At 40.4% G+C, this 72,089-nt stretch overlaps 5 non-coding genes across 5 annotated transcripts; 1 reads left to right on the plus strand and 4 right to left on the minus strand.

Moving 5' to 3' along the window:
• Positions 1-26,278: 26,278 nt before the first annotated feature.
• TRNAI-AAU (transfer RNA isoleucine (anticodon AAU)) lies at positions 26,279-26,352 on the minus strand. Its single transcript has one exon. It is a non-coding gene; the product is annotated as a tRNA-Ile (tRNA).
• Positions 26,353-33,472: 7,120 nt separating this feature from the next.
• On the minus strand, positions 33,473-33,545 carry TRNAV-UAC (transfer RNA valine (anticodon UAC)). Its single transcript has one exon. It is a non-coding gene; the product is annotated as a tRNA-Val (tRNA).
• A 9,168-nt stretch (positions 33,546-42,713) lies between these two features.
• On the plus strand, positions 42,714-42,786 carry TRNAI-AAU (transfer RNA isoleucine (anticodon AAU)). The gene has a single exon. It is a non-coding gene; the product is annotated as a tRNA-Ile (tRNA).
• Positions 42,787-62,165: 19,379 nt separating this feature from the next.
• Positions 62,166-62,239, minus strand: TRNAI-AAU (transfer RNA isoleucine (anticodon AAU)). The gene has a single exon. It is a non-coding gene; the product is annotated as a tRNA-Ile (tRNA).
• A 7,247-nt stretch (positions 62,240-69,486) lies between these two features.
• On the minus strand, positions 69,487-69,559 carry TRNAV-UAC (transfer RNA valine (anticodon UAC)). The gene has a single exon. It is a non-coding gene; the product is annotated as a tRNA-Val (tRNA).
• Between the last annotated feature and the right edge of the window lie 2,530 nt (positions 69,560-72,089).

The following is a 72,089-nucleotide window of genomic DNA, read 5'->3' on the forward strand; positions in this document are numbered from 1 at the left end:
GCACCCGGTAGAAAAGCGAGGTCTCCGTCGTTCTCTGGCACCGGATTCAAAATGAAGAATCCTGAGACAATAGAGTGGCTGCTGTACACACACACACACACACACAAAAATTTGCCGCAGGCCACTTACGACTCACGGAGGCGCTGTGGGGCTCAGCATAATGGCTCCATTAATTTTCCTACAGTAGCTCTTAGATTCGAACTTCTGACCTTTAGGATAAAAACCAAGCTGTTAAGCAAATCGCCACCAAGGCTCTGGACATGAAATAAACCAAAAACAACAACAAAAAAAAACATTGCCATGGAATCAATTATGACTCATAGCAACACCATACATCACGGTAGAACTGCCCCACAGAGTTTCCAAGGAGCGCTTGGTGGATTCGAACTGCCAGCCTTTTGCTTAGCAGCCATAGCACCTTACTACACCACCAGGTTTTCCGGACATGAAATAGGGGATCTTAGAGGTATGTACGTGCTTGGCCAAAAGTAGTGAGGCTGAAGCAGGCTGCATAGACTAAAATCTATTTTTATTTTCAAGTTTGGTAAGCAGTCATAGTTAATGCTGGAAACGACTATGTGTGACTGTTTGTTAAAATCAGTATGGAAAGTTCCAGAAAGGAATAACAGTACAAGCTGAAACTCATTATTTTCATTGTTTCCCTACCTAGGGGTGGACTGTTCCATGACGGGTACTGTATCTTAACCAACAAAGAACTGCGCCACGGGGAAGTTATGCTCTCACAAAGGAGCTTATTGTAATTTCCTTTTGCCTGCCCTGAGAACCTGTTGAAAGTCACCAAACCAAGAACAGATGTTGCCAAGCTGTTCCCAAGGAAATGGAATCTAGCCAACAAAGATTCCTTAAATCAATCATGTATTCCCATAGGTGATGTTTCCCACCTTTGACAATCATGTAACTTTTCTTAATTTACTTCCCTCTGTAACAGTATATTGGAGACTCCCTGACTGTGAATCAGTGGATTCTGCTAGTCTCTTGTGCCCAGTACACACTGGCAAAGTCCTCGTGGCAATGATCATCTTTGTCCTTGTCCTTGTTTAATAAAAATCTCCGCGACCTTGGAGTTATTAGCACCACGCTCTAACCAACTGAGGTAACCGGCCTCTCGGGTAAGAGATTCTTTCTTATTTGAAAAGATCGAAGATTGCTCACTCCCTCGCCATCCATCCAAAGGATACTCACTTTTACACAATGTTAACTATGACCAAATGACACTGTGTTCAAACTCCTCTTTAGGTTTTCCGTTTTCCCTTTCCTCACTCCCGCAAAAAGAAAAAGAAACAAAAACTCTACCTCCAGCAGAAATGAATTCCTCCTCCTATGGAAAATAAGACGTTCTGGAGCTCGTCGATTTCGTCCCGACAGAAACATTGGCGTGAGAGGGCTCCCCCATCCTACCCCAGGAAGCCTTTGAAAAGGATGCAGACACCTCCGGGAGGGATCTGGTGGATTTGGTCCCCGCTCAGGGCGTGAGGATTTCTTTCCACATGGGGAGGAACATCCCCCGTGGATCTCACCAGCGTCTCCCTATATCCTGGGTTGTGTTCTGTGAAAACGCCCTGCCGCGTGGATCTCTGTCGGTCCATTTTGCGATTTTATTGTCATTGATTGCCGATGTTCCTCTTTCCTTTCCTTGAGGACGACGACTGTGTCGACTTATTCTTTCGTCTTCTGGTAGTCCCTGTGCCCGCACAGCATGGTGATTGACTCAATAATTGAAGTTCACGAACGGGAAAAAGCGTACAGAAAATCATGTTTGCTGATGATCAAGTCCTAGAAAATTTAAAAGGCTCTAGATTTTGCCAACCTGAAAATACATTCTTTCAATCATTACCTGCAATATTCAAACAGTGGAGTTCAAGACGCTCAGATTATTTCGGAGGTGTCAAGCTGCTCTCTCTGTCCCAGGCACCCCCAGAAAAAAAGGGACTCTGAGATGAGGAAGCACAGACATCATCACCATCTCCCGCTGCTCTGGGGACAACTGCCATCTCTAAACTCAACCAAAGTTTGTGGGTCTGCCATGCCAAGTGATGCTTAAGGAAGAACCTGGAAAAAGGCAGCTAGCTTCTAGCTAACCAAAAGAAGAAAAGAAATGTTAGAGGAAGACAGTGAAAAGGGAGGGTACAAGAAAGAAAAGAAAAATATATGAGAGTTTTTATTCTCAGCCAGTAAATCAAATAAGTGGTACAAGAAAACCGCAGACACAATTCAAAGAATTAGGCATGTGTGGGGCAAAATCTAAGGATGTTTGTCATCCCAGAGATGGATGATATAGAGTCCAGTCTAGGAAACCACCCCAACCCCATGTATCTGGCCCTGAAGCTTGACTTTCTGAGGTCATATCCCTCCAGCTGCCCAGCCCCAAGTGTGGACCCACAGGCCTCCAGAGTTCAGTCCTGAGGACCTTGAGCCCTGCTTCCTAAAGGGTCATTTTCTTTCACTAGAAAAAATACACAAGAGAAACTGCCAAGGGACAATATTGAGGAATATCTTGAAATCAAATCCTTCGCTCTTGCCTCCCTGCCTGTGTTTGTAAAGGAACTGGGGACTTGAGCAAAGACTTTGACTGTTGTGAATAATGGCATTTGGTTGTTAATTTTAATACACAAATAGTATGAGTGAAAGAAACGTACCGTCACCAGGACAACTTCCTTGAGGAAAACACGACTTCAAGATTATCCAGCCCAGGGTATCTAGAAAAACTATTTTATCTTGTGGAGGCAACTTGTGACTGAAGATAAGTTTCATTGTAGATGAGGTTATCGCCTTTGCTCAATGCAGGAAAGGGCTTGCTTTGAAAGCAAGTGGGAAAATGTCTGTTTTTTCAAAGTTAGAATTGAATTGATTTTGTATGGGAGATTTTCCCTCCTACTCCAACATATAAGAGTGAATATATTTTCACCAACATTCAGAAAAGCTCATGCTTTCCCTGCACTCCTGGGCTTGAAAGCATGGCTTTGTTTCCCTAGAGGCCTTGACACCTGGGTGTTCCCCCCACCTCCAGTGTGGGCTAGCCCCTCCCCTCCCCCATTTCTCTCTGTTTCTGTGTATTCCAAGTGGGTGCAGGCAGGTGTCAATGGAATGAGGTGCCTGCCCCTTAAACCCCAGTCTGCAAGGTAAGGTGGATCAGGCTTCCTTCAGAATCCAGGGAGTGGGATTTACTGCTTTCTGGAAAGTGAAGATTTCAAATTCTGGAAGGAAAGGGCTCCCTTCCAAACCAAACTCTAGGACCTTCAGGGTCAAGACAAATGTCATTAGGACTCTCCATCAATTTTTCTTTTCTTGCCAAATGTCTTGTTCATTTGGTCTAATTAACATGATGTTATTAATATAGTGAGAAAGATGTCTGGTGTATTATGTAATAGAATGATGTCTGTGTATTTAAAGTAGAACAAGAAATTCAATAGTAACTGCAGCAAAGTGCAATGGGGAGAGTCCTAGGAGAAAACGTCAGAGAGGACAATGAGTGGGGAGCAGGGAGATTGTGTAGAGATTTGCAGGTCATTATAAGAATTTTGAGTTTTTCTTTCTTTTATATATATTTTTTTTTCAGTGTAGTAATGAGCCATTGCTGGATTTTAAACAGTGAATACAGTAAGGAGTCCTTTTGGGGTTTTAAAAAGGACCCCTTAAACGTTCTGTAGAAACCATCATGTTAAAGGAAATGGAGGAAACCGCAAAAGATATTTAGAGACACCAGTAATACTCCACATCAGAGAATATTATGGATTGGGGAATGTTAGTGAGAGTTGAAGTGTGGAGAAGTGGCCAAATTCCAGATATATTTTAAAGATAAAGCAATGAAAGTTTTCTGAGTGATTGGATGGGGAAATAGAGCAAAAATGGAGTCAGTGAAGATGCCAAATTCTTAGTCCTAAAGAGCTGGAGGAAGAGAGCTGCAGCTAAGTGAGACAGGGATCAATACGGTTGGATCAGTTTCAGAGGATACATATGAATTCCAGTTCGGAATATGTTAACTATAAAATGTTTATTGTGAGACTTCAAAGAGGAGATATCCAGTAGGCTAGAGGCACACAGTGGTCCTCAGAGGAAGACCATGTAAAATGTAAACCATTAGATGTTGCCTCGCCAGGTGATTAGAATCAATAGAGAAGAGAAGAGGCCTAAGAACTGAACTCTGAGGGACGTTCCAGTGTTCATGCAAAGGCCAAAGCCGTCTTTGGATCAAAACAGGCAATGTCATGTTTCTCTTTAAAACAGTCGCTTCTTCCCTACTCACCACATTCAGATCAAAATTTAACCTCTCGACTGTCCAGAACCCTCCCTGACCTCCCTGATCCTGGGCATATTATGTCACTTACCTTCCCTCTCTGCACAGTCTGACTGAAACCTCCAAGTGCAGCTCCCCACACTCCACTTCCTCTCTATTCCATTTTCACCCAAGGCCAAAATCCTTCCTCCATTCAACTGCTCTTCAACCACTTTACTTATTTTTTTAATCAAATAAAGTATAGATTAGCCACCAATTTCCCCAGCAAGTCGGGATCCTCAGGACTGGTGTTGATGCCTCTTTTCTGTGCTTCTGTGAGGGAACCCGGAGATTTTTGTGTGTCTTTCTACTCAGCAATTTCATTTTAACTAAACTGCTGCGAGAACAGTTGTCATAATGATCAGTTGAGGTGCACTTCCCTCCTTCTAGTTCGCCATTTCCCTAAGGACATCAGCTACTTACAGTGACAACCATGAGATTGGGCTGCTCAATAGTTTCTTTAAAATAAATATTAAAGCAAATTTTTGAGAAAAGTTAACAAATTAACATATATGTTAAATGGAATCTCTGTTTATCCTGCTGATCTTATCTCAAAAGAAAATAGACTCAGGCTTGAGATGGTGCTAATAAGAAAGAAACATGCTTTTACCCTCCTTTACCGACAATATTTTCATCACTTCTTGCTTTAGCTGCCAGAGAAGGAGACATTAGGTGACCTTTCTCAGAGGCTGAGAAATGTCTCTTGTCAAGAGTTTCTAATACTTCCCGGACAAGCATATATTCACTGGCCAGCACTTTCGCCAGGACTCTGCCTTGGGAAAGTTTAATTTAGAATCTAGTAGAAAGCCCATTGTTTCCAATACCGGCAGTTAGGACAGTGATTTAAGACAGTAAAAATGGAATGAAGAACAAAGAAAAGTCAGGTACATCATAAAGGTCATTTACACGCTATAAAACAGATTAAAAGGTATGGGACACCGAGTTCATCGGATATGAGTGATACAGAACTGAAGAGAAGTTCATTGGACGTCTAATAGACTCACTCGCCACAGGTTCCACTTCCAGGAAGTCCACACCACGCCCACGACACAGAAGTGGGCACAGCTTGAGATCCATACGCCCTGGCCCTCAATCGCTTCCGCTAGTACCGGGGCACAAAGTGCAGAAGCCCTACTGAGTTCAGATGATTCCTACTAGTTCCTAAAGGTTCAAGTTCAGTCACCGGGAGATGAAGATGATTGTGTCTTGCACCGCCAGAGAAATGAGCCTAGAACTTTTCAAGAAATTCCTTGGAACTCGCCCGAGATTTTTCTCCCTGGTGCTTGTGATGGAATTGGGTCCATGGGAGTAGCATTTGCTTGGCTATGATTTATCTTGTTTTGATATTGTTAATTGTGAGAATCGGAAAGCGTAATTGCAAAAAAAAAAAAAAAAAGCTCTTCATCCATGAACACATCCTGGAAAAAAAGGCACAGATTTCAGATGAAGCATCTCTGAAGCCCAAAAGCGTTATCACAAAGAAGTTTCCTATGTGTAGTGGTTATCACATACTGTTGTGGTTATCACGTGGTGTCGTGGTTATCACGTGGTGTCGTGGTTATCACGTGGTGTCGTGGTTATCACGTGGTGTCGTGGTTATCACGTAGTGTAGTGATTATCAAGACAGCCTAACACCTGAAAGATTCCCAGTTGAAAAAAGGGCGGAAAAAAACTGGTCGTTCTTTTCAAGAATTCTGGAGTTGCTCCAGAAACTCTTCATCTGCATACCCTTACGTTTCAACCAAGCCCCTAACCTTCCCGTTGCCTTTGCAGTCCCAGACTTTAAATTCTCAGAATAGCGTAGCCAACTTGCCTCCTTGTCCGCCACAGCAGGTTGTCAGGTCCTCGGTTATCTACTGGGTTAGAAAATATCTTACACCCGCTGCAGTAGCTAGCCATAGGAGGAGGCGAGAACCCCATTAGTTCTCAGTACAGCATTCAGAGTGAAGGGTCCTGAGACTGCAGTGTGGCTGCTGTATGCAAGGAGGATCAAGAAGCAAATTGTAACTGCAGCAGAGTGAGCAAGGTGCACAGAGTACTGTTGTTGTTGTTAGGTGCCGTCAAGTTGGTTCCGACTCATAGCGACCCTATGCACAGCAGAAGGAAACACTGCCTGGTCTTGCGCCATCCTCACAATCGTTATACTTGAGCTCATTCTTGCAGCCACCGTGTCAACCCACCTCCTGAGGGTCTTCCTCTTTTCCACCACCATGTACTCTGCCAAGCATGATGTCCTTCTCTAGGGATTCATCCCTCCTGACAACATGTCCAAAGTATGTAAGATGCAGTCTCGCCATCCTTGCCTCTAAGGAGCATACTGGCTGCACTTCTTCCAAGACACATTTGTTCCTTCTTTTGGCAGTCCATGGTATATTCAATATTCTTCGCCAACACCACAATTCAAAGGCATCAACTCTTCTTCAGTCTTCCTTATTCATTGTCCAGCTTTCACATGAATAGGATATGATTGAAAATACCATGCCTTGGGTCAGACGAACCTTTGCTTTTCAACACTTTGATGAGGTCCTTTGCAGCAGATTTGCCCAATGCAGTGCGTCTTTAGATTTCTTGACTGCTGCTTCCGTGGCTGTTGTTTGTGGATCCAAGTAAAATGAAACCCTTGACAACTTCAATCTTTTCTCCGTTTATCATGATGTTGCTCATTGGTCCAGTTGTGAGGATTTTTGTTTTCTTTATATTGAGGTGTAATCCATACTGAAGGCTATGGCCTTTGATCTTCCTTAGTAAGTGCTTCAAGTCCTCCGCATTTTCAGCAAGCAAGGTTGTGTCATCTGCATAATGCAGGTTGTTAATGAGTCTTCCTCCAATCCTGATGTCCTATTCTTCTTCATATAGTCCAGCTTGTCATATTATTTGCTCAGCATACAGGTTAAATAGGTATGGTGAAAGAATAGCACCCTGACACACACCTTTCCTGACTTTAAACCAATCAGTATCCCCTTGTTCTGTCCGAACAACTGCCTCTTGATCCATGTAAAGGTTCCTCATAAGCACAATTAAGTGCTCTGGAATTCCCATTCTTCACGGTATTATCCATAGATTGCTATGTTCCACACAGTCGAATGCCTTTGCATAGTCAATAAAACACAGGTAAACATCCTTCTGGTATTCTCTGCTTTCAGCCAGGACCCATCTGACATCAGCAATGATAGCCCTGGTTCCACGTCCTCTTCCAAATCCAGCCTGAATTTCTGGCAGTTCCCTGTCGATATACTGCTGCAGCCGTTTTTGAATGATCTTCAGCAAAATTTTGCTTGCATGTGATATTAACGATATTGTTCTATAATTTCCGCATTCAGGTGGATCACCTTTCTTGGGAATAGGCATAAATATGGATCCCTTCCAGTCAGTTGGCCAGGAAGCTGTCTTCCATATTTCTTGGCATAGATGAGTGAGCACCTCCAGCGCTGCATCGGTTTGTTGAAACATCTCAATTGATATTCCATCAATTCCTGGAGCCTTGTTTTTCACCAATGCCTTCTGAGCAGCTTGGGCTTCTTCCTTCAGTACCATCGGTTCCTGATCATATGCCGCCTCTTGAAATGGTTGAATATCAACTAATTCTTTTTGGTATAATGACTCTGTGTATTCCTTCCATCTTCTTTTGATGTTTCCTGCATCCTTTAATATTTTCCCCATGGAATCCTTCACTATTGCAACTCGAGGCTTGAATTTTTTCTTCAGTTCTTTCACCTTGGGAAATGCCGAGTGAGTTCTTCCCTTTTGGTTTTCCATCTCCAGCTCTTTGCATATGCCATTATAATACTTTACTTTGTCTTCTCAAGTCGCCCTTTGAAATCTTCTGTTCAGTTCTTTTACTTCATCAATTCTTCCTTTTGCTTTAGCTGCTCGACACTCAAGAGCAAGTTTCAGAGTCTCCTCTGACATCCACCTTGGTCTTTTCTTTCTTTCCTGTCTTTTCAGTGACCTCTTGCTTTCTTCATGGATGATGTCCTTGATGTCATTCCACAACTCGTGTGGTCTGTGGTCACTAGTGTTTAATGCGTCTAATCTATTCTTGAGATGGTCTCTAAATTCAGGTGGGATATACTTAAAGTCATATTTTGGCTCTCGTGGACTTGCTCTGATTTTCTTCAGTTTCAGCTTGAACATGCATATGAGCAATTGATGGTCTGTTCCAAGTCACCCCCTGGCCTTGTTCTGACTGATGATATTGAGCTTTTCCGTTGTCTCTTTCCACAGATGTCATCAATTTGATTTTGGTGTGTTCCATCTGTCGAGGTCCACATGCATAGTCGCCATTTATGTTGGTGAAATGAGGTATTTGTGATGAAGAAGTCGTTGTTCTTGCAAAATTCTATCATTCAATCTCAGGCATTGTTTCTATCCCCAAGGCCATATTTCCAACTACTGATCCTTCTCCTTTGTTTCCAATTTTTGCAGTCCAATCCCCAGTAATTATCAATGAATCTTGATTGCATATTCGATCAATTTCAGAGTGAGCAGCTGAAAAAAATCTTCTACTTCTTCATCTTTGGCTCTAGTGGTTGGTGCATAAATTTGAATAAGAGTCGTATTAACTGGTCTTCCTTGTAGGCATATGGATATTATCCTATCACTGACAGCATTGTACTTCAGGATAGGTTTTGAAACGTTCCTCTTGACGATAAATGCAACCCCATTCCTCTCCAAGTTGTCATTTCCAGCGCAGTAGACTATATGATTGTCCGATTCAAAATGGCCAATACCAGTCCATTTCAGCTCATTACTGCCCAGGATATCGATGTTTATGCATTCCATTTCATTTTTGATGATTTCCAATTTCGCTAGATTCATACTTCATACATTCCAGGTTCTGATTATTAATGAATGTTTGCAGCTATTTCTTCTCATTTTGAGATATGCCACATCAGCAAATGAAGGTCCCGGAAGCTTTACTCCACCCACGTCGTTAAGGTCCACTCTACTTTGAGGAGGCAGCTCTTCCCCAGTCATCTTTTGAGTGCCTTCCAATCTGGGGGGCTCAACTTCTAGCACTATTTCATACAATGTTCTGCTGCTATTCATAAGGTTTTCACTGGCTAATGGTTTTCAGAAGTAGACTGCTGGGTCCTTCCTCCTAATCTGTCTTAGTTTAGAAGCTCAGCTGAAACCTGTCCTCCATGGGTGACCCTGCTGGTATCTGAATACCAGTGGCATAGCTTCCAGCATCAGAGCAACACACAAGCCCCCACAGTACAACAAACTGACAGACACGTGGGGGGAGAGAGAGTAGTAGGAGCAAACAAATCGAGTGGAGGATTGTTAGGCCTGTCAAAGTGTAAAAATAAGGAGAATTTTCTAAGAAGAAAAATGATAGTTGCATTGCAGAGTAGGTAACAAAAACAACAACCCAAGTTGGGATATCATTGGGAAGTGCTCCAAATTCTGAAGAAGAGAAGTGTTTCTATGCATGAGGGATGGGGACCACGCGTGGGATACTAAACCTCTTGCTGTCAATTTGATTCAGACTCATGGTGACCCTATAGGACAGAGTAGAACTGCCCCATAGGATTTCCAAGGAGGGGGCTGGTGGAATTCTAAGAGCTGACCTTTTGGCTAGCAGCAGAGTTCTTAACTAGTTCGCCACCCAGTCTCCATCAGATACATATGAAGTGCAAATAAAACTTTCATGTCAGTTATTGATCACAGATTTTTGGGTGACAAATGGCATACATAAACATTTTTCGGTGAATATTCTCACCTTCCCCTTTATGGAACATTCTTATCACATGCTTATGAATAAGCCATAACATTGTCATATATCAGGAACAAGTGTTCTTTCTGAGAGCAATAATATTTTTGCCATAATATCACTACATAGTTGTTCACTTAAGGTGGGGCTCACATATTTTAAAAGCAGAAGAAAAAAGGGACAAAGCACAAAGGGAAGTTTCAATTCAAACCTGTGTCCGTCATACTCATGGCGGTAACCTCAGTTTTAAGGTGATCTTTCACATATGCCCCTTCTGATGATGGATCTTCACAGACGTTTCTTGACACCATTATAAGAGTGTTTTCTTTTCCCTGGAGCCCTGGAGGTGCAGTGGTTAAGAGTTTGGCTGCTAACTACATGATCAGCAGTTCCAATCCAACAGCTGCTCCTTGGAAACCCCTTCGGGCTGTTGTACTCTGTTCATAGGGTTGCTATGGCTTGGAATTCACGGAACAGCAATGGGTTTGGGTGTTTTTTGTTTTCTTTTGCATGGATGTACTCTATGGATGTTTACTTCTGCACTTATAATATCCTATACAGACCCCCTGCTTTACCATGCCATAACTCATATACTCTGCTTCTGTGATCTTCTGATTGGGGGCACATACAGAGTAAGACCACATTTAGAGGAATAACTTGACATTTCCGAGACATTAACTCAAGGTTTGAAACTAGATTTCCCTACAAATTTGTTTAGGAATTTTTTTTTTTTTTTACATTGGTGGGAAAATAGGAGTCGGATTAGAAACCTTAAAAAAGTAGTGTATATGATTAAGATATTTAACCCAACCAGTAAGAAAGAACACAGCTAAGTTCCAATATTATTAGGTAACTAAAAAAAATTAAGAAAAGGAATATCAGGCATAGGAGGCACTGAATGAAGTTAAGTAGCTTTTTGGTGAAATTTTCTGATATGTTGTTGCATTTCTCCCTGTAGTGTTTATTCGCAATGGCATGGGCTAATACTAAACAAAATCCTTAAAATTCAGTAACGTGCATGAGGTCTCATTCCTTGATCTTGGGAGGAGTTGTCTACTTCAGATATAGTCTGCTTCTGGCCACTGAGACCCTTGGGTATAATCTTTAAGGCCCCAGAAGGATGGTATATCCAAAGAGGTGTCTTTGGCTTTCTTAAATTGAGATAAAGAGATCCAAGGTTTAATTTTTGGAGTTTGGTTATACATGGAATGGTGGGGAGAACTAATTATGGTCCTTTTCATAAGTACAATATGGTAAAATATAATGAAATATTATGGTGAAGCATTTTCAGGGAATTAGCAAAGTAAAATTTACTTGCAAATGACAAACTTAAAAATGGCTATGGATGACTTTAATAATACTTCTAAAAAGTGATGGACATGATGGAAATTAAGTATATAACTAATATAGAATTAAACAATGTCAATTCAAAAAAATCTTTAGATGAAAATATTGTTAAATGTAATGAATCACCTGAATTTCAAAGAGCTTTAGATACATAATCATCTTGGAACATAATATTAGATAGTTAGGCTATACCAAGATTACTAAGTTTTTTAACATCTGAATACTCCCAAAAAATTTCCTGGATAAACAATGTGAATTTCTCAGTTGAAACCCTTTCATGACATGTGGGATAGAACCTGTCCATAAATATTTTCAGGATCTCAGGTTACTTGGGAAGGTACTCTTCCCACTGAAAGTATTTGCTGCCGTCCAGTGGGGGCTTGATTAATGTTGAAAATAGGAAAGAAAAGTTCTTTAGCGAACATTCACTACAGTAGGAGGCTTAGGTAAGAGGCAGTTCTACCACAAAGTGTGATTGGGTCATACTTCCTCGCTTTTGTACAGCTTCATAAGTCTTCCAAGAACATTTATGGCCGTTTTTGGTCAGCTTTAGAGCGTCTTGGCAGCTTTAGATTTTGTGTGTGTGTCATATTTGAAAAACCAATGCAACCAAAAGGACTTTTCTCATTTTCGAAAAGTGTTACTTTTGGGGGACATGTGTTACTCACAAATGATGTATCAAAATTTGTAATTCAAAACCTAAATTCAGAAGGACTTCTTGATTCAACATGCCTTCCATTACTGAAAACACAAGGCATCAAAATTTTTTCCAAAGGATAAAGTAATAGGGTCTTGATGATATCAGATTTAAAAGAAGCAATAACTACAACTAAGTCAGAAATTGAAATTATAAAATTATGACATAAACTTTAACTCAGGTCAAATGTGGTAATGTTCTCAGTATGACAATATATTTCATGTAATTCATAACATATTTCATAAAATTCTTAGGCATTTTTCTCTATGAAATGGAAACAAATCTTTTCTGGCTTTCTATGAGACTTAAAAATAGTCAGGATATTCAAATTACCATATTCAGGAATTTATTGTGTTACAACTCTTGCTTTTAAGGCAGATTGCACTACAAGAAAATCAAATCTACAACCCAGTAAACAAGGAAAAAATTTTTTTTTTTAACAATGAGAAACTTGTTTCTTTGTTTTCTATGTTATTTGATATTCATTTTTTTTTTAATTCTCAAGGGGAGACAGGGCCAAGATGGCTGACTAAGTAGACACTACCTCGGATCCCTCTTGCAACAAAGACTCAGAAAAATAAGTGAATCCATCACATACATGACAATCTACGAACCCTGACCATCAAACACAGATCTAAAGAGTTGACCTGAGTGACAGAGACTGAGAACTAACAACCAAGGGGAAGTAACCACCGTTTTCAGAGCCTGGAGCCAGCGTCCCAGTCACGAAACCTTGGCGCCCGGCTTTGGACTGGGCGCAGGGGAGCTGAGCACGGCACCCTAAGAGGGCGCAAAATCAGAGTGAAGCCCTGGACCCCTGAACTGACTTCCGGGGAAGGCCAGCCAGTGCACGCAGGCAGCACAGGGACGCCGCTGACAAGAGGAGAAGTCACCGGAAGGCACCGACTGGTTTTGGAGCCGGGAGTGCAGCGTCCCAGCCGGGGAATCTTGGCGCTGGGCTTTGGACTGGGAGCGGAGGAACTAACCTCGGCTTCTGAGACAGCGCAAGCACGGGATGCGGGCCTGACCCTCGGGGGCAATCTCTACCCACCCAGCGCACACAGTCCGCGCGCCCCTAGGGAATCTCAGATAAAACAGTCATCCCAAGCAGGATAAGTAACTTTGTCTATATTCTGGGGTGCTACTCTCTCCTGTTTCTCTGAACCCTCCCGTCCCCTTCCCAGGAGGCTTCATTAACATTGGAATTTCCTGAGCCAGAGGGAGAACTGCTCCACGGTTTTTCCTTTTTTCTTTTCCTTTTTTTTTTTTTTTTTTTTTGGTCTTTTCCTAACCCATTCTTCTGGCCTGAGAGAAGCAACCAAAAAAACCCAGGGACCAAAAATCCTTCCCTAATTGGACTAAAAACACAGAACCAGCTCCAGCCAAGCATATGTGATCCACAGTCTTGGGCTTTCATCCCTACAGGGAAAAAGGTGGCTATTATAATGCAAAGGCATTTCTGATAGGGATATGACTGCATTTGTTTAGCGGATTTACTGGAAAGACAAGTTTCCCAGCTCTGATATCTCTGCATATTCAACAGAACCCTCATTGACCCACAACAGGCAACTGAGGGCTGAAGCTCCCCTCAGACCAGCTAGCCTCCTGCCTTAGGGGTCTAAGGAGGGTGACACCTACCAATCTGTAGAGGTACTTGCTTTGGGGGCCTAAAGTCTGGTGCACACAACTATCACCACTGCTTCTCTAGGTGGACCCAAAATTTTTAAGAATAGTGAATAGACTCAGGCTTATATATCTGGTAACAGCCCAAACCAGCTGGTAATAGGACATAAGTGAGTCAAGGGCTACAACAATCAAGACAGCTCAATCTAGTAGCCCATCTACGTATATTGAAAGAAAACAAAACAAGATAAGACTCAGTGAGCAAATATAGAATAAATCACTACAATATCTTAGTGATGGCTCGGAGACGGCAGTCAATATCAAACCACATAAAGAAGCAGACCATGACTGCTTCTACAACTCCCCAAACTAAAGAATCAAAATCTTTCCCAAATGAAGATACAATCCTGGAATTGCCACATACAGAATATAAAAAACTAATTTACAGAATGCTTCAAGACATCAGGGATGACCTCAGAAATGAAATAAGGCAATCTACAGAAAAAGCCAAGGAACACACTGATAAAGCAGTTGAAGAACTCAAAAAGATTATTCAAGAATATAGTGGAAAAATTAATAAGTTGCAAAAATCCATAGAGAGACAGCATTCAGAAATCCAAAAGATTAACAATAAAATTACAGAATTAGACAATGCAATAGGAAGTCAGAGGAGCAGACTCAACAATTAGAATGCAGAGTGGGAGATCTGGAGGACCAGGGAATTAACACCAACATAGCTGAAAAAAAAAACAGATAAAAGAATTTAAAAAAATGAAGAAACCTTAAGAATCATGTGGGACTCTATCAAGAAGGCTAACTTCTGCGTGATTGGAGTCCCAGAACAGGGAGGGAGGACAGAAAACACAGACAGAATAGTTGAAGATCTGCTGCCAGAAAACTTCCCTGACATCATGAAAGACGAAATGATATCTATCCAAGATGCTCATCGAACCCCATTTAAGATTGACCCAAAAAGAAAATCACCAAGACATATTATCATCAAACTTGCCAAAACCAAAGATAAAGAGAAAATTTTAAAAGCAGCCAGGGATAAAACAAAGGTCTCCACCAAGGGAGAATCAATAAGAATAAATTCAGACTGCTTAGCAGAAACCATGCAGGCAAGAAGGCAATTGGATGACATATACAGAGCACTGAAGGAGAAAAACTGCCAGCCAAGGATCATATATCCAGCAAAACTCTCTCTGAAATATGAAGGCGAAATTAAGACATTTACAGAAAAACACAAGCTTAGAGAATTTGCAAAAACCAAACCAAAGCTACAAGAAATACTAAAGGAAATTGTTTGGTCAGAAAACCAATAATATCAAGATACCAGCACAACACAAGGTCACAGAACAGAGCATCCTGGTATCAACTCAAATAGGGAAATCACAAAAACAAATTAAGATTAATTAAATAAAAAAAAATGCTCAAAACAGGGAATCATTGAAGTCAATATGTAAAAGATCACAATAATTAAAAAGAGGGACTAAATACAGATGGCCCAGAACTGCCATATGAAGAGGGATACAAGGTGATATAGGACAATACAAGTTAGGTTTTTACTTAGAAAATTAGGGGTAAATATTAAGGTAACCACAAAGAGGTATAACAACTCCATAACTCAAAATAAAAAGCAAGAAAAACGTAACGACTCAGCAAACATTAAGTCAAATACTATGAAAATGAGGAACACACAATTTACAAAGAAAAACGTCTCAGCACAAAAAACTAAATGGAAAAATGAAATTGTCAACAACACACATAAAAAGGCATCAAAATGACAGCACTAAACACATGCTTATCTATAATTACACTGAATGTAAATGGACTAAACGCACCCATAAAGAGACAGAGAGTCTCAGACTGCATAAAGAAACACGATCCGTCTATATGCTGCCTACAAGAGACGCACCTTAGACTTAGAGACACAAACAAACTAAAACTCAAAGGATGGAAAAAAATATATCAAGCAAACAATAAGCAAAAAAGAAGAGGAGTAGCAATATTAATTTCTGACAAAATAGACTTTAAAGTTAAATCCACCACAGAGGATAAAGAAGGACACTACATAATGTTAAAATGGACAATTGACCAGGAAGATATAACCATATTAAATATTTATGTACCCAATAACAGGGCTGCAAGATATATAAAACAAATTCTAACAGAACTGAAAAGTGAAGTAGACACCTCCCCAATTATAGTAGGAGACTTCAACACACCACTTTCGGAGAAGGACAGGATATCCAGTAAGAAGCTCAATGGAGACACGGAAGACCTAATTACTGCAATGAACCAACTTGACCTCATTGACTTATAAAGAACTCTCCACCCAACTGCTGCAAAGTATACTTTTTTTCCTAGCACACATGGAACATTCTCTAGAATAGACCACATATTAGGTCATAAAACAAACCTTTGCAGAATCCAAAACATCAAAATATTACAAAGCATCTTCTCAGACCACAAGGCCATAAAAGTGGAAATCAATAACAGAAAAATTAAGGGAAAGAAATCAAACACTTGGAAACTGAACAATACTCTGCTGAAAAAAGACTGGGTTATAGAAGACATTAAGGAGGGAATAAGGAAACTCATAGAATGCAACAAGAATGAAAATACTTCCTATCAAAACCTCTGGGACACAGCAAAAGCAGTGCTCAGAGGCCAATTCATATCGATAAATGCACACATACAAAAAGAAGAAAGAGCCAAAAGCAGAGAACTGTCCCTACAACTTGAACAAATAGAAAGTGAGCAACAAAAGAATCCATCAGGCACCAGAAGAAAACAAATAATAAAAATTAGAGCTGAACTAAATGAATTAGAGAACAGAAAAACAATTGGAAGAATTAACAAAGCCAAAAGCTGGTTCTTTGAAAAAATTAACAAAATTGATAAACCATTGGCTAGACTGACTAAAGAAATACAGGAAAGGAAACAAATAACCCGAATAAGAAACACAATGGGCCACATCACAACAGACCCAACTGAAATTAAAAGAATTATATCAGATTATTATGAAAAATTGTAGTCTAACAAATTTGCAAACCTAGAAGAAATGGAGGAATTCCTAGAAAAACACTACCTACCTAAACTAACAGAATCAGAAGTAGAACAACTAAATAGACCCATAACAAAAAAAGAGATTGAAACGGTAATCAAAAAACTCCCAACAACAAAAAAAAAAGCCCTGGCCCGGATGGCTTTACAGCAGAGTTCTACCAAACTTTCAGAGAAGAGTTAACACCACTACTACTAAAGGTATTTCAAAGCATAGAAAATGACGGAATACTGCCTAACTCATTCTATGAAGCCACCATGTCCCTGATACCAAAACCAAGTAAAGACATCACAAAAAAAGAAAATTACAGACCTATATCCCTCATGAACATAAATGCAAAAATGCTCAACAAAATTCTAGCCAATAGAATTCAACAACATATCAAAAAAATAATCCACCAAGACCAAGTGGGATTTATACCACGTATGCGGTTTTTTTTTTTTTTTTATGCAAGGCTGGTTTAATATTAGAAAAACCATTAATGTAATCCACCATATTAATAAAACAAAAGACAAAAACCACATGATCTTATCAATTGATGCAGAAAAGGCATTTGACAAAGGCCGACACCCATTTATGATACAAACTCTCACCAAAATAGGAATTGAAGGAAAATTCCTCAACATAATAAAGGGCATCTAAAAAAAAAAAAATCTTTTTTTTTTATACAAAGCCAAAGCCAACAGCCAACATCACTCTAAATGGAGAGAACCTGAAAGCATTTCCCTTGAGAACGGGAACCAGACAAGGATGCCCTTTATCACCGCTCTTATTCAACATTGTGCTAGAGGTCCTAGCCACAGCAATTAGGCTAGACAAAGAAATAACGGGCATTCAGATTGGCAAGGAGGAAGTAAAATTATCTCTGTTTGCAGATGACATGATCTTCTACACAGAAAACCCTAAGGAATCCTCCAGAAAACTACTGAAACTAATAGAAGAGTTTGGCAGAGTCTCAGGTTATAAGATAAACGTAAAAAAATCACTTGAATTCCTCTACATCAACAAAAAGAACATCGAAGAGGAAATAACCAAATCAATACCATTCACAGTAGCTCCCAAGAAGATTAAATACTTAGGAATAAATCTTACCAAAGATGTAAAAGAGCTATATAAAGAACACTACAAAGTACTACTACAAGAAACTAAAAAGGACCTACTTAAGTGGGAAAACATACCTTGCTCACGGGTAGGAAGACTTAACATAGTAAGAATGTCTATTCTACCAAAAGCCATCTATACGTACAATGCATTTCCGATCCAAATTCCAATGCCATTTTTTAATGTGATGGAGAAACAAATCACCAACTTCATATGGAAGGGAAAGAAGCCTCGGATAAGTAAAGCATTACTGAAAAAGAAGAAGAAAGTGGGAGGCCTCACTCTACCTGATTTTAGAACCTATTATACAGCCACCGTAGTCAAAACGGCCTGGTACTGGTACAAAAACAGGCACATAGACCAATGGCACAGAATTGAGAACCCAGATATAAATCCATCCATATATGAGCAGGTGATATTTGACAAAGGCCCAGTATCAGTTAATTGGGGAAAAGAAAGTCTTTTTAACAAATGGTGCTGGCATAACTGGATATCCATTTGCAAAAACATGAAACAGGACCCATACCTCACACCATGCACAAAAACTAACTCCAAGTGGACCAAAGACCTAAACATAAAGACTAAAATGATAACGATCATGGAAGAAAAAATAGGGACAACGTTAGGAGCCCTAATACAAGGCATAAACAGAATACAAAACATTACCCAAAATGACGAAGAGAGACCAGATAACTGGGAGCTCCTAAAAATCAAACGTCTATGCTCATCTAAAGACTTCACCAAAAGAGTAAAAAGACCACCTACAGACTGGGAAAGAATTTTCAGCTATGACATCTCAGACCAGCGCCTGATCTCTAAAATCTATATAATTCTGTTAAAACTCAACCACAAAAAGACAAACAACCCAATCAATAAGTGGACAAAGGATATGAACACGCACTTCACTAAAGAAGATATTCAGGCAGCTAACAGATACATGAAAAAATGCTCTCGATCATTAGCCATTAGAGAAATGCAAGTTAAAACTATGATGAGATTCTATCTCACTCCAACAAGGCTGGCATTAATCCAAAAAACACAAAATAATAAATGTTGGAGAGGCTGTGGAGAGATTGGAACTCTTATACACTACTGGTGGGAATATAAAATGGTACAACCACTTTGGAAATCTATCTAGCGTTTTCTTAAAAAGTTATAAATAGAACTACCATACATCCCAGAAATCCCACTCCTCGGAATATACCCTAGAGAAATAAGAGCCTTCACACGAACAGATATATGCACACCCATGTTTATTGCAGCTCTGTTTACAATAGCAAAAAGCTGGAAGCAACCAAGCTGTCCATCAACCGATGAATGGTTAAATAAATTGTGTTATATTCACACAATGGAATACTACACATCGATAAAGAACAGTGACGAATGGGTGAAAAATTTCATGACATGGAGGAACCTGGAAGGCATTATGCTGAGCGAAATTAGTCAGAGGCAAAAGGACAAATATTGTATAAGAACACTATTATAAGACCTTGAGAAACCGTATAAACTGAGAAGAACAGATACTTTTGTGGTTACGAGGGAGGGAAGGTGGGAGAGGGTTATTTACTGATTAGCTAGTAGATAAGAACTACTTTATGTGAAGGGAAGGACAATACTCAATACAGGGAAGGTCAGCTCAACTGGACTGGACCGAAAGCAAAGAAGTTTCCGGGATAAACTGGATGCTCCAAAGGTCAGCGGAGCAATGGCGGGGGTTTGGGGACTATGGCTTAAGGGGACTTCTAAGTCAATTGGCAAAATAATTCTCTTATGAAAACATTCTGCATCCCACTTTGAAATGTGGCGTCTGGGGTCCTAAATGCTAACAAGCGGCCATCTAAGATGCATCAATTGGTCTCAACCCACCTGGATCAAAGGAGAATGAAGAACACCAAGGGTACACAATATCTATGAGCCGAAGAGACAGAAAGGGTCACATGAACCAGGGACTTACATCATCCTGAGACCAGAAGAACTAGATGGTGCCCGGCCACAACCGATGACTGCCCTGACAGGGAGCACAAAAGAGAACCCCTGAGGGAGCAGGAGATCAGTGTGATGCAGTCCCCAAATTCTCATAAAAAGACCGTACTTAATGGTCTGACTGAGTCTAGAGGAATCCCGGCGGTCATGGTCCCCAAACCTTCTGTTGGCCCAGGACAGGAACCATTCCCGAAGACAACTCATCAGACATGGAAGGGACTGGAGAATGGGTAGAAGAGAGATGCTGATGAAGAGTGAGCTACTTGTATCAGGTGGACACTTGAGACTGTGTTGGCATCTTCTGTCTGGAGGGGAGATGGGAGGGTAGAGATGATTAGAAACTGGCAAAATTGTCAGGAAAGGAGAGACTGGAAGGGCTGACTCATTACTCATTAGGGGGAGAGTAAGTGGGAGTATGGAGTAAGGTGTATATAAGGTTATATGTGACAGACTGACTTGATTTGTAAACATTCACTTAAAGCTGAATAAAAATTATAATAAAAAAAGAAAGAAAATACGAGGGGAAAAAGAATTCTCATGGATTAACTCATCAAACTTTAGCTGCAGCAGTATAAAAACCCAGACTACATCCAACAAATTCCTTCTTTAAGAAAACTTTCAAATTTCTTGCCTTTGGGATGTATTTCTCATTTTACAATCCTTCAGTACACAAACACAAACCCTCAAAACACAAAAATATATACTTCTTTCTGTGGCATACTAGCTTTCTATTTGACCTTCTTTCGACATTCTATAATGCTGAACAATCATCTAAATTCTTTTTCCATCCTTACCTCTTTTTCATCTCGGTAATTTTCTACACCTTCCCTCTAGCCTTCTACAACTTTCTATATCCATCCAAATTCTTTTACTAAAACACATTTCATGTATTTAATCTAGCCTTAGTTACTTAAGGAAATGTTGGAAACTGCTTTTAAATTCACATACAACAAAACGTAAAAAATTCTGCAGAACAAGTTCCTTTTCATTAATTCTTGGGAATATTAAAAATATTAGGATTACTCAATTTCTGTAGGTGCTCATTTATCTTCAAACCAATCACAGTAAGTTCTTTGAAGAAATATTATAATCTAATTTAGTAATACCATATGGAGGTTGGGAATTATTGTATTTTCATAGTGTTGTCTTTGGCATGCAGTGTAGGATCTTTAGAGAAATAATTTGTCCTTTTTTAAGGGTTTGCTACACCAATTAAAATAACTTATTTTATTTTCAGGTGTGTTTTTAAACAGAGCCATTGATACCAAAGTTTCTTAGGATACTTATTAAAAGCCTAGATTATGAAACAGGAGTAAGAGAGAAATGAGCTGAAATTTTAGAAAGCCCTATGAAAAAACTTTAAAGTGTTCAAGAGGAAACATGTCACATTGAGGACGAAGGTGCACCTGACTGAAGCCATGTTCTTTTTAGTTGCCTCATATGCATGTTTAGTTGGATGGATTTTATTCAGATATTTTGACTAAAGCTGAAAATTAAACAAAAGGTTGCCCAGAGGAAAGAAAAGACAAGTGCAAGTAGGAACTCATTTTCCCAAAGTGATCACTGAAATTCTAAATTAGTGTATTAGGACAGATTTTAAAAGGCACTTGAAAGAGAGGTTTGTTGCCTAGTTTCATTGAAAAGAAAGTACGTTCAGTCAGCTTTGTTATCAGAACCAAAAGGAGGAGCAGCTGGCAATTCAACAGAGGGGAGTAGGAGTTGAAATTTAACTCTTCAATTTTTTATTCTGTTTAGTAACTTAGAGACAGTGTCTTGCAAGAAAGTAAAACCAAAAAAAAAAACTGTCTACAGGGAGCTCAAATAAAAATCCAAATACAAACTTTGACTTGCAAGAATCAAAACAACAAGAACAAAAAACTAAACAAGAAACCAACAAACAATAAAAACTTCAAGAACCAGAAGAAACCTACACTAAAACTCAAAAAACTTTCATGCAAGAAAGCAGAGCTCGTTTTCAAGAAGTTATTAAGCAGACTCTGAGAAATCATGGCATTGGAGACCAGGGTCTGGGTCCTCAGCATCTCAGTTGCCTAAAAGATAATGCACCATCAAATCTCACTTGTGACACCAGATAAGTCAAAGTGCAAGCTAACAAGAACTCTGTAAGGAGAGAAATGATAGATTTTACTGTAGAATAGAAAACAACCAAAGCAACAGCCCAGTTTGGAGGCAGCACTGAGAAGTGCCCCCATGTTGCAGTAGCACTGGGAGGTGCTCCAAACTCTGAAAAGAGAGGAAGGTTTTTATACCTGAGGGCTGGGTGTTACACATGTGTTACATATGAGTCACAAGTAAAGTTTTCACAAGCTCAGTGAAACATCATGGACTTTCTGTGAGCAAACTGTGTACATAAACAACTTTCTAGGGAGCATATGGACATTACCTTGCTGGAACATTCTATTGCTTGTTTATTCATGAACTACGACTTTGTCATACATCAGTTACAGGTGTTCTCTTTGAGAACAAAACAGATTTATCATAGTATGACTACATGGTTGTTCACTCCAGAGATAGAGGGTACACATATGCTGAAAGAAGAGGACAAAGGGGACATAAGACAAAGGGAAGTGTGGATTCAAATCTGTGTCAGTTACACTCTGCCTTCTCCACCTTGGGTTCCCCATTGCCAGCTTTCCTGTCCCTTCCTGCCTTCTAGTCTTTGCCTCTGTGCTGTTCTGCCCCTTTAGTCTTGTTTTGTTTCATGGGCCTGTCTAATCTTTGGCTGACGGGTGAACCTCAGGCATGACTGCATTACTGAGCAGAAAGGATTTCGGGGGGCCATACTCTCAGGGTTTCTCCAGTCTCTGTCAGGCCTGTAAGTCTCGTCTTTTTTGTGATTTACAATTTTGTTCTACATTTTTCTCCAGCTCTGTCCCAGACCCTCTATTGTGATCCCTGTCAGAGTGGTCAGTGGTGGTAGCCAAGCATCATCTAGCTGTATTGGACTCAGTCTGGTGGTAGATGTGGTTCGTTAGTCCTTGGGGCTAATCAGTCTTGTTTTAGTCTTCTTCATTCTTCCTTTCTCCCAAAGGGGTGAGACCAGCGGTGTATCTTAGATGGCTGCTCACAGGCTTTTAAGACCCCAGATGCTAATACCCAAAGTAGAACATAGAAGATTTTCTTTATAAACTATGTTATGCCAATTTAGCTAGATGTAACCACAGACCATGGTTCCCACAGCCCTCAGCTCAGCAATTCAGTCCCTCAGGGAGTTTGGATTTGTATGGAGCTTCCATGACCTTTTTACATGCCATTTTTTAAGGCCACTTTTATTCTGATAAAATGAGTGGATGATGGGTTTTAAGAAGTGAAGTAACTCCATGTGATTATGTTTTTTAAAGCATCCCTTTGCCAGTTCTGTGGAGAATGTTTTTTACAGGGTTTTTTACAGAGAGAAGAATAAATACTGGAGATTTGTTAAGTCCCTTTCCTCGTGCTACATGTGAGAAATGACAATGGCTTGAACGTGACATCCCCCCCCAAAAAAGTCAAACTCATTGCTATGGAGTTGACTCAGCCAAGTAGCGACCCTATACGACAGAGCAGAACTGCCCCCAATAGAGTTTCCGAGGAGTGTTGGTGGATTCAAATTGCCAGCCTTTTGGTTAGCAGCCATAGCTCTTAACCACTGTTCTACCAGGGTTCTGGGCATGACCTAGGGAGCCTAAAATTTATATAGGAGCCTTGCCAGAAGTAGCGAAGCTGAATAAAGTCGAAGGGCTAGAGTCTATTTTTATACGAAAGTTTCTTAAGGGGTAGTAGTTAATGCTGGAATCCGTTTTGTGTGAACATTTAAAATCATTATGAAAAGTTCCAGAAAGAAATGAGAGACAGTACACACAGAAACTCATTGTTTCATCATTTCCCATACCTAGGGGAGGGATGTTCCACCAAAGGTACTTTATCTTAGCCTACGAAGAGGATATGCTATAGGGAAATTATGCTCTCACAAAGCAGTGTATTGCAATTTCCTCGTGACTGACCTGACAACCCATTCCAAGTCGCTAAAGCAAGAGTGGATGTTCCCAGGTTGTTCCCAATGAAATATCCCCCTAGCAACTAAATGGTTACAGAGCCAGGGAAGACTCGTTAAACCAATCATGTATTCCCATATGATATGTTTCTGACCTTTGACAATAATGTAATTTTTCTTAATTTACTTCCCTCTGTAGTAGTATATTAGAGACTCCCTGATTGTGATTCAGTGGATTCTGTTAGTCTCTTGTGTCTGGTGCACACTGGCACATCTCTCATTGCAACGATCACCTTTGTATATGTTTAAGAAATATCTCTTTTCATGAAATTTGATTCTGGGGTCTTTTTCTCCAATGCCAGACAAGATGGTGGCTGTCAAGAGTAATAAGAAGTAGTCAGAGTCTGGATATATTTTGAAGATAGAGAGAAGAGAAATTCCTGACAACCTGGATGTGAGATATGACAGAGAGAATAAAATAAATGATGACTTCAAGGTCTTTTAGCCTGAAAGAGTGAAAAAATTGAGTTGCAATTAATGGAAATATGAAAGACTGTATATAGTAGGATTATTAGAGAAAAATGGGAGTTCAGTTTTACACATGCTAACTTTTAGATGCCTAGTATAAAACTTCCAAGTGGTAATGTCAAAGAATCAGTTGTATATACAAGATGTGAGGTTCATGGAGTGGTCTAGAACGCAGATACATATTTGTGAGTTGTAGGCATATAAACCAAAAAACCAAACCCGTTTTCATCAAGTGGTTAAGGGTTTGTCTGCTAGCCAAAGGGTCACCAGTTCAAACCCACCAGTCACTCCATGGGAGAAAGATGTGGCAGTCTGCTTCCAGAAAGATGATAACCTTGGAAACCCTATGGGGCAGCTCTAATGTGTTGATGATTGAAAGCATGAGAATGGGTGAGATTACCAGGGAGGGAGTACATATAGAGAAAATGTTCAAGGACCAATCTGTGGGACATTGTCCTATAGGATGGGTGAGGAGAGGTGACACCAACAAAAACTATTGAGAAGAATGAGCCAGTGAGGTAGAAAGGCAGTCAGGACAGCAGTGTCTTGGAAGTTGGAAAAAAAAAAAAACTTTTAAGATAGTGTTTACTGACACTGAGAAGTCTTAGTTCCTTAGGGCTACTGTTACAGGAATACCACAATTGTTTTCTGTAAGAAGCAGAAGTGTATTTTCTCACAGTGTAGGAGTCTGGAAGTCCAAATTCAGGGCACAGCTCTAGGGGAATTCTTTCTTTCTGTTGGCCCTGGGGGAAGATCCTTGCCTCAGTTTCCATAGCCTCAGAGTTCCTGGGGTCCTTGTTGACCCTCACATGTGCTTCTGTCTTCCTCAGTTTGTCCTCCTTTGTCACAGGGCCTAATCTGTTCTTTTTGTATCTCAAAAGTCATTACACTTAAGACATACCCTACACTGATTATGGCCTCATTAACAGAACAAAGAAAACTGGTTCCCCAATGGGAATAAATTCCCAGGTATAGGGGTTTGGATTTCAACACAAATTTTAGGGGAACACAATTGAATCCTTAACAGAAGTCAAGGAAGAGAATTTCTTGAAAAAGTGAGAGGAAGTCATTGGTAATCTTGACAAGAAGTTTCCATGAACTGGTGGTGTCAAAAACCAGAATGTAGTGGATTTCAAAACTGGAGCTAGGAAATCTGGATGATGCTCTAGGGGATGTTTTTATAAAGCCATCTGAGAAACAGGGTAGTAGCTAGAGGGATATATTGGGTCAAGAGAAACCTTGTTAAGTTAAGAGACAGCACATGTGAATATTCGTGGAAATAACACAATAGTCAGGAGACTATCCAGACGTTTCCTGTGTTCATCTGACTTTGGCACCGTTCTAGATCTGGGAGATCCAGAAAAAGAAAAAAAAATCTGTCTTCATGGACAGAAATTGTATCATGGACAGAAGCCAACTTGTAGGTTAAAAAAATGGAAGTGTGCATTACATTTGACTGTCCTTATTTAATAAGTAGAAACACCATGTTCAAGAGTTGGAAAGCGCATTATAAGGGATGAATAAACACTCAGGTAGAGGAGATAATCAGGTAGAGAAAGTGCTTGACGGCGACACAGAGTCAGAGTGAGCTGGACCCCGAGAAAGGCACAAGGAAAACGAGATGCTGAGATGCACAGCGGCCATCAGAGGCACACCTCATCTCCAAAACCATCCCCACTCTTACCCTGGTTTTCTTCACTAAAATTTCTGTCTGAAGACTTTATATCACTTGTTCCAAAAAACTGCCCCCCCCCCGCCGGCCGTTAGAGGGGGAACAAAGAGTGTATAGGTGTTACTACTGAGGATTAGGGAAATAAAGTTGACAATTGATCTAGATTTTATATCACAGAGGTTATTTTCAACGCGCAGCTGGGTGTACAGTGAGGAGAGCAAGATTTTTTTTTTAATCAGAAAACTTTTCCCCTTGGCCAGTACGGGGATTGAACCCGCGACCTTGGCGTTATTAGCACCACGCTCTAACCAACTGAGCTAACTGGCCACCTCAGGGAGAAAATTTTTTTATGTTCACACACTAGGAAGATTTTTCACACCTTCTTCACTCATCCAAACGATACTTGCTTTTACATAATCTTAACTATGAATAAATGACACTCCTTTTTCAAGGTTCTCTGTATGTTTTTTTATTTCCTCTTTCCTCACTCCCGCAGAAACAGGCACAAAATCTCTACCTCCAGCAGAGATGAATTCGCTTCTCCTGTGGAAAATAAGAAATTCTGGAGCCGTCGATTTCATCCCAACAGAAACATTACTAGAGAGGGCTCCTTCAGCCTACCCCAGGAAGCAAACCTTTGAGAACGATTCAGACACCTCAGGAGAAGGACCTGGTTGATTTGGTCCCTGCTGACTCCTGAGAATTCCCCTCCTGACAGGAAGGAACGTCCCGGTGGATCTTCCTTGCCTGTTCCGAAATCCTGGGCAGATGACCCTTCTCTGTGTTCGAGAAAACGCCCTGCAGCGTGGATCTCTGTGGGTCCATTTTGCGATTTTATTGTCATTCACCGCTCATGTCCCTCTTTCCTTTCCCTAAGGACGAGGACTGTGTTGTCCCGTTCTTTACTCCTCTAGGGTCCCGGGTGCCTGCACAGCATGGTGGGTTGGTCAATAATTTCAGTTCAAGAATTGGAAAAAGCGTACAGAGTATCATCTTGGCTGATAATCAGGTTTTGGAAAAATAAACAAAGGCTCTAGATTTTGCTAACTGGCCAATATATTCTTTTACTCATTGCCTGCAATATTCAAAAAGTGTAGGTCTTGACGCTCAGATTATTTCAGAGGTTTCAAGCTGCTCTTTTCTAGCCACCCCCATAAAACGTGGAGGCTGGACTGGAGAAGCGCAGACACCACCATCTTCTCCCTACTGATCTGGGGGCACCTGCCATCTCTACACTAGGTACTGAGTGTGCGGGTCCGCTATACTAAGCGATGCTTAAGGCAAAACCTGGAAAAAGGCGACTCCCTTTACCTAAGCAAAAAAGGGAATGTTAAGGGAAGATAGCGAAACGGTGGGAAGAAGAAAGAAAAGAAAAACATATCACAGTTTTCATTTTCCTTCAGTAAATCAAGTAAATGCAACAAGAAACTGTAGACTAACTTAAAAGAAGTAGGCATGTGTGAAGCCTAACATAAAGATGTGTGATGTCCCAGGGATGAACAATATAGAGTCCAGTCTTGCAAATCACCCCTTCCCTGTATCTGGCCCGCAGCTTGATATTCCAGGGTCATATCCCTGAAGCTAGCTGCCCGGCCCCTAGTGCGGACTCACGGGCTTCCAGAGTTCGGTCCTGAGGGTCTGGTGCTCCGGTTCCTAAAGGGTAATTTCTTTCCCTAGAGGGGCATACACAAGAGTAATTTCCATGGGACAATACAGAGGAGTTTCTTAAAATTAAATGCTTCATTCCTGTCGCCAGCCCGCCTGTGTTTGTAAAGGAATGGGATCTATGAGGGAAGACATTGATTGTTATGAATAGTGGAGTTTGCTTGGTCGTTTTAATAGGCAAAAAGTATGAGTGAAAGAAGTGTACCGTCACTGTGAGAATTTTCTGGAGGAAAAGACGGCTTTGAGATTATCCAGCCTGGGGCATCTAGAAAAACTCTATTCTGTAGAGGGAACTTGAGACTGAAGGCCAGTTTCATCGTAGTTGCAGTGATTGGGCTTGCCCAATATAGGAAAGGCCTTGCTTGCTATGAAACACGGTGGGAAAACATCTGTTTTCTGAGCTTAGAAATGAACTAATTTTGTACCGGAGATCCTTCCTCCTTACCGAACATATAAAAAGCAACCACCCATTGCCATTAACCGAACATAGAAGAGCGTATATTTTGTGACCAACGCAAGAACTCTCCTGCCCTCTGTGTTGGTCTGGGCTTGAAAGCAGTACATCTTCTCCCTAGAGAGGCTGACACTCAGGTCTTCCCTCACCCATAGCCAGTGCCAGCGCCTCCCCTGCCCAGTTCCTCTCTGTTTCCGTGGTTTCCAAGAGGGTGGAGGCGGGTCTTAAGAGAAGGCCCCTGCCCCAAAGATCCCCCTCTGAGTGGAGCCAGTGGACCTGGCTCCCTTCAGATTCAGAGCGTGGAATGTACAGGTTTTCTGTCAAGTGAGGACCTCAAAAGCTTATCCGCTTTGAAATCGACCCCTAGGGACTTCCGGGTTCAAATCAAATGTCATCAGGAGTCTTCATCAATTTTTTTCTTCTTTCCGAAGGTCTTGTTCATTTGGTTTAATCAACATGATGTCATTAATATGTTGATAATTTTTAAAAGGGAAAGACTTCAGGGGAATTATTTATATAACTAATGTAAGGCTAAATAAAGCAAATTTTAAAGTATTTTTAAACATAATGATTACCATTAATTTCGAAGAGCTTTCGACAGAACATAGAATAATCTTGGAATATTAAATAGGACATACCAAGAATATATGAAGATTATTAAATTTTTTCTAATGAAAAATTTCATGGGTAAACAATGTGAATTTCCCAGTTAAAACGCTTTCATGACGCGTTGGAAAGAAAGTGTCCACAAACATTTTTGGGATCTTAGGATTCTTACTCTGTCGTATAGGGTCGCTATGAGTCAGAATCGACTCCATGGCCATGGGTTTGGTTTTTTGTTTTTGGTTAGGATTCTTGGAAGGGGATTCTTCCACTGAAAGTATTTGCTGCCCTCCAGTGGGGGTTGGTGTAATGTTGAAAAATAAAAGTTCTTTGGGAAATATTAGCTTAAGTATGAGGCAATGCACCCAAGAAGTCTGGTTGGGTCAAACTTTTGTCTTTTTTGGCTTTTGTACAGCAGGATAAGTCTTATAAGCACATTTATGATTCCTGGGTCATAGTTAGAGAGGCCTGGTGGCTTTGGGTTGTGCAAGTGTGTGTGTCTATGTTTTGGGGGCGGGGGGTGTGGAGTATTTGAGAAATCAATGCAACCAAATGGATTTTGCAACATATTTGAAAAGTTTTACGTTTTTTGGAATATGTGTTGCCCACAAATTATGTATCGAAGTGTATCAAAATTCATTATTTTAAGGCAGGAGACAAATGGCATATATGAATATTTATGGAAGTAACCTGAAAGTCAAGAGAAAATTAAGAGGTTTCATACATTCACTCTGGCTTTGGCATCATTCTAGGTCTTGGAGATCCAGAAAAGGAAAAAAAAAAATCTCTCTTCATGCACAGCAATTAGAGTGCAAGTCAATTGATACCTTAAAAAAAAAAAAGAAAGAAGGAAGGAAAATATGCATTGTGTCTGACTGCGATTACTATAAATCTATAGGGATTAGTTTCAGCGGTAAGAAAGAGCAGTGCAAGGGCTGAGGTGACAATCAGGTAGCAGAGATAATCAGGTAGAGAAAGTACTTGACAGTCCCATGGAAACACAGTGCATTGAGCCCTGGAAAAGGGACAAGGAGAACGAGGTGTCAGATGGACAATGGCCTCCATGCACACCGCCCATCCCCAAGGCCATCCCCACTCCTAGCCTCCTTTTCTTCACTAAAATTTCCATCTTCTGGCTTTGTGTCACTTGTTTCAAAAATCTCTTTGTTTCTTGTCTTCACCATGCCCATTTTTGAGGGGGAGCAAAGAGGGTAGGTGTCACTACTGAGGATTATTAAAGAGATACAGTCGACATTTGAACTAGATTTTATATCAGAGTGCCTATTTTCTCAGTTTAGCTGGGTGTGAATTGAGTGCAAAGTTATTTCTGTGTTTATTTTTAATCAACAGAAATCTCGTTTTCCTGGCTCAAACATAGACCAAAGCTGGGAACTTGGCATTATTAACATCACACTCTAAACAAACATTCTAACCAGACAACTGTTTAAAAAAAAAAAAAAAAAAACTACTCTTTTACATTCAGATAGATCTGTCTTTGTTGTCTTCCTCTTCACTCATCCAAAGGAGACTCTCATATACATAATCTTAACGATGACTAGATGACACTATTTTTTCAAGCTTCTCTTTATGTTTTCTATTTCCCCTTTCTGCATTCCTGCAAAAAGAAAAAGAAAAGAAACTCAAAAACTACCTCCAGCAGTAATGAACTTCGCTCCACCATTGCAAAATAAGACGTTCTGGAGCTTGTCTATTTCTTCCCTAGAGAAACATTGACTAGAGAGTGCTCCTTCATCCTTCCCCAGAAAGCCTTAGAGAAGGGTACTGCAACCCCTGGAAAGGATCAGGTGGATCAGGACGTGAGGATTCCCTTCCAGACAGGAAAGAGGATCCCCGTTGGATCCGCCCTGTGCGTTCCTATATCCTGGAGAGACGGCCTCTTCTTTGTGCTCCCTCAAAGGCTAAAGTTGATTAATTTCCAATTTAGGGCAAAATGTAATAGGCAGAGTACCCCTGTGAAAGCACCTAAAGAGACTTTTTATCTCCTGAGCCTTGTATGGTCCATGGATATTTAGACTCTCAGGGCACTTGTAGGAGATAACGTTGGTTCACTATATTAATGACATATGATTCATTGCCATATGAATAGAGAATGACCCAGCTCCAAAATCCCATTCAATGTATGGTTTCTTGACCACTCCTGGCACAAGCTGTATTCATGTGGATTAGATATTTGTCTGCAGGAAGTTTATTAGGGAATGATATGGGAACAACACCTGTAAAGCAGTGAGGGATCCAGGGTTAGAAGGGGAAAAGTCGACAGGCAGCAACAGAGGCCTGAGCTGATCCCGTGAGGAGCCTTGAAAATGGGAGAGCCCTTCAGAGTTAAGGCAAGAGAGTCAGACCTTTATAGGTATGTATTAAGCATCCATTACTGTGGGCTGCTCAGAGAGGCAACATGGCCTTGACTGAGGCAGTTCCTTTCAGCCGAGGGCAATTCCTAGAGAGGGCCTCAACTTTGTGCCATGAGGGAGCAACACTTGTGGCAGCTGGGGAAATGAATGCCTTGGTTCTGAAAGGAGCGAACCTGGGTGTCAGAACCCAGCACACAACACAGAGAACAAGGTTGGAGGCAGGCTTAGCAGGCAGCTGCTAAGCAGCAGTAGGAAGGTTATTAGGTTACTGCAGTAATTCAGGCAAGAGATGCAGGTAGTTTGGGCCAGATTGGAAGCAATTCAGGAGCTGAGAATTTTGTATCATGTCGCAGGAGCACCAACAGGACATCCGGACAGGAAGAAATGTTGTGATGCCTAGGTAAGAAGTGCATTTCATTATCCAGCTTTTGATTTTAGAGGACACTTGACTCATGAAACAATATTATATCCAATTTATGATTAAGAGGCACATGAACCTTCATACTAAAAAGTAATGGAAACAAAATTAGAAATTCTACCATTGATTCAATTCTTGAAAAGCTCATAGGTAATAAAAATGGAAAAACATAATAGCTAAAATTATAATCATGCTATGACTATTTCTTTTATATAGAATTTTAAAATATGGAAGTTATTACTAGCTTAAAATAATAATTTCAGGTGAATGTGGGATTAGATTAATTGATTACTTTGCTAATGGCTTGCTCTCATTTAAAGTGGTAAAGATTAATTTATGTAAATTTTAAATGGCTTCTTTTCCCACAAGGAAGAATTAGGAATGTTTGTCAGGGCCAGTGGTGCCAAGGAAATCCACGTGACTGTGGATGAAATCAATTTTGAAGACAGTGTCTAAAGCAGAATCTCTCCTAACAGGCTGTAGAACTCTGTGTCCCTAATGAACTATTTTAAAAATATTTTAAAGAATAAAACAAAGAAAAATATTGACCAAATTATGGTAGTACTATTTTTTATGCCCTAAAATATTTATTTTAGAAAATGAAATCAACTTCTATAAATGAAAAGTAGGAATGGATTTTTTCCCCAAAGTTATTTAGCTAGTGAGAGCGAAGCATAGAATCTTCTCATTCATAGCCAAGTGGTGCTTTCCGATTCATAGAGACCCTTTTCAGAAACATACCCAGGCAAATCAAGACAAAAAGGATAGCTTTTCAATAATTAGTGCTGGGACAACTGGATATCCACACACAAAAAGAAGAATTTAGAGCCTTCCCTCAAACCATACACAAACGTTAACTTAGAATCCATCATAGACTGAAATGTAAGACCTCAAATTATGAAAGTTTTAGGTGAAAACACTGAAGAAAATCTTTGTGACCTTGGACACCAAAAGCACTATCCATAAAGAAAAAAATTGACTAACAGAACTAAACTAAAATCTTTTGCACTTCGAAAGACACCATTAGGAAAATGAAAAGACAAACCATAGGCTGGGAGAAAATATCCCTGAATCAAATATCTCATGAAGGACTTGAATCCAGAATATGTAAAGAAATTTTATAAATCAATAATACTAAGATAAAGAACCAAATTTAAACACACAGAAGATTTGAATACACATTTGTCCAAATAAGACATGCAAATGGCTAGTAAACACATGTAAAGATGTTCAACACCATACTTATAAAACCAAAAAAGAAAACAGCCCAAACTCTTTGCTGTCGAGTTCTAACACATAACCACCATATAGGAAAGTAGAAGGGCCCCATAAGGTTTCCAAAGACCAGCTGGTAGAATTGAACTGCAGACCTTTACTTAGCCGCTGTAGTACTTAACCACTATACAACCAGTGCTACTCACAGTCATCATGGATGTATAAATTAAACCACATTGACATAGCACTTCACACTTACTCTGTGCCTATACCAGAAAACATAGATGATAACCTGTGTTACTGATGATGTGGACAAATTTGAACTCTCATACAGTGCAGGTGGGAATGCAAAATGACACAGCCACTTTAGAAAACAGTCTGACTGTTTTTAAAAAGGTTAATAATAATTTTAACATATTGTTGTTACAGGTTAAATTGAATCCTCCAGAAATATGTGTTGAGAATTTTAACCCCTATATCTGTGTATGAAATCCCATTTGGCAATAGGATTTGTTTGTTCTATCAGTGAGGCCGTATCCCTGTAGAATGTGTCCTAAACCTACTAACACTTGAGATGAAAACAGCAGGTTAGAGTCAAAGACAAGGGAGCACACGCTGGGTGGAAGACAGGTGCTACCAGAAAACAGACCCAGGTGAATCTACTTAGAAGCACATAAAGCAGCACAGGAAGTAGGATTGCAGGCCGCTAAAAGATTAAGTTGGCTCCACTGGGGATTGAACCCAGGATCTTCTGTGTGTAAAGCAGATGTGCTAACCACTACACCATGGAACCACTACAAGTATAGTCCCATGGACATCCAGAAGAACTAACAAATCTGTATTGGAAGAAGTCCAGCCAGAATGCTCACTAGAAGTGAGGATGGCAAGACTTCCTCTCATATATGACGTGCTATCAGAAGGGATCAGCCCTTTGAAAAGGACATTCTGTTTGGTAAATGAGAGGGTCAGTGAAGAACAGAAAGACCTTCAATGAAATGGGCTGACACAGCACTGCTACAATGGCCTCAAGCATAACAATGGTTGTGGGGATGGCACAAGAGCTGGCAGCGTTTTGTTTTCTTGTAGGGTCTGCTGTGAGTCAGAACCAGCTCCATGGCACCGAAAAACAACAAAATCAAAAAGTTGAACTAGAGGAGAAAGAACCTCCCCCCAGAGACACATACTGAAGTTGGCCTTCTACCCTCCTAAACTGTGAAAAAGAAAGAAAAAAAAAAATCCTGTTCTTTAAGCCACCCAAAGGACTGGTCCCTCCTGATAACAAGTGGAAAGCATCTAAGAGGAGGCCTCACCATCTTCGATTCTAATGAGCATTCTGGCTGTACTTCTTCCAAGACATTTTGTTAGTTTTTCTGGTAGTCCATGGGACTGTACTTGTTGTGGTTCCATGGTGTAGTGATTAGCATATCAGCTTTACATGCACAAGAGCCTGGGTTTGATCCCCAGTGGAGTCAGTGGTATTTCAGTCACAGCAGCACGAAGAAACTAACACATCATTATGTCAGGGGCCACATCTGTTTTGCTACCTTTGTATTGTCAAGGACTGGCACACAATAGTACATCAATACCTGTTGCCATCAAGCCAATTCATTCTTCCATAGGGTTTCTATGGAGCAGCTGCTAACACTTTACTTAGCAGCTGAGCTCTTAATCTCAATGCCACCAGGGCCTTTCTGTATCAGTGTATCTGCTACATGTTGGGGGAAATCCTTTAGCTGTCTTGGGGAGGTGAGGCAGGCACAGAATTTTAGTATGATGTGAGGCCCACGGAGGTATGGCTAGTCTAAACGTTAAGTCTTTACTTCGGGAGCAATTCTCGTGGGGCCAAGCAGTGTCCAATCTTCTCTCAGAATCCGTTCCTCACTGATTTGAAAGTCCATTGAACTAAACTTGTCTTTGGTCTGGGATAGTGACAACTAGACCAATGACCAACATCATGATAAATGGAGAAAAGATTGAAGTTGTCAAGAATTTCATATTACTTGGATCCACAATCAATAGCACTGGAAGGAGCAGTCAAGAAATCAAAAGATGCATTGCATTGGGTAAATCTGCTGCAAAGGACCTCTTCAAAGTGTTGAAGAGCAAAGATGTTACCTTGAAGACTAAGGTGTGCTGACCCAAGACATGGTATTTTCAATCGCATGATACACATGTGAAAGCTGGACAATGAATAAGGAAAACTGAAGAAGAATTGACGCCTTTGAATTGTGGTGTTGGTGAAGAATATTGAATATACCATGGATTGTCAAAAGAACGAACAAATCCGTCTTAGAAGAAGTACAGCCAGAATGCTCCTTAGAGGCAAGGATGGCGAAAATGCATCTTACATACTTTGGACATGTTGTCAGGAAGAATGAGTCCCTGGAGAAGGACATCATGCTTGGCAGAGGACAGGGTCAGCGGAAAAGAGGAAGACCCTCAATGAGGTGGATTGACACAGTGGCTGCAACAATGAGCTAAAGCATAACAACGATTGTAAGGATGGCTCAGGACCAGGCAGTGTTTCGTTCTGTTGTGCATAGGGTCGCTATGAGTCAGAACCGACTCAACACCACATAACAACAACAACAACAGTGACATTACCCCAAAAGTATGAAGGATAAGTAGTTAAGCTGTTGAGTTGAAAAACTAGCAGCATCTCAATGGACTTATGTTTTTATATGGCTATTTATCTTGTCTGCAAATGCAGAAATAAATCCTCCATACTGAATTGTTGTGAAACACAAACCTTTCAGAAGGATGGTGGGCCATCCCAAGTTTTGTATGGAGTTCCTGTGCTAATCAGGCCTCCTTATCCTCATTCACCTCTGAAATGAGCTCAATCTCTTCAAACTGTATTTCCAGCACCCTTAAAGCTTTGGCACTTTTATTGTGTACTTTTAGGTCAAAGAAATCTGTGAACTCCTGATGTACAGGGTGCTAATTCAGCCTAGCCTCCCCACATAGTAGAGCCTTCATGTTCAGAAATGCTGGCTGTGATATGATGAAGTTGTTACACTTGATAGCTGCTGATGGGAAAGCTGACCCCAAACAGTGTGAAGGTTAAAACTCTCGTTCTGATAATAGAAACTAACATGGAAGTGAGGGATGTCCTGGGCTGAAATCATCACAAAGTTACAAAAAAGCAAGAAGAAAGAGTCTATTCCACAAATGTTCAAAGAGGCAAAAATGGAAAATAGACAAGCAAACTGCCAGTGCCATGTCTGCCAGAGTTCAAGGAATGTTACAGAATCGAGTATATATCAATATTACAAATGGGTAATATCATTCAAAGTTTCACCTTTTCAAACTGGCTAAAAACTGCTAAATATACATGATTCTACATTTTGAATTGTCTTTCTTCATAAGCATTGGTTCAGATTTGAGTAATGGCAGTCAGGAAGGTCTTCACTGGTTCAACACATCTTACTATTTACTAAATGCTAAAAGACGAAGAAAAGAGTGGAAAATACGTGGATCTTTTGTGCTCTGTCTAAGATTTGTTTATATGAAACTTTCCCTGAAGGATGCTTTCTAGGTTTCCCTAGCTATTGTTTTTATACCTCACGAACAGTTGATGTGTCCTTGTGAGTCCAGCTCCAGCTAGGTCACTTCATACTAACGGACAGGGAATAATGGCCCCAATTTCAACTCCTAGGTCATGAGCACCGTGTCCGTTCACCTCTTCTGCCAGCACACTTATTGGAGGTCAATAACCTTGGTATAGTAGAAGGAACTCGAGGTATGACATCCAGTCACATCTGTTTCCATATAATATTTATTACATTGTTACAGAAAAGGGAAAATCAGTGATCTTTCTAGATCTCATTTTCATCGTTTGCTAGTTGAAAAATTAAGCCAGAATACTCCTCAGAAGGGAAGATGTTGAGACTTTGTCTTATATGTTTGGACATGTTTTCAGGAGGGACCAGTCCCTGGAGAAGGTCACATGCTAGGTAGAGAGTCAGCAAAAAAGAGGAAGACCCTCAATGACATGGATTGACACAGTGGCTGCAACAAAGAGCTCAAACATAGCAATGATTGTCAGGATTGTGCAGGACCAAGCAGTGTCTCATTCTATTGTACATGGAGTCACTATAAGACTGCACCTAACAACAACAACTACATTCTGTGCCAGACACGGTTCTAATAACAAATGCTACAGTAGTAAACGAATAAAAAAAAGTCTTTTGAGTTTTCCCTCAATGTAGAACAAAACCGGCATTCCTAACCAAGGCCAGATTTACTGAACTGATAGAGACTAGAGGAATCCCTGAGACTATTGACCTAAGACACCCTTTTAACTTGGAACTGAACTCACCTCCAGAGGCCTCCTTTCAATCAAATAATAGATTGGCTTATAAAATAAATATCACCTGTGAGGAATGTGTTCCCTTAAACAATCAACTACACGAGACCAAATGGTCAACATTTACCCAAACACCAGAAGGCAAAAATGGGTAGGGAAGCTAGATAAATGGACATAAAACAAATAGAATGGAAATAATGAGAATGCTGACACCTTGCAAAAACTGTAGCCAATGTCATGGAAAATTTGTACAAAAATTGTAAAATGGAAACCTAATTTGGTGTGTAAAATTTCACCTAAAACACAATACACATTTTTAAAAACACACAAAAAAGTATTTTCCCTCATAGACCTTACGTTCCGGTGATAAAGAAAGGTAGATTGCAAAATGATTAAGTAAATTACATAGTTTATTAGATGTACATAAATATATTGACGAAAAAAATCAGGAATGAGGATAAGGCATTCAGGAAGAGTGAAACTCTGGAAGTCCACAGTGGATTCACTAATAATGTGATATTTCAAGAAGATGAGTTAGAGCACATATCTGGAATAGAGTGTTGAAAGCAAAGGCAGTGGTTAGTACGAAGGTCTTGAGGCAGAAAGATGTCTAATGTATTTAAAGTACAACAAGAAGGTCAATGATAACTTTAGCAGAGTGAGCAAGGGGGAGAGCAGTAGGAGAAAAGGTCAGAGAGGAAATTGATTAGGGAGCAGGGACATTATGTAGAGCCTTGCAGATTATTATAAGGATTTTGGCTTTTTTTTTTTTTTCCTCTGAGTACAGTAAGGATCTAATGATGCATTTTTAGTACAGAGAACCATAAGGAGCCATTGTCGGGTTTTAAATATTCTGTAGACAGTATCTTGTTAAAGGCAATGGAAGCAAACTCAAGACAAAATAAGAAATATTGACAATATTCTGAACCCCTGGTGGTGCATGGTTAAGAGCTCGTTGGCTGCTAACCAAGAGGTCAGCAGTTAGAATCCACCAGCTACTTGGAAACCCGATGGGGCAGTTCAACTCTGTTCTATAGAGTTACCCTGGGTTGGAATCAACTCCATGGCAACAGGTAATAATATTCTACATTAGAGAATATTATGGCTAGAGCCAAGCTAATAGTAATGGGAGTATCTGAGAACTGGCCATATTCCAGATATATTTTGAAGATAAAGCAAGGACAATTTTCAGAGTGACTGGATATGCTGAATAGAGCAAAAATGGAGTCAGTGAAGATCCCAAATTCTTAGTCCTAAACAGCTGGAAGGATGAAGTTGCAGTTAAATGAGATAGAGATCAATATGTTTGGAACAGTTTCAGAGGGTAGATATGAATTCCACTTCGGGATATGTTAAGTTTAAGATGATTACTGTAAGACTTCTAAGAGGAGATAATCAGTTGGCTAGAGATACACAATGGTACTCCAATGAAGACCATGGAAGATGTAACCATGAGATGATGAGCTTAGCCACAGAATGACAACAAAAACAGAAGAGGCCTGAGGATTGAGCTCTGAGACTTTACAATGTTTACCCAAAAGCCAAAGAGGTCAGATAAGGAGATAATCAGGTAGAGAAAGTGCTTGACAGTCATATGGATATAGTGCACTGGACCCTGAAAAAGGGACAGGGAGAACAAGATGTCAGACGGACAGTGGCCATCAGACGCACAACCCACTTCCAAGGCCATCCCCACTCCCAGCATCATTTTCTTCACTGAAATTTCTATCTTAAGGCTTTATGTCACTTGTTTCAAAAACCTCTTTCTTCTTCTCCTCACCCACCCCTTTAGAGGGAGAGCAAAGAGGGTAGGAGTCACTACCTAGGATTAAAGAAATAAAGTTGACATTTGATCTAGGTTTTATGTCAAAGAGGCTCTTTCCAATAGTTCAGCTGGGTGTGAAGTGAGTACAGCAACATCTTCTCTCGACCCAGCATGGGCATCAAACTGGGCACCTTGTCTTTATTAGCACCTCCTAACCAGCTGAACAAACCCGCCACCAGTAAAAAAGTTATTTTATATTTAGAAACTGCTAAGTATGTGGACTCCCTCATCACTCATCAAAAGAACCCTCTCATTTACCCAATATTAACTATTACAAAATGATACTATGTTTTTGAGTTTCTCTTTATGTTGCCTATTTCCCTTTTCCACACTCCTGCAAAAAGAAGAAGAAACATAAAATCTGCACCTCCAGCAAAAACGAACTTCGCTCCTCCGTCACAAAATAAGACGTTCTGGAGCTCATGGAATTCATCCGAGAGAAACTTTCACTAGAGAGGGTTCCTTCATCCTACCCCAAGAAGCCTTTGAGAAAGATTCAGAGACCCCTGGGAAGGATTTGTTGGATTTGGCCCTGGCTCAGGACATGAGGATTCCTCTCCAGAATGTCCCAGGTGGATCAGCCCACCTGCTACTAAATCCTGGGGAGATGCCCCTTCTCTGTGTTCTGGGAAGCCTAAAGTTGATTAATTACAATTTAGGGCAAAATGTAATAGGCAAAATACCTCTGTAAAAGTATCTAAAGAGACTTTTATCTCATGAGCCTTATATTGTCCATGGCTATTAAGACTGTCTGGACATTTGTATAGGATAACATGTGTTCACTATATTAATTGCCACAGGAATACAGAGCGATCCAGCTTCAAAATCTCATTTAGTGTATGGTTTCTTAGACCACTCCGGGCACAAACTGTATGCAAATGGGTTAGATATTTGTACACAGGAATTTTATTAGGGGATGCTATGGGAACAACACCTGTCAGGGAGTGAGGGAAGCACGATTACAAGCGGAAAAGTTGACAGGCAGCAACAGAGGCCTGAGCTGATCCCTTGAGGAGCTCTGAAAATAGGATGGCCCTTCAGAGTTGACCCAAGAGAATCAGACCTTTATAGGCATGTATTGAGCAGTCATTAGTGTGGGCTGCTTTCAGAGAGGGGACATGGCCTTGATAGAAGCAGTTCCTTTCACCTCAGGGCAATTCCTAGAGCAGGCTTCAAATTTGTTCCATGAGGGAGTAACACTCCTGTCAGATGGGGACATGAATGCCTTGGTCCTGAAAGGAGGAAACCTGGGCGGCACAACACATCACAGAGAACAAGGTTGGAGGCAGGCTTAGCAGGCAGCTGATAACCAGCAGGAGGGAGGTTGTTAGGCTACTGCAATAATTCAGACAAGAAATGCAGGTAGTTTGGGCCAAATTCATAGCACTTCAGTAGTTGAGAATGTTGTATCATTTTGAAGTAGCGCCAACAGGACATCCAGACAGGAAGAAAGGTTGTGATGCCCACGTGACAACTGTATTTCTTTTGATTTTTTATTTTACAGAATACATGAGTCATAAAACAATACATCCAGTTTATGATTAATATGCACATGAACCTTAATACTCAAAAATAATGGAAATGAAATTAGAAATTCTACCATTGATCCAATTCTTGAAATGCTCAGAAGTAATGAAAATAGAAAAATATAATCCCTAAGAATATAACCATGCTATGACTATTTCTTTATGTAGAATGTTAAAATATGGACGTTATTTACTATATTAAGGTAATGATTTAGGTGCACGTCATAGTAGATGAATTGACTACAGTGCAATTGGCTTCTTTTCATATAAAATGCTGAGATAATAAGCTGATTAATCACAAGATAATGACCTTAGCTTTTATGATATTAGAATAAATAGAGAAGAGGAGAAGTCTGAGGACTGAGTTCTGAGGCTGTCCAATGTTTACCCAAAAGCCAAAGAAGCCTTGGGATCCAAATGGGCAAAGTTGTGCTCCTTTTTAAAGCAGTCACTTCTTTCCTACTCATCATATTCAGATTGAAATCTAACCTCCATACTGTACAGGACCTTCGCTCACCTCCCTGTTCTTGCACCTGTTATTCCACTTACCTTCTCTTCTCTGAGGGCTCTGATTCAAACCTACACCTGAAGGTCTCTGTACTCCACTTACTCTCCATCCTGTTCACCCAAGATCAGAATCCCCCCTCCATTCAACTACTCTTCAACCAACTCAGTTTTTTTTTTTTTTAATTAACTGAAATGTTGTTTAGCCACCAATGTGGTGATCATTAGGACTGGGGGTGATGCCCCTTTTCTGTGCACCTCTGAGAAAACCCTGTGATTTTTATCGGTTGTTCTACTCACCAATTTTACTGTAACTAAATTACTGTGGGAAAATTTGTCATAATGATCACTTTAGGTGCCCCTTTCCTCCTTCTAGCATTCCATTTCCCTAAGGCCATCTGGTACTTCTATTCACCAGCATGAGATTGCGCTGCTCAATAATTTCTTCAAAATAAGTATTAAGGCACATTTTTGAGAAAGGTTAACGAACAAACATAGGTGTTGAATGGAATCGCTGTCTAACCTGCAGATCGGATCTGAAAATAGTGTCAAGCTTGAGATTGTGCTAATAAGAAACATGCTTTTCGCCTCCTTTACCCCCAGTATTTTCATCACGTTGTTTTTTTAGCTGCCAAAGAAGGAGACATAATGTGATCTTTCTCAGAGACTGAGAAATCTCTCTAGTCAAAAATTTCTAATACTTGGGGACAAGCGCATTTTCGCTGCTGAACACCTGGACCTAGACGCGACCTTTGGAAAGTTTAATTTTAGAGCCCTGGTGGTTTATTGGTTAGGCCGGGGCTGCTAATCAGAAAGATTAGCAGTTCAAATCCACCAGGCGCTCCTTGGAAACTCCATGGGGCAGTTCTACTCTGTCCTATAGGGTCTCTATCAGTCAGAATCTACTCGACAGCAAGGGGTTTGGCTTTTTCGTTTGGTGGTGTAGTGGTTAAGAGCTCAGCTGCTGAGCAAAAACTCAGCAGTTCAAATCCACCAGCGGCTCCTTGGAAACCCTATGGGACAGTTCTACTCTGTCCTATAGGGTCCGTGTGAATCAGAAACGACAGGGCTGCACCTGACAGGAACAACAGAAGGCAGATTGCTTCCAGTCTCCGAGGGAAGGACAGTGATTCAAGACAACTCACATGAAATGAATAACAAATAAGAGTCAGGTACATCACAATGGTCATCTTCCTGCTATAAAACAGATTTAAGGGTTTCGGACACAGAGTTTACACGTTCCAGAACAGAAAAGATGAGTGATACAGAATAGAACTTCCTTTGATGCTCAGAATAGAGCTTCATTTCACGTCTAATAGACTCACTCGCCACAGATTACACTTCCATAGATCGCCACCACCCTCGCGACCCTCGGTTAGCAGGAAACTGGGCACAGCCCAACACCCACGCCCTCTGCTCTTCGGTCTCTCTCGCTAGTGCCGAGGCACAAATTGCCGAGGGCCTACTGAAACCAGCCCTTTCGTCCTGTTTCCTAAGGGTTCATGTTCAGTCATCGGGAGATGAAGATCATTGCGTCTTGCACCAGCAGAGAAATGAGATCAGAATTTATCAAGAAATTTCTTGAAACTTGCCCGTGATTTTCCTGGTGCTTGTAAAGGAATTGGGACCCTGGGAGTAACATTCGCTTGACTATGATTTCTCGAGTTTTGATACTGCTGATTATAAGAATGGGGAAGTACAAGGGGAAAAAATGTTTCTCAACCTGAAAATATCCTGAAGGAAAGCACATATTGCCTATTAATCAATTACAAACGGGAAACAAATGTACACAAGCGAGTTTCCGTAGTGTAGTGGTTATCACGTTCGCCTAATACGCAAAAGGTCTCCGGTTCGAAACCGGGCAGAAACAAACTGGGCATTACTTTTGTGAGTTCTGATTTTCACTGCACAAACTCTTAATCCGAACATGCTTCAACGAATCCCCTAACCTTCGCTTTCCTTTTGTAGCACCTGACTTTAAATTAAAAGAATAATGTGCTTGACTTGCCTCCTCGCCCGGCCCCGGACGCTTGTCAGGTTTTCCATTTCCCGCTGAGTTACAAAAGTTTCTGCACCCGGTAGAAAGGCGAGGTCTCCATCGTTCTCTGGCACAGGATTCAAAGTGAAGAGTCCTGAGACAATAGAGTGGCTGCTGTATACAAAAAAAAAAAAAAAAAAGTTGCTTTCAGGTCACTTACGACTCACAGAGACAGTATGGGACTCAGCATAACGGCCCCATTAATTTTCCTACAGGAGATCTTAGACTCGAACTGCTGACATTTCAGATAACAACCAAGCTGTTAAGCAAATCGCCACCAAGGCTCTGGACAAGAAATAAAACAAATTAAAAAAAAAAAAAAAAAAAGAAGCCAATTGCCATGGAATCAATTCTGACCATAGCAGCCCCATACAACAGGGTAGAAATGCTCCACAGAGTTTCCAAGGAACGCTTGGTGGATTCGAACTGCCAAGCTTTTGGTTAGCAGTCATAGCACCTTACTACACCACCAGGTTTTCCGGACATGAAATAGGCGACCTTAAAGGTATGCACGTGCTTGGCCAAAAGTAGTGAGGCTGAAGCAGGCCGCATAGACTAAAATCTATTTTTATTTACAAGTTTGGTAAGCGGTCATAGTTAATGCTGGAAACCACTATGTGTGAGTGTTTGTTAAAATCAGTATGGAAAGTTCCAGGAAGGAATAACAGTACAAGCTGAAACTCATTATTTTCATTGTTTCCCTACCTATGGGTGGACTGTTCCATGAAGGGTACTGTATCTTAGCCAACAAAGAACTGCGCCACAGGGAAGTTATGCTCTCACAAAGGAGCTTATTGTAATTTCCTTTTGACTGCCCTCAGAACCTGTTGAAAGTCACCAAACCAAGAACAGATGTTGCCAGGCTGTTCCCAAGGAAATGGAATCTAGCCAACAAAGATTCCTTAAATCAATCATGTATTCCCATAGGTGATGTTTCCCACCTTTGACAATCATGTAACTTTTCTTAATTTACTTCCTTCTGTAACAGTATATTGGAGACTCCCTGACTGTGAATCAGTGGATTCTCCTAGTCTCTTGTGCCCAGCACACACTGGCAAAGTCCTCGTGGCAATGATCATCTTTGTCCTTGTTTAATAAAAATCTCTTTTGATTGCATTTGACTGTGGGGTCATTTTCTCCTATGACAGACAAGATGGTGGCTGTCAAGGGAGCCAGAAATAGTCACAGTCTGGATATATTTTGAAGATAAAAGAAAAATTTCTGACATACTGGGTGTGAGGTATGAGAGAAAGAGTAAAATAAATGATGTCTTCGAGGGTTTTTTTTGCCTCAAAGACAAGAAGAACTGAGCTGTCATTAACTGAAATGGTGAAGCTTGGATGTAGTAGGATTATTAGAGAAAAGTGGGAGTTCAGTTTTAGGCTTGCTAACTTTTAGATGCCTAGGACAAAACATCCAAGTGGCAATGCCAAGGAATCAGTTGTATATACAAGACACAAGGTTAATGGAGTGGTCTAGACTGCAGATACAAATTCGTGAGTTGCAGGCATATAAACCAAAAAGCCAAACCCATTTTGATGAAGAAGTTAAGGGCTCAGCTGCTAGCCGAAAGGTCACCAGTTCAAACCCACCACCCACTCCATGAGTGAAAGATGTGGCAGTCTGCTTCTGTAAAGATCATAGCCTTGGAAACCCTATGGGGCAGCTCTACTCTGTCCTATAAGGTTACTAGGAGATGATGTAGGCATACCGATGATTTAAGCTATGAGAATGGATGAGATTCCCAGGGAGTGAGTGTATATAAATTACAGGTTCGAGGACCAATCTGTGGGACTTTCTAATATAGAATGGGTGAGGAGAGGGGAAAGAAACAAAGGACATTGAGAAGGTTGAGCCAGCAAGGTAGAAAGATAGTCAGGACAGTAGGGTTTTGGAAGACAAATTTAAAAAAAAGAAAAAAACTTTTAAGACAGTAAGTATGTTTATTGACACTGAGAAGTTGTCTTAATTTCTTAGTGCTGCTGTAACTGAAATACCACAAGTGGTTTTCTTTAAGGAATAGAAATTTATTTTCTCACAGTTTAGGAAGCTGGAAGTCCAAATTCAGGGCACTACTGTAGGAAAATGCTCTCTCCCTCTTAGCCCTGGGAAAAAATCTTTCTCTTCGTTTCTATACCCCCAGAGTTCCTGGTTCCTTAGTAATCATCCGGTGTGTTTCTGTCTTCCTCAGTTTGTGCTCTCTTATCTCAGTGCCAGTCTGCTCTTTTTGTATCTCAAAAGTGATTAAATATAAGAGGTACCCTACACTGATATGGCCTCATTAACATAAAAATAAAACTGATTCCAAAATGGGATTAAATCTCCAGGTACGGAGGTTTAGATTCTATCACATATTTTGGAGAGACATAATTGAATTTGTAACTGAAGTCAAGGAAGATAAGGTCTTGAAAAAGTGACAAGAATACATTAGTAATCTTGACAAGGAGATTCCATGAACTGATGGTGTAAAAAAAAAACCAGAATGTAGTGGATTTAAAAACACAAGGAGAGGAATTGGAGACAGTAAATCTGGATAACACTTTAGAAGTGATTTTTATAAGGCCATCTGAGAAACAGGGTAATACCTAGAGGGGTATGTTGGGTCAAGAGAAACCCTTTTAAAAAAGGAGACAAATAGCATATTTGAATGTTCATGGGAATAATACAATAGGCACAAGTTGAGAGGTTTCACACATTTAATCTGACTTTGGCACAATTCTAGGTAATGGTAATCGAGAAAAAAAAATCTGACTTTGCAGACAAATATGGTGAAGGCCAACTGGTAGACAGAATTTTAAAAAAGAAAAATATGCATTAAGTCTGGCTGCGATTATTTTAACAGCTGAAAGTATCAATTTCAACATTATGAAAGGGCAGTGCAAGGGATGAGTTGTGAGTCAGGTAGAGGACATAATCAGAGAAAGTGCTTGAGGGCCACATGGTAGACAGTGCGCTGGACACTGAAAAAGGAACAAGGAGAATGGGACGCTCTTATGGACAGCGGCCATCAGGCGCACACCCCATCCCTAAGACCATCCTCCCTCCTAGCCTGGTTTTCTTCACTAAGATTTCTATCTTAAGGCTTAATGTCACTTGTTCCAGAAAACCCTTTTTTCTCGCCCCACCCACCTTTAGAGGGGAGCGAGTCGCCATTACTGTGGATTAAGGAAATAAAGTCGAAGTTTGATCCCGAATTGGTGTCACAGAGGTTATTTTCAAACTGCAGCTAGGTACACCGCAAGGTTTTTTTTAAACAAAAACGAACTCCTTTCCTTGGCCCGTACAGGGATCGAACCGGCCACCTTGCCGTTATTAGCACCACGCTCTAACCAACTGAGATAACCGGCCTCTCGCGTAAGAGATTCTTTCTTATTTGAAAAGATCGAAGATTCCTCACTCCCTCGCCATCCATCCAAAGGATACTCACTTTTTCATAATGTTAGCTATGATCAAATGACACTGTGTTGAAACTTCTCTTTAGGTTTTCCGTTTTCCCTTTCCTCACTCCCGCAAAAAGAAAAAGGAACAAAAACTCTACCTCCAGCAGAAATGAATTCCTCCTCCTATGGAAAATAAGACGTTCTGGAGCTCGTCGATTTCGTCCCTACAGAAACATTCGCTTGAGAGGGCTCCCCCATCCTACCCCAGGAAGCCTTTGAAAAGGATGCAGACACCTCCGGGAGGGATCTGGTGGATTTGGTCCCCGCTCAGGGCGTGAGGATTTCTTTCCACACGGGAAGGAACATCCCCCGTGGATCTGACCAGCGTCTCCCTATATCCTGTGGTGATGCCCCTTCTTTGTGGTCTGTGAAAACGCCCTGCCGCGTGGATCTCTGTTGGTCTATTTTGCGATTTTATTGTCATTAACTGCCTATGTTCCTCTTTCCTTTCCTGGAGGACGACGACTGTGTCGACTTATTCTTTCGTCCTCCAGTAGTCCCTGTGCCCACACAGCATGGTGGTTGACTCAATAATTGAAGTTCACGAACGGGAAAAAGCGTACAGAAAATCATGTTTGCTGATGATCAAGTCCTAGAAAAATTAAAAGGCTCTACATTTTGCTAACCTGAAAATACATTCTTTCAATCATTACCTGCAATATTCAAACAGTGGAGTTCAAGACGCTCAGATTATTTCGGAGGTGTCAACCTCCTGTCTCTGTCCCAGACACCCCCGGACAAAAAGGGACTCTGAGACGAAGAAGCACAGACATCACCACCATCTCCCACTGCTCTGGGGACAACTGCCATCTCTAAACTCAGCCAAAGTGTGTGGGTCCGCCATGCCAAGTGATGCTTAAGGAAAAACCTGAAAAAAGGCAGCTAGCTTCTAGCTAACCAAAAGAAAGAAAAGAAATGTTAGGGGAAGATAGTGAAAAGGGAGGGTACAAGAAAGAAAAGAAAAATATATCAGAGTTTTCATTCTCACCCAGTAAATCAAATAAGTGGTACAAGAAAACTGCAGACACAATTCAAAGAATTATGCATGTGTGAAGCAAAATCTAAGTATGTTTGTCATCCCAGAGATGGACGATATACAGTCCAGTCTAGGAAACCACCCCAACCCCATGCATCTGGCCCTGGAGCTTGACATTCCCAGGTCATATCCCTCCAGCTGCCCAGCCCCAAGTGTGGACTCACAGGCCTCCAGAGTTCAGTTCTGAGGACCTTGAGCCCTGCTTCCTAAAGGGTCATTTTCTTTCACTAGAAAACATACACAAGAGAAACTGACAAGGGATAATATTGAGGAGTTTCTTGAAATCAAATCCTTCGCTCTTGCCAGCCTGCTTGTGTTTGTAAAGGAATTGGGGACTTGAGCGAAGACTTTGACTGTTATGAATAATGGCGTTTGAATGTTAATTTTAATACACAAATAGTATGAGTGAAAGAAACGTACCGTCACTGCGACAGTTTCCTTGAGAAAAAGACGGCTTCAAGATTATTCAGCCTGGGGTATCTAGGAAAACTCTGTGTTATCCTGTGGAGGCAACTTGTGACTGAAGACAAGTTTCATTGTAGATGAGGTTATCGCCTTTGCTCAATGCAGGGAAGGCCTTGCTTTGAAAGCAAGTGGTAAGATGTCTGTTTTTTCAAAGTTAGAATTGAATTGATTTTGTATGGGAGATTTTCCCTCCTACCCCAACATATAAGAGTGAATATATTTTGACCAACATTCAAAAAAGCTCATGCCCTGCCCCGACTCCTGGGCTTCGAAGCATGGCTTTGTTTCCCTAGAGGCCTTGAGACCTGGGTGTTCGCCCCACCTCCAGTGTGGGCCAGCCCCTCCCCTCCCCCATTTCTCTCTGTTTCCATGTATTCCAAGTGGGTGGAGGAGGGTGTCAATGGAATGAGGTGCATGCCCCTTAAACACCAGTCTGCAAGGTAAAGTGGGTCAGGCTTCCTTCAGAATCCAGGGAGTTGGATTTACTGCCTTCTGGCAAGTGAAGATTTCAAATTCTAGAAGGAAAGGGCTCCCTTCCAAACCAAACTCTAGGACCTTCAGGGTCAAGACAAATGTCATTACGAGTCTCCATCAGTTTTTCTTTTCTTGCCAAATGTCTTGTTCATTTGGTCTAATTAACATGATGTTATTAATATAGTGAGAAAGACGTCTGGTGCATTATATAATAGAATGATGTCTCTGTATTTAAAGTAGAGCAAGAAATTCAATAGTAACTGCAGCATAGTGCGATGGGGAGAGTCCTAGGAGAAAAGGTCAGAGAGGAAAATGAGTAGGGATCAGGGAGATTGTGTAGAGATTTGCAGGTCATTATAAGAATTTAATTTTTTCTTTCTTATTTATTTATTTTGAGTGCAGTAATGAGCCATTGCTGGATTTTAAGCAATGAATACAATATGGAGTCCTTTTGGGGTTTTAAAAAGGACCCCTTAAACATTCTGTAGAAACCATCATGTTAAAGGAAATGGAGGAAACCGCAAAACATATTAAGAAACACCAATAATATTCCACTTCAGAGAGTATTATGGATTGGGGAATGTTAGTAAGAGTTAAAGTGTGGAGAAGTGGTCAAATTCCAGATATATTTTAAAGATAAAGCAATGGAAGTTTTCTGAGTGATTGGATGGGGGAATAGAGCAAAAATGGAGTCAGTGAAGATCCCAAATTCTTAGTCCTAAACAGCTGGAGGAAGAGAGTTGCAGCTAAGTGAGACAGGGATCAATACGGTTGGATCAGTTTCAGAGGATACATATGAATTCCAGTTCGGAATATGTTAACTATAAAATATTTATTGTGAGACTTCAAACAGGAGATATCCAGTAGGCTAGAGGCACACAGTGGTCCTCAGATGAAGACCATGTAAAATGTAAACCATTAGATGGTGCCTCGCCAGGTGATTAGAATCAATAGAGAAGAGAAGAGGTCTAAGAACTGAACTCTGAGAGATGTTCCAGTGTTCATGCAAAGGCCAAAGCCGTCTTTGGATCAAAACGGGCAATGCCATGTTCCTCTTTAAAACAGTCACTTCTTCCCTACTCACCACATTCAGGTCAAAATTTAACCTCCCTACTCTCGAGAACCCTCCCTGACCTCCCTGATCCTGGGCATATTATCCCACTTACCTTCCCTCTCTGCACAGTCTGACTGAAACCTCCAAGTGCAGCTCCCCACACTCCACTTCCTCTCTATTCCATTTTCACCCAAGGCCAGAATCCCCCTCCATTCAACTGCTCTTCAGCAACTTCACTTATTTTTTTAATCAAATAAAGTATAGATTAGCCGCCAATTTCCCCAGCAAGTCGGGATCCTCAGGACTGGTGTTGATGCCTCTTTTCTGTGCTTCTGTGAGGGAACCCTGAGATTTTTATGTGTCATTCTACTCAGCAATTTTGTTATAACTAAATTACTGTGAGAACATTTGTCATAATGATCAGTTGAGGGGCACTTCCCTCTTTCTAGTTTGCCATTTCCCTAAGGACATCAGGTACTTCCAGTGACCACTATGAGATTGGGCTGCTCAATAGTTTTTTTGAAATAAATATTGAAGCAAAGTTTTGAGAAAAGTTAACAAACTAATGTATGTCTTAAATGGGATCTCTGTTTATCCTGCTCATCTTACCTCAAAACAAAAGAGAGTCAGGGTTGAGAAGGTGTTAATAAGAAAGAAACATGCTTTTCCCCTCCTTTACCCACAATATTTTCATCAGTTCGTGCTTTAGCTGCCACAGAAGGAGACATTAAGTGACCTTTCTCAGAGGCTGAGAAATGTCTCTTGTCAAGAGTTTCTAATACTTCCCGGACAAGCATATATTCACTGGCCAGCACTTTCGCCAGGACTCTGCCTTGGGAAAGTTTCATTTAGAATCTAGTAGAAAGTCCATTGTTTCCAATACTGGGAGTAGGACAGTGATTTAAGGCAGTTAAAATGGAATGAAGAACAAAGAAGAGTCAGGTACATCATGAAGGTCATTTACCCGCTGTAAAACAGTTTGAAAGGTATCGGCGGACACCGAGTTTATCGGATATGAGTGATACAGAACTGAAGAAAAGTTCATTTGACGTCTAATAGACTCACTCGCCACAGGTTTCACTTCCACAAAGTCCACACCACGCTCACAACACGGAACTGGGCACAGCCTGACACCCTTACCCTGTGGCCCTCAATCGCTCCCCCTACTATCGGGGCACAAAGTGCGGAAGCCCTACTGAGCTCAGATGTTTCTTACTAGTTCCGAAGGTTTCAAGTTCGGTCACCTGGAGATGAAGATAATTGCGTCTTGCACCGCCAGAGAAATGAGCCTAGAACTTATCGAGAAAAAATTCCTTGGAACTCGCCCGAGATTTTTCTACCTGGTGCTTGTGAAGTAATTGAGTCCCTGGGAGTAGTATTTGCTTGGCTGTGATTTATCTTGTTTCGATGTTGTCGATTGTAAGAATCGGAAAGCGTAAGTGGGGAAAAAAAAATGCTCTTCATCCATGAACAGATCCTGGAAAAATGGCACAGATTTCAGATGAAGCATCTCTGAAGCCCAAAGGCATTATCACAAAGAAGTTTCCTTAGTGTAGTGGTTATCACGTGGTGTAGTGGTTATCCACTCCGCCTAACACCGTAAAGATTCCCGGTTCGAAATCGAACGGAAACAAACTGGTCGTTCTTTTCGTGAATTCTCGATTTGCTCCAGAAGCTCTTCACCTGTATACGCTTACGTTTCAAGCAAGCCCTTAACCCTCCCGTTGTCTTTGCAGCCCCAGACTTTAAATTATCAGAATAGCATAGCCGACTTGCCTCCTTATCCACCACAGCAGGTTGTCAGGTCCTCGGTTATCCATTGGGTTAGAAAATATCTTACACCCGCTGCACTAGCTAGCCATAGGAGGAGGTGCGGACCCCATCAGTTCTCAGCACAGCATTTGGAGTTAAGGGTCCTGAGACTGCAGTGTAGCTGCTGTATGCAAGGAGGATCAAGAAGTCAGTTGTAACTGCAGCAGAGTGAGCAACGTGGAGAGAGTAATAGGAGCAAACAAATCGAGTGGAGGCTTGTTAGGCCTGTCAACGTGTAAAAATAAGGAGAATTTTCTAAGAAGAGAAATGATAGTTGCATTGCAGAGTAGGTAACAAAAACAACAACCCAGGTCAGGGTATCATTGGGAGGTGCTGTAAATTCTGAAAGAAGAGAAGTATTTTTATGCATGAGGGCTGGGGACCACAGATGAGATACTAAACCGGTTGTTGTCCAGTTGATTCAGACTCATGGTGACCCTATAGGATGAACTAGAACTACCCCATAGCATTTCCAAGGACAGGGCTGGTGGATTCTAACTACTGACCTTTTGGCTAGCAGCAGAGTTCTTAACTACTGCACCACCCAGCCTCCGTCAGATACATATGAGGTGCAAAGAAACCTTACATCATGTCAGTTAATGACCACAGATTTTTGGGGGGCAAATGGCATACATAAATATCTTTTTGGTGAATATTCTTGCCTTTTAGTTTATGGAACATTCTTTTATTTTTTTAGATAATTTTTATTGTGCTTTAAGTGGCACTGGGTGGGTTTAAGTGAAAGTTTACAAATCAAGTCAGTCTCTCACCTAAAAACCCATATACACCTTGCTACATACTCCCAATTACTCTCCCCCTAATGAGACAGCCTCCTATCTCCCTCCACTCTCTTTTCATGTCCTTTTTGCCAGCTTCTACCCCCTTCCACCCTCTCATCTCCCCTCCAGGCAGGAGATGCCAACATAGTCTCAAGTGTCCACCTGATCCAAGAAGCTCACTCCTCACCAGCATCCCTCTCCAACCCGTTGTCCAGTCCAATCCAAGTCTGAAGAGTTGGCTTCGGGAATGTTTCCTGTCCTGGGCCAACAGAAGGTCTGGGGGCCATGACCACCGGGGTCCTTCCAGTCTCTGTCAGACCATTAAGTCTGGTCTTATGAGAATTTGGGGTCTGCATCCCACTGTTCTCCTGCTCCCTCAGGGGTTCTCTGTTGTGTATGGAACCTTCTTATCACTTGCTTATGCATAACCCATAACTTTGTCATACATCGGTAACAAGTGTTCTTTCTGAGACCAATAAAATTTTTGCCATAATATGACTACATAGTTGTTCACGTAAAGTGGAGCTCACATGTTTTAAAAGCAGAAGAAAAAAAGGGATAAAGCACAAAGGAAAGTTTCAATTTAAACCTGTGTCAGTCACAGTCATGGCAGTAACCTCAGTTTTAAGGTGCTCTTTCGCATATGCCCCTTCTGATGATGGATCTTCACTGAGGTTTCTTGACCCCATTATAAGAGTGCTTTCTTTTCCCTGGAGCCCTGGTGGTGCAGTGGTTAAGAGTTTGGCTGCTAACTACATGATCAGCAGTTCCAATCCAACAGCTGCTCCTTGAAATCCCCATCGGGTAGTTGTACTCTGTTCATAGGGTTGCTATGGCTTGGAATTCACTAAACAGCAATGGGTTTGGGTGTTTTTTGTTTTCTTTTGCATGGATGTACTCTATGGATGTTTACTTCTGTACTTATAATATCCTATACAGACCCCCTGCTTTACCATGCCATAACTCATATACTCTGCTTCTGTGATCTTCTGGTTGGGGGCACATACAGAATAAGACCACATTTAGAGGAATAACTTGACATTTCCAAAACATTAACTCAAGGTTTGAAACTAGATTTCCCTACAAATTTGTTTAGGAATTTTTTTTGTACTTTGGTGAGAAAATAGGAGTTGGATTAGAAACATTAAAAAAGTAGCTTACATGATTAAGATAATTAACCCAACCAGTAAGAAAGAACACGACTGAGTTCCAATATTATTAGGTAACTAAAAAAAAATGAAGAAAAGGAATATCAGGTATAGGAGGCACTGAATGAAGTTAAGTAACTTTTTGGTGAAATTTTCTGATATGTTGTTGCATTTCTCCCTGTAGTGTTTACCTAGTCATAATAAGAAATATTCGCAATGGCATGGGCTAATACTAAACAAAATCCTTAAAATTCAGTAACGTGCATGAGGTCTCATTCCTTGATCTTGGGAGGAGTTGTCTACTTTAGATATAGTCTGCTTCTGGCAACTGAGGCCCTTGGATATAATCTTTAAGGCCCCAGAAGGATGGTGTACCCAAAGAGATGTTTTTGGCTTTCTTAAATTGAGATAAAGAGATCCAAGGTTTAATTTTTGGAGTTTGGTTGTACATGGAATGGTGGGGAGAACTAACTATGGTCCTTTTCATAAGTACAATATGGTAAAATATATTGAGATATTATGGTCAAGCATTTTCAGGGAATTAGCAAAGTAAAATTTACTTGCAAATGACAAACTTAAAAATGGCTATGGATGACTTTAATAATAATTCTAAAAAGTGATGGACATGATGGAAATTAAGCAGATAACTAATATAGAATTAAACAATGTCAATTCAAAAAAATCTTTAGGTGAAAATATTGTTAAACGTAATGAATTACCTGAATTTCAAAGAGCTTTAGGTATATAATCATCTTGGAACATAATATTAGATAGTTAGGCTATACCAAGATTACTAAGTTTTTTAACATCTGAATAGTCACAGAAAATTTCCTGGATAAACAATGTGAATTTCTCAGTTAAAACCCTTTCATGACATGTGGGATGGAACCTGTCCATAAATATTTTCAGGATCTCAGGTTACTTGGGAGGGTACTTTTCCCACTGAAAGTATTTGCTGCCGTCCAGTGGGGGCTTGATTAATGTTGAAAATAGGAAAGAAAAGTTTTTTGGCGAACATTCACTACAGTAGGAGGCTTAGGTAAGAGGCAGTTCTACCACAAAGTGGGATTGGGTCATACTTCCTGGCTTTTGTACACCTTCATAAGTCTTCCAAGAACATTTATGGCCTTTTTTGGTCAGCTTTAGAGCATCTTAGAAGCTTTAGACTTTGTGTGGGTGTCATATTTGAAAAAGCAATGCAACCAAAAGGACTTTTCTCATTTTCGAAAAGTGTTACTTTTGGGGGACATGTGTTACTCACAAATGATGTATCAAAATTTGTAATTCAAAACCTAAATTCAGAAGGACTTCTTGATTCAACATGCCTTCCACTACTGAAAACACAAGGCACCAAAATTTTTTCCAAAGGATAAAGTAATAGGGTCTTGATGATATTAGATTTAAAAGAAGCAATAACTGTAACTAAGTCAGAAATTGAAATTATAAAATTATGACACAAAATTTAACTCCGGTCAAATGTGGTAATGTTCTCAGTATGACAATATATTTCATGTAATTCATAACATATTTCATAAAATTCTTAAGCATTTTTCTCTATGAAATGGAAACATCTTTTCTGGCTTTCTATGAGATTTGAAAATAGTCAGGATATTCAAATTACCATATTCAGCAATTTACTGTGTTACAACTCTTGCTTTTAAGGCAGATTGCACAAGAAGAAAATTAAATCTACAGCCCAGTAAACAAGGAAAATTTTGTTTTTTTAACAATGAGAAACCCGTTTCTTTGTTTTCTATTTTATTTGATATTCAATTTTTTTTTTTAATTCTCGTGGGGAGGCGGGGCCAAGATGGCTGACTAAGTAGACGTTACCTCGGATCCCTCTTGCAACAAAGACTCAGAAAAATAAGTGAATCGATCACATACATGACAATCTACGAACCCTGACCCTCAAACACAGATCTAAAGAGTTGACCTGAGTGACAGAGACTGAGAACTAACAACCAAGGGGAAGCCTGGTGCACACAACTATCACCACTGCTTCTCTAGGTGGACCCAAAATCAGATTCTACCTAAGAATAGTGAATGGACTCAGGCTTATACATCTAGTAACAGCCCAAACCAGCTGGTAATAGGACATAAGTGAGTCAAGGGCTACAACAATCAAGACGGCTCAATCTAGTAGCCCATCTATGTATATTGAAAGAAAACAAAACAAGATAAGACTCAGTGAGCAAATATAGAATAAATCACTACAATATCTTAGTGATGGCTCGGAGACAGCAGTCGATATCAACCCACATAAAGAAGCAGACCGTGACTGCTTCTACAACTCCCCAAACTAAAGAATCAAAATCTTTCCCAAATGAAGATACAATCCTGGAATTGCCAGATACAGAATATAAAAAACTAATTTACAGAACGCTTCAAGACATCAGAGATGACCTCAGAAATGAAAGAAGGCAATCTACAGAAAAAACCAAGGAACATACTGATAAAGCAGTTGAAGAACTCAAAAAGATTATTCAAGAACATAGTGGAAAAATTAATCAGTTGCAAAAATCCATAGAGAGACAGCATTCAGAAATCCAAAAGATTAAGAATAAAATTACAGAATGAAACAATGCAATAGGAAGTCAGAGGAGCAGACTCGAGCAATTAGAATGCAGACTGGGACATCTGGAGGACCAGGGAATTAACATCAATAGAGCTGAAAAAAAATCAGATAAAAGAATTGAAAAAAAAAGGAGAAACCCTAAGAATCATGTGGGACTCTATCAAGAAGAATAACTTCTGTGTGATTGGAGTCCCAGAACAGGGAGGGACAGCAGAAAACACAGAGAGAATAGTTGAAGATCTATTGGCAGAAACCTTCCCTGACATCATGAAAGACGAAAGGATATCTATCCAAGATGCTCATCGAACCCCATTTAAGACTGATCCAAAAAGAAAATCACCGAGACATATTATCATCAAACTTGCCAAAACCAAAGATAAAGAGGAAATTTTAAAAGCAGCCAGGGATAAAAGAAAGGTCTCCTACAATGGAGAATCAATAAGAATAATTTCAGACTACTCAGCAGAAACCATGCAGGCAAGAAGGCAATGGGATGACATATACAGAGCACTGAAGGAGAAAAACTGCCAGCCAAGGATCATATATACAGCAAAACTCTCTCTGAAATATGAAGGCAAAATTAAGACATTTACAGAAAAACACAAGCTTAGAGAATTTGCAAAAACCAAACCAAAGCTACAAGAAATACTAAAGGAAATTGTTTGGTCAGAAAAACAATAATATCAGATACCAACACAACACATGGTCACAGAACAGAGCATCCTGATATCAACTCATATAGGGAAATCACAAAAACAAATTAAGATTAATTAAAAAAAAAATGCTCAAAACAGGGAATCATTGAAGTCAATATGTAAAAGATCACAATAATTTTAAAAAAGGGACTAAATACAGGTGGCACAGAACTGCCATATGAAGAGGGATAGAAGGCAATATAGGACAATACAAGTTAGGTTTTACTTAGAAAAATAGGGGTAAATATTAAGGTAACCACAAAGAGGTATAACAACTCCATAACTCAAAATAAAAAGCAAGAGAAACGTAATGATTCAGCAAACATAAAGTCAAATACTATGAAAATGAGGAACACACAATTTACAAAGAAAAATGTCTCAGCACAAAAAAGTAACTGAAAAATGAAATTGTCAACAACACACATAAAAAGGCATCAAAATGACAGCACTAAACACATGCTTATCTATAATTACGCTGAGTGTAAATGGACTAAATGCACCAATAAACAGACAGAGAGTCTCAGACTGCATAAAGAAACACGATCCGTCTATATGCTGCCTACAAGAGATGCACCTTAGACTTAGAGACACAAACAAACTAAAACTCAAAGGATGGAAAAAAATATATCAAGCGAACAATAAGCAAAAAAGAAGAGGAGTAGCAATATTAATTTCTGACAAAATAGACTTTAAACTTAAATCCACCACAAAGGATAAAGAAGGACACTACATAATGATGAAAGGGACAATTGACCAGGAAGATATAACCATATTAAATATTTATGAACCCAATGACAGGGCTGCAAGATACATAAAACAAATTCTAACAGAACTGAAAAGTGAAATAGACACCTCCACAATTACAGTAGGAGACTTCAACACACCACTTTCGGAGAAGGACAGGACATCCAGTAAGAAGCTCAACAGGGACATGGAAGACCTGATTACTACAATCAACCAACTTGACCTCATTGACTTATGCAGAATTATCCACCCAACTGCTGCAAAGTATACTTTTTTTTCTAGCGCACGTGGAACATTCTCTAGAATAGACAACATATTAGGTGATAAAACAAACTTTTGCAGAATCCAAAACATCGAAATATTACAAAGCATCTTCTCAGACCACAAGGCCATAAAAGTGGAAATCAATAACAGAAAAATTAGGGAAAAGAAATCAAACACTTGGAAACTGAACAATACCCTCCTGAAAAAAGACGGGGTTATAGAAGACATTAAGGAGGGAATAAAGAAATTCACAGAATGCAACGAGAATGAAAATACTTCCTATCAAAACCTCTGGGACACAGCAAAAGCAGTGCTCAGAGGCCAATTCATATCGATAAATGCACACATACAAAAAGAAGAAAGAGCCAAAATCAGAGAACTGCCCCTACAACTTGAACAAATAGAAAGTGAGCAACAAAAGAATCCATCAGGCACCAGAAGAAAACAAATAATAAAAATTAGAACTGAACTAAATGAATTAGAGAACAGAAAAACAATTGAAAGAATTAACAAAGCCAAAAGCTGGTTCTTTGAAAAAATTAACAAAATTGATAAACCATGGCTAGACTGACTAAAGAAATACAGGAAAGGAAACAAATAACCCGAATAAGAAATGAGAAGGGCCACATCACAACAGACCCAACTGAAATGAAAAGAATCATATCAGATTATTACAAAAAATTGTACTCTAACAAATTTGCAAACCTAGAAGAAATGGATGAATTCCTGGAAAAACACTACCTACCTAAACTAACAGAATCAGAAGTAGAACAACTAAATAGACCCATAACAAAAAAAGAGATTGAAACGGTAATCCAAAAACTCCCAACAAAAAAAAAGCCCTGGCCTGGAAGGCTTTACTGCAGAGTTCTACCAAACTTTCAGAGAAGAGTTAACACCACTACTAATAAAGGTATTTCAAAGCATAGAAAATGACGGAATACTGCCTAACTTATTCTATGAAGCCACCATCTCCCTGATACCAAAACCAGGTAAAGACATTACAAAAAAAGAAAATTATAGACCTATATCGCTCATGAACATAGATGCAAAAATCCTCAACAAAATTCTAGCCAATAGAATTCAACAACATATCAAAAAAATAATTCACCGCAATCAAGTGGGATTTATACCAGGTATGCAAGGCTGGTTTAATATCAGAAAAACCATTAATGTAATCCATCACATAAATAAAACAAAAGACAAAAACCACATGATCTTATCAATTGATGCAGAAAAGGCATTTGACAAAGTCCAACACCCATTCATGATACAAACTCTCACCAAAATAGGAATTGAAGGAAAATTCCTCAACATAATAAAGGGCATCTATGCAAAGCCAACAGCCAATATCACTCTAAATGGAGAGAACCTGAAAGCATTTCCCTTGAGAAAGGGAACCAGATAAGGATGCCCTTTATCACCGCTCTTACTCAACATCGTGCTAGAAGTCCTAGCCAGGGCAATTAGGCTAGACAAAGAAATAAAAGGCATCCGGATTGGCAAGGAGGAAGTAAAATTATCTCTATTTGCAGATGACATGATCTTATACACAGAAAACCCTAAGGAATCCTCCAGAAAACTACTGAAACTAATAGAAGAGTTTGGCAGAGTCTCAGGTTATAACATAAACATACAAAAATCACTTGGATTCCTCTACAACAACAAAAAGAACAACGAAGAGGAAATAACCAAATCAATACCATTCACAGTAGCCCCCAAGAAGATAAAATACTTAGGAATAAATCGTACCAAGGATGTAAAATACCTATACAAAGAAAACTACAAAGCTCTACTACAAGAAATTAAAAAGGACATACTTAAGTGGAAAAACATACCTTGCTCATGGATAGGAAGACTTAACATAGTAAAAATGTCTATTCTACCAAAAGACATCTATACATATAACGCACTTCCGATCCAAATTCCAATGTCATTTTTTAAGGTGATAGAGAAACAAATCACCAATTTCATATGGAAGGGAAAGAAGCCTCGGATAAGCAAAGCATTACTGAAAAAGAAGAAGAAAGTGGGAGGCCTCACTCTACCTGATTTCAGAACCTATTATACAGCCACAGTACTCAAAACAGCCTGGTACTGGTACAACAACAGGCACATAGACCAATGGAACAGAATTCAGAACCCAGATATAAATCCATCCACGTATGAACAGCTGATATTTGACAAAGGACCAGTGTCAGTTAATTGGGGAAAAGACAGTCTTTTTAACAAATGGTGCTGGCATAAATGGATATCCATTTGCAAAAAGATGAAACAGGACCCATACCTCACACCATGCACAAAAACTAACTCCAAGTGGATCAAAGACCTAAACATAAAGACTAAAACGATAAAGATTATGGAAGAAAAAATAGGGACAACCCTAGGAGCCCTAATACAGGGCATAAACAGAATACAAAACATTACCAAAAATGACGAAGAGAAACCCGATAACTGGGAGCTCCTAAAAATCAAACACCTATGCTCATCTAAAGACTTCACCAAAAGAGTAAAAAGACCACCTACACACTGGGGAAGAATTTTCAGCTATGACATCTCCAACCAGCGCCTGATCTCTAAAATTTGCATGATTCTGTCAAAACTCAACCACAAAAAGACAAACAACCCAATCAAGAAGTGGGCAAAGGATATGAACACACACTTCACTAAAGAAGATATTCAGGCAGCTAACAGATACATGAGAAAATGCTCTCGATCATTAGCCATTAGAGAAATGCAAATTAAAACTACGATGAGATTCCATCTCACTCCAACAAGGCTGGCATTAATCCAAAAAACACAAAATAATAAATGTTGGAGAGACTGCGGAGAGATTGGAACTCTTATACACTGCTGGTGGGAATGTCAAATGGTACAACCACTTTGGAAATCTATCTGACGTTATCTTAAACAGTTAGAAATAGAACTACCATACAACCCAGAAATCCCACTACTCGGAATATACCCTAGAGAAACAAGAGCCTTCACACAAACAGATACATGCACACCCGTGTTTATTGCAGCTCTGTTTACAATAGCAAAAAGCTGGAAGCAACCAAGGTGCCCGTCAACGGATGAATGGGTAAATAAATTGTGGTAGATTCACACAATGGAATACTACGCATCGATAAAGAACAGTGACGAATCTCTGAAACATTTCATAAAATGGAGGAACCTAGAAGGCATTATGCTGAGTGCAATCAGTCAGAGGCAAAAGGACAAATATTGTATAAGACCACTATTATAAGATCTTGAGAAATAGTATAAACTGAGAAGAACACATACTTTTGTGGTTACGAGGCGGGGAGGGAGGGAGGGAGGGAGGGTTTTTTTATTGATTAATTAGTAGATAAGAACTGCTTTAGGTGAAGGGAAGGACAACACGCAATACATGGAAGGTCAGCTCAATTGGACTGGACCAAAAGCAAAGAAGTTTCCGGGATAAAATAAATGCTTCAAAGGTCGGTGGAGCAAGGGCGGGGGTTTGGGGACCATGGTTTAAGGAGACTTCTAAGTCAATTGGCAAAATAATTCTATTATGAAAACATTCTGCATCCCACTTTGAAATGTGGCGTCTGGGGTCTAAAATGCTAACAAGCGGCCATCTAAGATGCATCAGTTGGTCTCAACCCACCTGGAGCAAAGGAGAATGAAGAACACTAAGGTCACACGACAACTAAGAGCCCAAGAGACAGAAAGGGCCACACGAACCAGAGACCTACATCATCCTGAGACCAGAAGAACTAGTTGGTGCCCGGCCACAATCGATGACTGCCCTGACAGGGAGCACAACAGAGAACCCCTGAGGGAGCAGGAGATCAGTGGGATGCAGACCCCACATTCTCATAAAAAGACCATACTTAATGGTCTGACTGAGACTAGAGGAATCCTGGCGGCCATGGTCCCCAGACCTTCTGTTGGCACAGGACAGGAACCATCCCCGAAGACAACTCATCAGACATGAAAGGGACTGGACAGTGGGTAGGAGAGAGATGCTGATGAAGAGTGAGCTAATTATATCAGGTGGACACTTGAGACTGTGTTGGCATCTCCTGTCTGGAGAGGGGATGGGAGGATAGAGAGAGAGGGAAGCTGGCAAAATTGTCACGAAAGGAGAGACTGGAAGGGCTGACTCATTAGGGGGAGAGGAAGTGGGAGTACAGAGTAAGATGTCTGTAAACTTATATGTGACAGACTGACTTGATTTGTAAACATTCGCTTGAAGCTCAATAAAAGTTAAAAAAAAATGAAAATACGCATAATATTTCACTGTCCTTATTTAATAAGTAGAAACACCATGTTCAAGAGTTGGAAAGCGCATTATAAGGGATGAATAAACACTCAGGTAGAGGAGATAATCAGGTAGAGAAAGTGCTTGATGGTGTCAAGGAGTCACAGTGAGCTGGACCCTGAGACAGGCACAAGGAAAATGCACAGCGGCCATCAGAGGCACACCCCATCTCCAAGACCATCCCCACTCTTACCCTGGTTTTCTTCACTCAAATTTCTATCTTAAAGCTTTATAACACTTGTTCCAGAAGACTGTCCCGCCTCCCCCCGTTAGAGGGGGAACAAAGAGGGTATAGGTGTCACTACTGAGGATTAGGGAAATAAAGTCGACAGTTGATCTAGATTTGATGTCACAGAGGTTATTTTCAACGTGCAGCTGGGTGTACAGTGAGGATAGCAAGATTTTTTTTTAAATCAAAGAACTTTTTCCATTGGCCCGTACGGGGATTGAACCCGCGACCTTGGCGTTATTAGCACCACGCTCTAACCAACTGAGCTAACCGGCCACCTCAGGGGTAAAATTTTTTTATGTTCAGACATTAGGAAGATTTTTATCACCTTCTTCATTCATCCAAACGATACTCGCTTTATATGACCTTAACTATGATTAAATGACACTCCTTTTTCAATGACTATGTTTTTTATTTCCCCTTTCCTCACTCCCGCAAAAAGAAAAACAAAATCTCTACCTCCAGCAGAGATGAATTCGCTTCTCCTATGGAAAATAAGACGTCCTGGAGCCCTTGATTTCGTCCTAAGAGAAACATTCACTAGAAAGGGCTCCTTCAGCGCACCCCAGGAAGGCTTTGAGAAAAATTCAGACACCTCCCGGTGGATCTTCCCTGCCTGTTCCGAAATCCTGGGCAGATGACCCTTCTCCGTGTTCAAGAAAACGCCCTGCGGCACGGATCTCTGTGGGTCCACTTTGCGATTTTATTGTCATTAACCGCTCATGTCCTCTTTCCTTTCCCTGATGCCAAGGACTGTGTTGTCTCATTCTTCTACTAGTGTCCCGGGGGCCCGCACAGCATGGTAGGTTGGCCAATAATTTCAGTTCATGAATTGGAAAAAGCGTACAGAATATCATCTTGGCTGATGATCAGGTTTTGGAAAAATAAACAAGGCTCTAGCTTTTGCTAACTGGCCAATATATTCTTTTAATCATTACCTGCAATATTCAAACAGTGGAGGTCTTGACGTTCAGATTATTTGGGAGGTTTCAAGCTGCTCTCTCTGTCCCAGCCACCCCCCAGAAAAAAATGGCCTCTGGAGTGGAAGAGCGCAGACTCCACCATCTTCTCCCTACTGATGTGGAGCAACTGCAATTTCTAAACTAAGTACTGAGTGTGTGGGTCGGCTATACTAAGCGATGGTTAAGGCAAAACCTGGAAAAAGGCGACTCCCTTCTACCCAAGCAAAAAAAAAGGCATGTGAAGGGAAGATAGTGAAAACGGCAGGAAGAAGAAAGAAAGGAAAAATATATCACAGTTTTCATTCTCCTCCAGTAAATCGATTTTTTTTTTAGGCCTGTGTGAAGCCGAATATAAAGATGTGTGATGTCCCAGGGATGAACAATATAGAGTCCAGTCTTGAAAATCACCCCACCCCATGTATCTGGGCTACAGCTTGACATTCCGAGGTCATATCCCTGCAGCTAGCTGCCCAGCCGCTAGTGCGGACTCACGGGCTTCCAGAGTTCGGTCCTGAGGGCCTGGGGCTCTGGTTCCTAAAGGGTAATTTCTTTCCCTAGAGAGGCATACACAAGAGTAATTTCCATGGGACAATACTGAGGAGTTTCTTAAAATTAAATGCTCCCTTCCTGTCGCTAGCACGCCTGTGTTTGTAAAGGAATGGGGCCTATGAGGAAAGACTTTGATTGTTGTGAATAGTGGAGTTTGCTTGGTCGTTTTAATAGGCAAAAAGTATGAGTGAAAGAAGTGTACCGTAACTAGGAGAATTTCCTGGAGGAAAAGACGGCTTTGAGATTATCCAGCCTGGGGCATCTAGAAAAACTCTATTCTGTAGAGGGAACTTGAGACTGAAGGCCAGTTTCATCGTAATTGCGGTGATTGGGTTTGCCCGATACAGGAAAGGCCTTGCTTGTATGAAACACGGTGGGAAAACATCTGTTTTCTGAGCTTAGAAATGAACTAATTTTGTACCGGAGATCCTTCCTCCTTACCGAACATATAAAAAACAGCCACCCATTGCCATTAACCGAACATAGAAGAGCGTATATATTGTGACCAACGCAAGAACTCTCCTGCCCTCTGTGTTGGCCTGGGCTTGAAAACAGTACATCTTGTCCCTAGAGACTCTGACACTCAGGCCTTCGTCCACCGGTAGCCAGTGCCAGCGCCTCCCCTGCCCCTTTACTCTCTGTTTCCGTGGTTTCCAAGAGGGTAGAGGCGGGTCTCAAGAGAAGGCCCCTGCCCCAAAGATCCCCGTCTGCGTGGAGCCGGTGGACATGGCTCCCTTCAGATTCAGAGCGTGGAATGTACAGGTTTTCTGTCAAGTGAGGACCTCAAAAGCTTATCCGCTTTGAAATCGACCCCTAGAGACTTCCGGTGTCAAGTCAAATGTCATTAGGAGTCTCCATCAATTTTTTTCTTCTTTTCAAAGGTCTTGTTCATTTGGTTTAATCAACATGATGTCATTAATACGTTGATAATTCTTCAAAGTGAAAGATTTTAGGGGAATTATTTATATAACTAATGTAAGGTTAAATAAAGCAAATTTTAAAGTATTTTTAAACTAATGATTAACATTAATTTCAAAGAGCTTTCGACAGAACATCTAATAATCTTGGAATATTAAATAGTTAGGACATATCAAGAATACATCAAGATTATTAAGTTTTTTTAACTTCTGAATAGTAATGAAAAATTTCATGGGTAAACAATGTGAATTTCCCAGTTAAAACGCTTTCATGACACGTTGGAAAGAAAGTGTCCACAAACATTTTGGGGATCTTAGGATTCTTACTCTGTCCTATAGGATCCCTATGAGTCTGAATCGACTCCATGGCCATGGGTTTGGTTTTTTGTTTTTGGTTAGGATTCTTGGAAGGGGATTTTTCCACTGAACTTATTTGCTGCCCTCCAGTGGAGGTTGGTGTAATGTTGAAAAATGAAAGAAAAGTTCTTTGGGGAATGTTAGTGTATGAGGCAATGCACCCAGGAAGTCTGGTTGGGTCAAACTTTTGTCTTTTTTGGCTTTTGTGCACCAGGATGAGTCTTATAAGCACATTTACGGATTCCCGGGTCATAGTTAGAGAGGCCTGGTGGCTTTGGGTTGTGTGTGCGTGTGTGTGTGTGTGTGTGTGTGTGGTATTTGAGAAATCAATGCAACCAAATGGGTTTTGCAGCATGTTTGTACAGTTTTACATTTTTTGGAACATGTGTTGCCCACAAATTATGTACCAAAATTCATTATTTTAAGGTAGGAGACAAATAGCATATATGAATATTTATGGCAGTAACATGAAAGTCAGGAGAAAATTAAAAGGTTTCATACATTCACTCTGGCTTTGGCATCATTCTAGGTCCTGGAGATCCAGAAAAGGAAAAAAGAAAAAAAAAATATGTCTTCATGGACAGAAATTAGAGTGGAAGTCTATTGATACCTTAAAAAAAAAAAAGAAAGAAAGAAGGAAAATATGCATTGTGTCTGACTGTGATTACTATAAAACTATAGGGATTAGTTTCAGCGGTAAGAAAGAGCAGTGCAAGAGCTGAGGTGACAATCAGGTGGCAGAGATAATCAGGTAGAGAAAGTACTTGACAGTCCCATGGAAATACAGTGCGTTGGACCCTGGAAAAGGGACAAGGAGAACGAGGTATCAGATGGACAATGGCCTCCATGCACAGCCCATCCCCAAGGCCATCCCCACTCCTAGACTCCTTTTCTTCACTAAAATTTCTATCTTGAGGCTTTCTGTCACTTGTTCCAAAAATCTCTTTGTTTCTTCTCTTCACCATGCCCATTTTTGAGGGGGAACAAAGAGGGTAGGTGTCACTACTGAGGATTATTAAAGACATACAGTTGACATTTGAACTAGATTTTATATCAGGGTGCCTATTTTCTCAGTTTAGCTGGGTGTGAATTGAGTGCAAAGTTATTTGTATATTTATATATGGATTAATTTATTTTAATTTTTATTGAGCGTCAAGTGAACATTTACAAATCAAGTCAGTCTGTCACATATAAGTTTATATATACCTTACTCCATACTCCCCCTTGCTCTCCCCCTAATGAGTTAGCCCTTCCAGTCTCTCCTTTCGTGACAATTTTGCCAGCTTCCTCTCTATCCTCCCATCCTCCCTCCAGACTGTATATTTATTTGTAATCAACAGAAATCCTGTTTTCCTGGCCCAAACATAGACCAAAGCTGGGAACTTGGAATTATTAACACCACACTCTAAACAAACAAGCTAACCAGACAACTGGTTTTTTTAAAAAAAAAAGTACTCTTTTTACATTCAGATAGATCTCTGTTGTCTCCCTCCTCACTCATCCAAAGGAGACTGTCATATACATAATCTTAACTATGACTAGATGACACTATTCTTTCAAGCTTCTCTTTATGTTCTCTATTTCCCCTTTCTGCACTCCTGTAAAATTAAAAAGAAAAGAAACACAAAAACTACCTCCAGCAGAAATGAACTTCGCTCCACCATTGCAAAATAAGACATTCTGGAGCCTGTCTATTTCTTCCCTAGAGAAACATTCACTGGAGAGTGCTCCTTCATCCTTCCCCAGGAAGCCATTGAGAAGGGTACTGCGACCACTGGAAAGGATCAGGTGGATCAGGGCATGAGGATTCCCTTCCAGACAGGAAAGAGGATCCCCGTTGGATCCGCCCTGTGCGTTCCTATATCCTGGAGAAACGGCCTCTTCTTTGTGCTCCGTGAAAGGCTAAAGTTGATTAATTTCCACTTTAGGGCAAAATGTAATAGGCGGAGTACCTCTGTGAAAGCACCTAAAGAGATTTTGATCTCCTGAGCCTTGTCTGGTCCATGGATATTTAGATTCTCAGGGCAGTTGTAGGGGATAACATTGGTTCGATATATTAATGACATATGATTCATTGCCATATGAATAGAAAATGACCCAGCTCCTAAATCCCACTTAGTACATGGATTCTTGACCACTCCTGGCACAAGCTGTATTCATGTGGATTAGATATTTGTGTGCAGGAAGTTTATTAGGGAATGATATGGGAACAACACCTGTAAAGAAGTGAGGGATGCAGGGTTAGAAGGGGGAAAGTTGACAGGCAGCAAGAGAGGCCTGAGCTGATCCCATGAGGAGCCTTGGAAATGGGAGGGCCCTTCAGAGTTAAGGCAAGAGAGTCAGACCTTTATAGGTATGTATTGAGCATCCGTTACTGTGGGCTGTGTTCAGAGAGGGAACATGGCCTTGACTGAGGCAGTTCCTTTCAGCTGAGGGCAATTCCTAGAGAGGGCCTCAACTTTCTTCTATGAGTGAGCAACACTTGTGGCAGCTGGGGAAATGAATGCCTTGGTCCTGAAAGGAGGGAACCTGGGTGTCACAACCCAGCACACAACACAGAGAAGGCTGGAGGCAGGCTTAGCAGGCAGTTGCTAAGCAGCAGTAGGAAGGTTGTTAGGTTACTGCAGTAATTCAGGCAAGAGATGCAGGTAGATTGGGTCAGACTGGAAGCAGTTCAGGAGCTGAGAATTTTGTATCATGTCGCAGGAGCACCAACAGGACATCCTGACAGGACGAGATGTTGTGATGCCTAGGTAAGAAGTGCATTTCATTATCCAGCTTTTGATTTTAGAGAACACTTGAGTCATGAAACAATATTATATCCAATTTATGATTAATAGGCACATGAACCTTAATACTAAAAGTAATGGAAATGAAATTAGAAATTCTACCATTGATCCAATTCTTGAAATGCTCATAGGCAATGAAAATGGAAAAACATCATAGCTAAAATTATAATCATGCTATGACTATTTCTTTTGTATAGAATTTTGAATAGGGAAGTTATTACTAGCTTAAGATAATAATTTCAGATGAATGTGGGATTAACTAGTTACTCTGCCAATGGCTTGCTCTCTTTTAAAATGGTAAAGATTAATTTATATATTTTTTAATGGCTTCTTTTCCCCCAAGAAAGAATTAGTTATCACTTGTCAGTGCCAGTGGTGCCAAGGAAATCCATGTGACTGTTGATGAAATCAATTTTGAAGACAGTGTCTAAAGCAGAATCTCTCCTAACAGGCTGTAGAACTCTGTGTCCCTAATGAACTATTTTAAAAATATTTTAAAGCATAAAACAAAGAAAAGTATTGACCAAATTATGGTAGTACTATTTTTTATGCCCTAAAATATTTATTTTAGAAAATTAAGTCAACTTATATAAATGAAAAGTAGGAATGGATTTTTTCCCCAAAGTTACTTAGCTAGTGAGAGTGAAGCTTAGAATCTTCTAATTCATAGCCAAGTGGTGGTTTCCGATTCATAGCGACTCTTTTCAGAAAAATACCCAGGCAAATCAAGACGAAAAGGATAGCCTTTTCAACAATTAGTGCTGGGACAATTGCACATCCACACACAAAAAGAAGAATTTAGAGCCTTCCCTCAAACCATACACAAACATTAACTTAGAATCCATCATAGACCGAAATATAAGACCTCAAATTATGAAAGTTTTAGGTGTAAACACTGAAGAAAATCTTTGTGACTTTGGGTTAGGCAGAGTTCTTAGATATAACACCAAAAGCACTATCCATAAAGAAAAAAATTGACTAACAGGACTAAATCAAAATTAAAATCTTTTGCACTTTGAAAGGCACCGTTAGGAAAATGAAAAGACAAACCATAGGCTGGGAGGAAATATCCGTGAATCGAATATCTCATCAAGGACTTGTATCCAGAATATGTAAAGAAATTTTATAAATCAATAATACTAAGATAAAGAACCAAATTTAAACACACAGAAGATTTGAATAGACATTTGTCCAAAGAAGACATACAAATGGCTAATGAGCACATGAAAAGATGTTCAACATCATAGTTGTAAACCTAGAAAAAAAAAAAGGAAAAAGAAAAAAGCCCAAACTCTTTGCTGTCGAGTTCCAACACATAACCACCATATAGGAAAGTAGAAGTGCCCCATAGCGTTCCCAAAGAACAGCTGGTCAATTTGAACTGCAGACCTTTACTTAGCTGCTGTAGTACTTAACCACTATACAACCAGTGCTACTCACAGTCATCATGCATATATAAATGAAACCACATTGACATAGCACTTCACACTTACTCTGTGCCTATACCAGAAAACATAGATAATAACCTGTGTTACTGATGATGTGGACAAATTTGTACTCTCATACAGTGCAGGTGGGAATGCAAAATGACACAGCCACTTTAGAAAACAGTTTGACCGTTTTTAAAAAGGTTAATAATAATTTTAACATATTGTTGTTACCGGTTAAATTGAATCCTCCAGATATATGTGTTGAAAATTTTTATCTGTGTACGAAATCCCATTTGGCAATAGGATTTGTTTGTTCTGTCAGTGAGGCCATATCGGTGTAGAGTGGGTCCTAAATCTACCAATGCTTGAGATGAAAACAGCAGATTAGACTCAGAGACAAGGGAGCACACACTGGGTGGAAGACATATGATACCAGAAGACAACGGACACAGGTGAATCTATGTAGAAGCACATAAAACAGCACAGGAAGTAGGATTGCAGGCTGCTAAAAGGTTAAATTGGCTCCACTGGGGATTGAACCCAGGATCTTCTGCGTGTAAAGCAGATGTGCTAACCACTACACCATGGAACCACTACAAGTATAGTCCCATGGACATCCAGAAGAACTAACAAAACTGTATTGGAAGAAGTACAGCCAAAATGCTTACTAGAAGTGAGGATGGCAAGACTTCCTCTCATATATGACGTGCTATCAGAAGGGATCAGCCCTTTGAAAAGGACATTCTGCTTGGTACATGAGAGGGTCAGTGAAAAACAGAAAGACCTTCAATGAAATGGACTGACACAGCGCTGCTACAATGGCCTCAAGCATAACAATGGTTGTGGGGATGGCACAAGACCTGGCAGTGTTTTGTTCTCTTGTAGGGTCTGCTGTGGGTCAGAACCAGCTCCATGGCACCGAAAAACAACAAAATCAAAAAGTTGAACTAGATGAGGAAGGACCTCCCCCCAGAAACACACATTGAAGTTCGTCTTCTAGCCTCCTGAACTGTGGAAAAAAAGAAAGCAAAAAAAATCCTGTTCTTTAAGCCACCCAAAGGACTGGTCCCTCCTGATAACAAGTGGAAAGCATCTAAGAGGAGGTCTCACCAACCTTGCTTCTAATGAGAATCCTGGCTGTACTTCTTCCAAGACATTTTGTTAGTTCTTCTGGCAGTCCGTGGGACTGTACTTGTTGTGGTTGCATGGTATAGTGGTTAGCGTATCTGCTTCACATGCAGAAGATCCTAGGTTTGATCCCCAGTGGAGCCAGTGGTATTTCAGTCACAGCAGCACTAAGAAACTAAGACATCATTATGTCAGGGAACACATCTGTTTTGCTACCTTTGTATTGTCAGGGACTGGCACAAAATAGTACATCAATACCTGTTCCCATCAAGCTAATTCACTGTTCCATAGGGTTTCTGTGGAGCAGCTGCTAACACTTTAGTTAGCAGCTGAGCTCTTAACGTCAATGCTACCAGGGCCTTTCTATATCAATGTATGTGCTACATGTTGGGGGAAATCCTTCAGGTGTCTTGGGGAGGTGAGGCAGGCACACAATTTTAGTGTGATGTGAGGCCCACGGAGCTATGGCTAGTCTAAAGATTAAATCTTTCCCTCGGGAGCAATTCTCGGGGGGTCAAGCATTGTCCAATCTTCTCTCAGAATCAGTTCCTCACTGATTTGAAAGTCCACTGAACTAAACTTGTCTTTGTTCTGGAATAGTGACAACTAGACCAGTGACCAACATCATGATAAATGGAGAAAAGATTGAAGTTGTCAAGGATTTCATTTTTCTTGCATCCACAATCGATAGCAATGGAAGCAGCAGTGAAGAAATCAAAAGATGCATTGCATTGCGTAAATCTGCTGCAAATGATCTCTTCAAAGTGTTGAAGAGAAAAGATGTCACCTTGAAGACTAAGGTGTGCTGACCCAAGACATGGTATTTTCAATCGCATCATGTGCATGTGAAAGCTGGGCCATGAATAAGGAAGACTGAAGAAGAATTAACACCTTTGAATTATGGTGTTGGTGAAGAATATTGAATATACCATGGACTGTCGAAAGAACGAACAAATCTGTCTTAGAAGAAGTACAGCCAGAATGCTCCTTAGAGGCAAGGATGGCGAAACTGCGTCTTACATACTTTGGACATGTTGTGAGGAAGGATCAGTCCCTGGAGAAGGACATCATGCTTGGCAGAATAGAGTACAGGGTCAGCGGAAAAGAGGAAGACCCTCAATTAGGTGGGTTGACGCAGTGGCTGCAATAAAGATCTAAAGCATAACAATGATTTTAAGGATGGCTCAGGACCAGGCAGTGTTTCCTTCTGTTGTGCATAGGGTCGCTATGAGTCAGAACCGACTCAACACCACATAACAACAACAACAACAGTGACATTACCCCAAAAGTATGAAGGATAAGTAGTTAAGCTCTTGGATTGAAAACCTAGCACCATCTCGATGGAGTTATGTTTTTATATGGCTATTTATCTTGTCTGGAAATGCAGAAATAAATCCTTCATGCTGAATTGTTGTAAAACACAAACCTTTAGAAGGATGGTGGGCCATCCCAAGTTTTGTATTGAGTTCCTGTGCTAATCAGGCCTCCTTATCCTCATTCACCTCTGAAATGAGCTCAATCTCTTCAAACTGTATTTCCAGCACCCTTAAAACTTTGACACTTTTATTGTGTGCTTTTAGGTCAAAAAATCTGTGAGCTCCCAATGTACAGGGTGCTAATTCAGCCTAGCCTCCCCACATAGTAGAGCCTTCATGTTCAGAAATGCTGGCTGTGGTATGATGAAGTTGTTACACTTGATAGCTACTGATGGGAAAGCTGACCCCAAACAGTGTGAAGGTTAAAAAAAGTTAAAACTCTCTTTCTGATAAGAGAAACTAACCTGCAAGTGAGGGATGTCCTGGGCTGAAATCATCACAAAGTTATAATAAAGCAAGAAGAAAGAGTATTCCGCAAATGTTCAAAGGGGCAAAAATGGAAAATAGACAAGCATACTGCCAGAGCCATGTCTGCCAGAGTTCAAGGAATGTTACATAATTAAGCATATATTAACATTAGAAATGGGTAATATCATTAAAAGTTTCACCTTTTCAAAC

Source organism: Elephas maximus, chromosome 1, assembly GCF_024166365.1.
Source record: "Elephas maximus indicus isolate mEleMax1 chromosome 1, mEleMax1 primary haplotype, whole genome shotgun sequence".
Lineage (NCBI taxonomy): Eukaryota > Metazoa > Chordata > Mammalia > Proboscidea > Elephantidae > Elephas > Elephas maximus.